The following is a 72,089-nucleotide window of genomic DNA, read 5'->3' on the forward strand; positions in this document are numbered from 1 at the left end:
GCACTTAAGGCACGCGTCGTGAGGATTGCTCGTAGGCATTGGCTTCTTGCATGCCGAGCACTGCTTGAAGCCCGGCGAGCCCGGCATGGGCCCGGTGCCGGGTGCCAGGGAGGGCAACGGCCCACCCGCAAGCGATGTTAGACAACTATATACAAGATTCTAACTAACTACTATGCTAACAGTCTATCTACTACTTAACTATGAACTATTTACAACTAAAAACGACGAACAAGTACAGGAGAGCTAGGGACGTGGAGGTCAGCAAGCCGCACTCCACAGTTCCAGCAACCGACACGGCGGTAAGAAGGAACTGAGGAGCGGGTGGGCCGGCAGGGGTATATATCTGGTGCCAGACTGGCGCCACTCTAGGGGGAGACCTGCCAGCCCACTGGAGTTGCTAGGGTAAAAAGTTTCCTGCAGACGTGCATGCGCGGCGTGTACACCTACCTGGAATGGATATGAGCAATCACTCGAAGAAGAAGAGTCTGTATCTCATTAATAAGAGATTGACCCAGCCAATTTCCTTTCACAAATTCATGTGTATTTGCCTTCCCATCAAATAAAAAGGGCCAAATTTTCTGCAGGTGTAACTGTTGACATCAATGGAGTTATACCCGGAGGGAATCTGGCCTATTAAGAACAGCCATACTAGGTCAGACCAGTGATCCATCTAGTCTAGTACTCTGTCTTCTAACAGTGGCTAGTGCCAGATGCTTCAGAGGGAGTGAAGAGAGCAAGGTAATTACTGAGTGAGCCATCCCTTGTTTTTTATCCCCAGCTTCTGACAGTCAGATGTTTAGGGACACAGCATAGGGTTTTGTCACTGTTCATCTTCAGTGATCACCATTGATGGATGTAGGTTCAGGAAGGCCAATCCTTCTTTTGAATCCAGTTATACTTTTGAACTTCACAGCGTTGCCTGGCAACAAGTTCTACCTGTGCTTTGTGTGAAGAAGTATTTTGTTAGGTATGTTTTAAGTCTGCTGCCTACTAATTTCAGTGGATGACCCTTGGGTTTGTGAGGTATGAGAAGGGATAAATAACACTTTCACTTTCTCCACACCATTCATGATTTTATAGACCTCTGATAGCCTCCCTCTCCTCCCCTCCCCTCCTGCCCCCGTCACTCTTTCCTAAACTGAGCAGTCCCGGTTTTTTTAATCTCTCCTTGTATAAAAGCTTTTCCATAGCCCTAATAATTTTTTGTTGCCTTTCTCTGTACCTCTTCCAATTCCAACTTTTATTTTCTTGAGATGAGACAACCAGAACTACACATAGTATTTAACGTGTGGGAATGCCATGGATTTGTACAGTGGCACTATATTTTTGTCATCTTTTCTATCCTTTTCCTCGTAGTTCTAATATTGTTAGCTTTTTTTGACTACTACTGCAGACTTTTTCTAAGCAAACTTTTTCTGAAAACTATCTTCGATGATGCCAAGATCTTTCTTGAGAGGTAACAGCTAGTTTAGACTTCCCCCTCCACACACACACACACACACACACACACACCCCATTTTGTATGTATAGTTGGGAATTTTTTGCCCCAATGTGCAGTATTTGCACTTACTGACTCTGAATTTCATCTGCCATTTTGTCACCCAATCAAGTGAGAGCCTGTGACAGAATGCACCCCTGTATTCATCCCCTATACACTATTCTAATTATCCTTGTACATTTGAAAACACATAACTTGCTGATTTGCAATATCATGGCAAAATGTGTCTCAACATTATGAGTAAAGTTATGAATATAAGCTGAAATCATGACAGGTAAATCTGGGGAGGGGTTAAACCAGTTTCTCAAAGACAAAGGGCAAGATGACACCCCCCCTCAGGTGTCAACAAAGTTGATTGGCCACTTGTTAGATGGTGGCCTTTCTTTGGCAAGAAATGGGGACAGGGACAAAGCTCTGCATCTTAAAACTAAGAAATGGCATAAGGTCTCCTTCCTCCATTGTTGCATGGTTCTCAGCTGGAAATGCTTTTCAAAGAGGGACTGAAACTATAAAAAGGAGGGGCAAACACCCCAGTTCATTCTCTGCACCTGAGAAGACAAAGGAAGCAGCCACTGGACTCTAGAGGGGGGGTCCTGACCTGAAAGCTTGGTTAGAAATGCTATTGGAAGCACATGGTGAAAAATTTTGCTTGGAATTGAATAGTTTCCTAAGCTAGGCACTAGAAAGTATTTTTATCTTTATTTTCTTGTAACCATTTCTGACTTTTATGCCTCATTGCTTGTACTCTTTGTAGTTAATAAACTTGTTTTATCTAATTCAGTGTGTTTAAATTTAAGCATTTGGGTAATTCCATTAAGGTGGTAACCCTGTGTATATTGTTCCCTTAAGTCCATTATTCTTTTAATATATTTGGACTGTCCAAGAGATAGCTGGACAGAACATACATTTCTGTTGGAAAATACAGAACTGAGAATGTATTGGAGTCACCCTGCTGCATAACCAAGGCTGGTGAGAGCCAAAGCATAACCCATATGTGGCTGGCAGGCTGCAGTTACACACAGACACCCAGAGTGTGATGTGCATGCTGCAAGATTGTTTGAGCAGCCTAGCTGGGAGCTACCACCAGCAAGGTATGTAAGGTACCCAAGGTTGCAGGCCAGGGATGACACAACCCTTCACTGGTTTGGATTGCCCCCCAGTATGTCACAAATCCCTTTGTAATTCTTCACAGTCACATTTGGATGTAACTATCTTGAGTAACTTTGTATCGGCTGCAAATTTTGCCACCTTACTATTCACCCCTTCTTCCAGATAATTTATGAATCTGTTGATCAGCACAGGTCCCAGTACGATCCTTGGGGGAACCTATTATTTACCACTTTTCACTGTGAAGACTGACCACTTATTCCTACCCTTTGTTTCTTATCTTTTTACCAGATGAGAGGACCTTTCCTTTTATCCCATCACTGCTTACTCTGCTTAATAGCCTTTGGTGTGGGACCTATCAAAGGCTCTCTGAAAGTGAGGATCACCCTTGTCCACATGCCTAACACCATAGAAGAATTCTAAAAGATATGTAAAGGGAAATCATGCCTCATCAAAGTTGTGTTCCTCAACATATCATATTGTGTCCGATTCTGTCCTTTGCTATAGTTTCAACCAACTTGCCTGGTCCTGAAATTAGACTTACTGGCGTGTAATTACGAGGATCACTTCTGGAGCTGTTTTTAAAACAGTGTTACATCAGCTGTTTTCCAGTCAGATGGTACAGAGACTAATTTAAGCAATAAGTTACACACCACAGTTAGTAGTTCTGCAATTTCATATTTGAGTTCCTTAAGAACTCTTGGATGAATACCATGTGGCCTTAGTGACTTGTTACTGGTTAATTTATCAATTTGTTCCAAAACCTCCGCTGACACCTCTATCATGGATAGTTCTTCAGATTTATAATTTTAAAAAGAATGATTCAAATGTGGGACTCTCCCTGAGATACACTGCAGTGAAGATCAATACATAGAATTTGTTTAGCATCTCTGCAATCGCCCTGTCATCTTTGAGTGCTCCTCTAGCACCTTGATCATTCAGTGTCCTCATTGATTGTTTGACAGGCTTCCTGCTTCTGGTATACTTAAAAAAATAGTTTTTGTGTCTTTTTGTTTGTTGATCTTCAGATTTATTTATTTAATTAATTTATTTATTTATTGGCCTGCCTAATTAAAATGTTATACTTGACTTGCCAGAGTTTATGCTCCTTTCTAATTTCTTCACTAGGGTCCTGTTTCACTGGGGCTTGACAACAGCAACTGTCCTTCAAGGTAGAGCTAATCAAATATAATAAAAATAATGAGGAGTACTTGTAGCACAAAAGCTTATGCTCAAATAAATTTGTTAGTCTCTAAGGTGCCACAAGTATGCCTCGTTCTTTTTGCTGTTACAGACTAACATGGCTACCACTCTCAAACCTGTCAAATATAATAATTATAATATTATGAATAGAATTAATTTTTGTGGTAGAATAAAACATTTTGTTTACAAATAATTTATGAATTCATAGATTCCAAGGCCAAGAGGGCCCATTGTGATCACTGTTAGAGGGCCTTCCCTTCACCCCCTCTGCTGGTTCTTGTCATGCAGACAGAAAGAAGAAGACCAGAAGTCTAAAGTGCAAACAATGCAATGTTTATTGGGGTTAGTTCCAAGCCAACACATCCATAGCTTTACAAGCTGGCAGAGTCTGTTTCCCAGTGTTCCAATCCCAACTCTGACACTGCAGAGTATTTACCCCATGTCCCCCTTCCCAGCTCTGACACCGCAGAGCCTTGCCTGTGTCCCTGTTCCCCATTCCTCATTCTTATTTCTTATTCCCATCTCCTCCTTCTTAGCAGGCCCAAATATACCTGCAATGCACACCCACAGTCCCACTCCTTACAACTTAGAGTCATGTTCCATTTTGGGTCAGGGTCTTCAGTTTGTGCTCTAGTCAGGGATGGACATTTCCTTGGTCTTCTAGTGTTTTATAACTCCCCCACAAGTCCCTTTGTCCCTCCCAACTGGTTGCTTGACTTTGCCTCAACCCCTATCTCAAGGCAATCTTAAAGTGTGCTCTCAAGTAAAACTTTAACTGCTCTTACGTGTTCCCATTGTACTAACAAATCCAGCTGACTAAGCAGAAGCAACCTCCACAGTATCTTTATACTAAAATGTGTAAACAAGGGATAAGAGTATAAAAAAATCAAACCCAAAATTCTATCCCAGGCTAACAAGCAGAACTATATACTAACAACCATCTAATCTGATCTTTATCCGACAGACCAGACTTTTCCAAAATAATTCCTAGAACATCTCTTTTAGAAAAACATCTAATCTTGACTTAAAAACTGCCTGTGATGGAGAATCCAGGATGACTCTGAGTGGATTGCTCACAGTTAAAAATGTATGCATTATTTCCCCTCTGAAGTTGTCTAGTTTCAACTCCCAGCTATTGGTTACTGTTATAACTTTCTCTGCTAGGCTGAAGGGTCCTTTATCAAATATTGTTCCCCAAGGAGGCACTTATAGACTATTAAGTCACCTATAACCTCCTCTAACATAGATTGATTGAGTCAAGGAGCTCAGTCACTATAAGGCATGTTTTCTAATCCTTTAGTCATTCTTGTGGCTCTTCTGTGAACTCCGTCCAATTTATCAACATCGTTCTTGAATTGTGGACACCAGAACTGAACACAGTATTCCAGCAGCAAATGCACCAGTTCCAAATTATGGAGGTAAAATAATCTCTCTACTCCTACTTGAGATTCTCATTTGTTTATCCAAGGATTTACTCCTGGGGCAATTCTGCATCCTAAAAAATTCTGCACATGATATTTGAAAATTCTGCATATTTTATGTGTCAAAATAACACAACATAACGACACCAGTTTAAATTATTTTGGTAATTTGTTTCAAAATACTCATCAGCAAGTATGTCTGTACCAATACAGACAACAAAAAAGCTTCAGATTTTTTTTTTGGACAAATAGATTCCTTACTAGACATATTAATACAGAGATTTGAGTGATTCACTTAATCTACAATACAGAAACATATTTCCCACACTCCTCAGAAGCAGTGCAAAGGCTTGGGGGAGTTGAGGTAATGGAGCCACTGAGGGAGAAGGAAGTAATTGCTGGGAAGGAGCCTGAGAGTGAATCTGGAGAGTTGTTGGGTTTGGGTGGGAAAAGTATGGAAAAGGGTTTTTTGTGGGGAGGGAGGATTTTTAGGGAGTTGGGGGGCCTCCCTCTTTTAGACCCTGACTGACCCCTAGCCTCTCCCATTCAGTCAGGCACATCTGCCCCTGTTCCCATGTGGCCTTGGACCCCTACTCCCATTTAGCCCTGGCCCAATGTTGTCACCCCACAAGCCCTTCTGAACCATGGCCTGTGTGACTCCCCCCTCCAGCAGCCCCATGTGCCCCACTCAGTCTGTCCCTCCCCATATCCCATGCCTCCTCACTGACCCCACAGGCAGAGCACTGTGAGGAAGGCAGCCTTTCCTCCTTCTCTCCATGGCTCGCTGCTCCAACCTATGAACCCGGTGCCCTCTTCTGGTGCCACTTGGTGAGCAAAAGGTATAATTGCAGCTTTCCTTCACCTCTGCATCAGAATCAATTATTCTACAGGGGAAAAAAATCTGTGAGGGACATTAATTCTGTGCTTGCACAGTGGCACAGAATTCCCACAGGAGTAAAGAATTGCATTAGCCTTTTTGGCCACAGCGTCACAGTGCGAGCTCATGTTCAGCTGATTATCCACAAAAAGCCCCAACCCTTTTTCAGAGTCACTGCTGCTCCAGGATAGAGTCCCTGTCCTATAATTATGGCCTTATTCTTTTATTCCTGGATGTGTATATTTAGCCATATTAAAACACATATCGTTTTGCTTGCATTCAGCTTACCAAGTGATCCAGATTTCTCCGTATCAGTGACCTGTCCTCATTTACTACTCACCCAGTTTGTGTATCTGCCAACTATATCAGTGATTATCTTGTTTTCTTCCAATTCATTCCTAAAAATATTAGATAGGATGGGACCAAGAACCAATCTCTGTGGGATAGCACTAGAAACCTGTCCACTTGATGATAATTCCCTGGTTAAAATTACATTTTGAGACCTATCATTTAGTCAGCTTTTAATCCATTTAGTGTTTGCCATGTTAATTATATCATTCAGATTTTTTAATCAGTGTTGTGCAATACCAACTCAAACACCTTACAGAAATCTAAATATATTATGTCAACACTATTACCTTTATCAGCTAAAATTGTGATGTCATCCCAAAATAGTTATCGTCAGGATCTATTTTCCATAAAACCATGTTCACTGGCATTAATTATATTAACCTCCTTTCATTCTTCATTAATAGAATTCTGCCTCAGTTGCTCCATTAACTTGCCCATTTTTTGACAACTGACACAAAAATAATCTATTCATTATATTATTTGTGAATACTATTCAATCAGCTGTACTTATTGTGACTATATTCTGGTTACCTTAGAGGTGTACTCCGTCTTTATGTAGTACCCCAGCTATTATTATTAGCTAGGGTGTGCTGTCGAACTGTCCCCAGATGAACTCCTGAGGGGCTAATACAAGAGCATACTCAGTGGGGGGCCTCATTCTGGAAAGTGCTTCCTTCACTGGTCTGGAGAAAAGTGAGTTTGGTATATTGCAAAGCTATTCATTCACTTAGGTCTAGATCATACGTCTTAGGCATGGCCCATTAGTGGTGAGGGCCTGGACCCTCCAGAAGAGAGTAACTATAGGCATATGAGCCAGGGTGAGAAAGGAAGGGCAAGGAAGAGGATCCCTGCATCCTCTCTCTCTCCACTTTACACCCATTTGGGACTTTTCTTCACTCAAAAGTTACATTCTAGTAGAACATGGGCTCGAGAAGTCAGGGTAACTAACACAGTGATAAACATTGTGTGGGCTTGTCACAGATGGTTGCCTGCTGCAATGGCATAAAATACAACAGTCCTTGTCTACAATGAATGTTTTGCGTCATGTAACATGTCACTACTCCTAAAGCCCATATTCTAACATATGGTTCCTGATAGGAAACAAGTCCATAAGGATGAAGCAGGAACTAGCCCATTGGCTTTTACATGTTGGATTTGGCTTGAGCGGATTCATGTATATTTTGTGGCTTAATGATTTGGCTTTGAATTGACCTTTGTCATATAAATTACTGTTTAATTTGTGATGTTTATGAACACGTACAATTTCCCAAAGGCTGATGCACCATTTATAAAGTGATTAGAAAATGGCAATGATAGCATTTTAGAGACAGGGGTAGTAGTAGAGATGGGCTAGATAGGGTCCTACCAGAGTGATAACTTGTCAAATACACTGGGCTTCATTCTCATGAACACTGGGGAAGTGTAACAGGCCTTAAAGGAAGTATACATTTACAACAGTTAGTTGTTAATAGACCTAATGGCCGTGTCTGCCTGGGATTGAGAGAACTCTGGCCACACCCCATTTCTTCAAGGAAAGTCCAGTATGCCAGAGTCTAGGAGTAAGAAGTGGTGCAGATCAGGCCATGCTATCTCTGTGCTACCCAGATTATTCCCTAATTGGGAAAATCGTGTACTAGCCAGATTCACTAGAACAAAGCAGACATAAAGGGGCAGAAGATGTGACTTTATGTGCTGTGTGACAGTCTTATGTTTACTGGATTGGGAAAATAATCTTTCCAAACAGGCAACTTTCGTTCTGGGGGACTGTAAAGGTAAACCCTGTATCAGGAGCAGCTTGCCTATGCTATCCAGTTCAGTTGTAAAGTGAATGTTTGTGTATGGGGAGATGGTCTACACACTGCTGAACCAAAGGACTACAGGCATCCTGGGTCAAGATTGTGGAAGAAGATGCTGTCCCATCAATCCTTGTGTATGTGAGCATGAGGAATATGATTTGACATTGCTTCTTCCCCCTTGCATCCAGCAGAAGATAGTATCTGGACAACTAACATTACATAAGCAGCTTCTGGGGAGCAACACATGTCATTGCTCCTTCAAATTTGGTACTGGGAAGATTTGTGCTATATCCAGGACCCAGTCACCACCATCACGTTAAGAGATAATTGAACCCTTGAGGACAAATATGGTGAATCTCTGAGCAAACACTTTCCACTTCCACATAGCATAGGCCAGCATGGTAAGTATTGTATTTTTCACACACAAAAAAAAAGTGCTAACAAAATATTAAATTATCACATTTGATAACCGATAGAAAGACACAGTCAGAAAGGACACTGATAGTCTTTTGGCTCTATGGTTACATGTTGTGTGTATTCATGTTCCATTCAGTTTAATGGTCTAGTGCTAAAGCAAGTATGCCTGTTGACTATAGATGGAATTCAGTCAATAATCAAATGGTTAAACATTTTAAATGTCTACATGCTTAAATTAGATTTTATTAAGCCAGTTATTATAGGCTAAATAATTACCATTAGATTATTGAAAGAATATTTGTTGAGGATTAACTATGCAATAGGTGCTTATTAAGATTATGTGAAACAAGAAATAATAATGCAAGTTTTATTTATATAATAACCCCCTGTGCTGCTCTGAAGCACTTCCAGCGGTATGCAAATAGTTACACTTCAGAACGGAATACAGTCTATGCAAAATAAGAGTAAATCTTAACTACAGAAAAAAATTGATTTTTTTTCCAGACATAAAAATTCTCCTCCTCACTTTCTCTGCCCTACAACTTTTCAAATCCTTGAGAAAATATTATAAAAGAGAATTGTCATATCTTTAGCTGTGCTATCTGGTGAAGTACCAGAGTGTTTGTGGAATTTATGGTGTTACTCAGTAGCATTTCTTGCAAACAGTTCAGCAAATATGATACAAGTTTTCTGGCTCTCTCTCCAGCCACAAAATAAGAAAAGGAAATAAAAGCCTATTTTTATTACCTCCAGTCTCTAAAAGTACAAGGTTTATTTATGTGTATCCTTAGTGGATACAAAGCAAAGATATGTAACACTAAGACTCTGACACAATATAGTTGTTTACAGAAATAAAATTAATGTTCTACCTCACACTGTCTACCATCTTCCAAAATTATGATCATCACCACCCCCATCTTCACTTGCCTGGGTGACGCTGTTTTTTTATGCTGTTCATCACAAGTACAATAATGCACATCTCTGCAACATAACTCAGTGCTCTGAGACACTGATTATAAAGAAAATGGGAACCCTAGTAAACATCACTATTTACCATCCAGAATCTGAAGTCAAAACCCAAGTATGGAGAGATTAGTTATTACATGTAAACAAAGCATTAGGGATGAATTCTGTCTTGAAAATCCATGTGTACTGCATGGCTTGTGGATTGGGGGTGGGGAGGGATGGAGGACAAGTGAATTGTTGTTGATAATTTGTTAGTATTGCAATAGTGCTGGGATCTCCAGTCAGAGAGCTGGACCTGGGGTGCCAAAACGGTGCGTGGGGCGGGGGGGGGCATGTTCCCCCCACTTTTAAAAGTAGGATGGCTATGCCCGCACACTTTTTACCACCATAAGGGTGAGTGAGGGGGGAGGAGCTGAGATGAGTAGCGGCGAGGCCTCAGGGGAAGAGGTGGTGAGAGGGAGCGGGGCTTCGGGGGAAGGGGTGGCATGAGGGAGTGGGACCACAGTTCAGGCACTGATGGCCCCCCTCACTTTTAGGACACTTCCACTGCTTCTGGACCCCATTGTGCTAGACACTGTACAGACATAGAAGAAAAGACAGTTCTGGCCCCAAAGAGTTAACAGTCTGCAAAAAATCTAACCAAATAGGAATAGATGAAAGAAAGAAAAAATGCAAAGTTATCAAAAGTGAAAAACCTGTTAGTTAAAATTTCCCCGTACTATTCTGAACGCCATAGCCCCACTCCCCACCACTACAATGTCTCCTCTTCCTTCCTTCCCTAACACAACCACCTTCCCTCTTGAGGCCACAGCCAGCCCAGGATTTTGCCATTAGAATTGTTCTTATAAAAAGGGGCGGTGATTAATATTTTATTGGGACTAGATTTAATACATACTTGATCTGGATTCTGCAATTTAGAAATCTTTTTCAGAGGCCACAAGCATTCTGATTATTTTCTGGGTTAATATAGCCTTGCAGAACAGAAGCTGGATGGGGGATTTTTCTTTTTATTTGCTTTTTAATTTTCAGTGATGAATCATAACACAATCTGCTGGCTCTTACATTCCCCTGCTTTTTTTAGTGAAGTAAATATTGGTCTAGATCAAGGTTAACCCAACAGATTTAATGTATTTGGATTATTATGAAGCTTTTGACAAAGTTTTTCACGATGGATTAATGTATAAACTCTTTAAATATCAGTAGGATAGTAAGATATCAAAAAAAGTATTTGCAGGCAGAAAGTTAAGAGTTGGAATTAAAGGGGGCGTATTGGATGATGACATCTTTCTGTATTGGAACCTGCACTGTTTTTTGTGATTTAGACAAAACCTATAAGATCATAAGGATTTCCATTGAAAACGTAAAGAGTCAGGGGAATGAATGACTTAGAGTGTGTGCCAAAAAAAATTAACCTTTATCAATAGTTACCACAAAGTGACAGGTTTTTACTTCATACTTAGAGTAATAAATAAATGAACTACCACATACCACTGCATAATAACAATTGGTAAATGTTTACATATAATGGCAACCACTGGAACAGTTTTACAGAATCTTGACTGAGGTTCAGGGAATGGGTTAGAAGGTATTTCAAATAATTAGCTACCACTATACATCATGACAACCCATCCAGAGTCTGCCCAAAGATCATCAAAATGGTGCCACTTCAGGACTTCACTGATATTTAACCCCATGCAATGTCTATGAAGGATATTTACTTCCACTTGCAGCTGGATAGGAGACTGTCCACTGCTTATAGACACACTAATATCCTATTAGTAAAGTAATAACAAATGAACTACATTTGTTGCAGTGTGTCATGGAAAAGAAATAAGATGCAAAGATCAATTCTAAATAAACTTGCAGCTGGTGTATTCTATTGGAGGCAGCAGACTTGGAGGATTTTGCTCTGTTTTATGACAAATGACAGTTGGCATGAAAAATAAAATATGGGCACGCAAATGAGTCAGGTTGTAGGTACATTATAAAAGTCGCTCAGCAGCATTTTGGCAACCCCATAGCTAAGGCTATATTCACCAAGGAGGCCTCTGTGAAACAACTCTTTCTTTAACACAAGAGACAGGAAATCTTTTTTTTCTTTTGCCCCTCAAATAAGAGGTGGTTTTAACCCATTATTCTGTCCCTTTTTCTTCTTCATAAGCACCTGAGAACGAGGGGAGAGTTGGCTCACAAGCTAACTTTTTATGGGAGGGTTATGTTGTTTTAACAGTTTAAGTGAATCCAAAGGAAAATGTTTCCTTTTCACACAGTTGCAAAATTCCCAAATGAGTGTATGAGTATGTTATAGCACAGTGTCCAAAAACTGAGTAATGACACCACCTGGACACACAAAGTTGACTCATGTATGGCACTTCCTTTTTCCATTGGAAGGAACCCATCCCTAGTAAGTACAGAACGTACTGTTTCTAGCACAGGAAGGGAATGACATTGCATTGACCTATTCTCCAGCTGCCCAGTTAGTAGCTCACACACAGGTCTGTGATTGTTCTCCTAACCAAAAGGAAGCTTTGGATGAATTACTCATTCAGCATCCCCACTTCATTAATTCAGGCTGTCCCTCTGTGTTGTTGCGCTATTATTCCTCAATATTAGCAAAGAAGCCAAGGTTAGCTAACGTTAAGACAAAACAAGATAACTCTGTCTTCCTAGCTGTTGTGCAGTTGGCTTTCAATACTAATCTGTCTTTCTGAATGGGTATGATCCAAAGTGGAGGAAAGATTAATAGAGAATGTGTTAAAAGACTAAACTGACTATAAATACTGGCGTATCTGTCTCAAAATGAAAGGGGTCTGTGCTATCTTTCTCTCTCCAGGACTGCATTATCTAGCACCTTTCTTCCTCATGCTCATTAACTCAGGAGCTAATCATTCCAAAGAGAACAAATAAGTATGTACAGAGAAGACATGTTCAAACAAAGGCACAAAACTAGGAGTGCTACTTATATATTAGTAGAACAAAGCTCTACATGACCTCTGCATATATAGTAGTGGGTAGAACTGAATTCCATAACTAACCAACAGCAGTGTCAACTGTGTACTTTATACTTGAACATGCAATAGAAAATTTGTGTTGAGTAATTACGTAAGACAACCAAACAAGTAACAGAAATATATTTTATCTATCTTCCGTACTTATAGAGCCCCTCATTACTGTACAAATAGAGCACCTCAAAATCTTTAATGTATTTATCCTTAAAATATCCCTGAGAGGTTGGGAGGTGCTATTATCTCCATTTTACAGACAGGGAACTGAGCCAGAGAGGGTAAGTGTCTTGTCTGAAGTCCCACAGGGTATCTATGTTTGGAGCAGGGAACTGAACCCAGGTCTCTGAAGTCCCAGTCTAGCTCCCTAACCAGCATATGTCTAATAAAACTAGTCAATACAAGATACATTGTGAATTTCAGATAGGTGCAAGGAAACTATTAATAAATGGTCTGCAACCAAAAATTATTTGCTGAAAAAATTTCTGCAATTTATTCATGGATGCTTTGTAAATAAAAAGATGCAATTCACAGAGTAATTTATTGTGATTTATTCCCTCTACCTCTCTTTGTAAAGAGGTTTGTTTGGGTTTTTTTTTTTCTAATTTTTGTTTGTTTGTTTGTTTGCTTTTGCTCTGAGTTTTCAGGTTCATACAAATCCAAATCTCCACGTATGCTTCAAGGGTATGAATCAATCTTGCTGGTTTTGTTCTTTCGAAACTGACAACTAAAATTGGTCCACTTTGTATGCCTTTATGTGTAGCATTTTCTAGCTTTGAAAAAAAAAAGTTGATCTCTCTCTGCAGTAGTTGATTGAGAGTCACAGCATGGGCTGGCCCTTTAAGGGAGTTCAGCTTAGTCCATCTGTGCTTTGTGAGCTGCCTCAAAGTCCATCACCTAACGAGCCAGCTAGAAAAAAGGAGCTGCTCAGCTCAATTTGGGAAAAGATGTTGGAAGAAGGGATGTTTTGCAATAAGCCAGGTGGGTAATAGAAAGTGCTGAGAGGCTCAGGAAACGGGCAGGCACAGAGAACCCAGGAAAGGGCTGTGGAGGCTGAGGTAGGCACAAGTAGGAAATTGTCCAGTGAAGAAGTTGGGGTCAGAGTAGGTGGATTTTTCTCCTTAATAATGGTCCCTGGACTGGAATCCAGAGTATAGGGAAGGCTTGGGTTCCTCTACAGGCAAACTAAAGAAGATGCTGTTACAAATCCCCACAGCAGGAGTGGAAAGGCTATGGAGTCAGGAGTTCAGCATAAGACCCAGGATGAAGATGCAGTATGGCTTCCCTGTTTATATCTTAAAGGTCTAATCTTCTGACTTAGCTGGAGGATGAAGTCTCCTCAGGGATCTCACAGAGCTGGGAGCAGGAGGACTACCATGAGGAGACACTGAGTTGACAGAGGTGCAGACATGACAGGAAGCCAAGAGATGTAAGGCCATCTTATTGCAAGGAAAGAAAAATTAATCTAGTAATGCTATTTCACAAATATTCACTCTCCTTCTATCTTTAATAATGGTTGAAATCACTGTCCCATGACAGTACCAAATCAATATTACCTTGATAAATTAAACAGCAATAAGTCACCAGAACCAGATGGCCAAAAAATCTTACCACGTTATAGGTGAAACCGCGTTATATTGAACTTGCTTTGGTCCACCGGAGTGCTCAGCCCTGCCTCCCCTGGAGCACTGCTTTACCGCGTTATATCTGAATTCGTTGTATCTGGTCGCGTTATATCGAGGTACAGGTGTATAAAATAATAGGGTCTAAATTAGCTGTTGTCACTCAAGAAAGAGATCTTGGAGTCAGTGTGAATAGTTCTCTGAAAACATCCACTCAATGTGCAGCAGCAGTCAAAAAAGTGAACAGAATGATGGGAATCATTAAGAAAGAGATAGATAATCGGACAGAAAATATCATGTTGCCTCTGTATAAATCCCTGGTACACCCACATCTTGAATATTGTGTGCAAATGTGGTTGCCCCATCTCAAAAAAGATATATTGGACTTGGAAAAGGTTCAGAAAATGGCAACAAAAATGATTAGGGGTATGAAATGGCTTCTGTATGAGGAGAGATTAATAAGACTGGAACTTTTCAGCTTGGAAAAGAGAAGGTTAAGGGGAGATATGATTGAGGTCTATAAAATCATGAATGGTGTAGAGAAAGTAGATAAGGAAGTGTTGTTTACTACTTCTCATAAGACAAGAACTAGGGGTCACCAAATGAAATTAATAGGCAGCAGATTTAAAACAAATAAAAGGAAGTATTTCTTTACACAATGCACAGAAGACCAAGTCCATAACAGGGTTCAGAAAAGAACTAGATAAATTCATGGAGGATAGGTCCATCAATGACTATTAGTCTGTATGGGCAGGAATGGTGTCCCTAGCCTCTGTTTGCCAGAAGTTGGGAATGGGCAACAAGAGATGGAGCACTTGATGATTACCTGTTCATTCCCTCTGGGGCCCCTGGCACTGCCCACTGTTGGTAGATAGGATACTGGGCTAGATGGATCTTTGGTCTGACCCAGTAGGGCTTTTCTTATGTTTGTTCTTATGATCAAGAACTTCCAAAACATAACAAATACACTTTCTAGCACTTATTTCACAAATCATGTGTTAGGCTTAAGTTTATATTGTCTTGGAAATCTTGAGTTTATCCAAACATGTCACACTTACAAAACTACCAAGTTAGAAGAAGTCATCTGCAAAAGTGGCCATGTTAGAAATGGATCAAGGGCCATATTCTATCTCGATTTAATCCTTGAAATCAATGGAATTGCACATGTATGACTTGAACAGAATTTTGATCTAATATTTAAGTGGTCAAGTTATCCCGAGCTATATGTTGATTAAGTAAGCCCTCAAAAAGTGTGCAGCCTCCATTTGTAAATCCTGGACTGAGGAGGTGGGAATCAAATTAGTCCTAATTTTGAGTGGGAAGAGATACTCTTAATGCGATTGTGGGCAGAATTTTCTCAGTTATCAGTGGGAATTGAGGCTTTGCTTGACCTTATCACTGTATTGAAGCTTTGGCCTTCCTCTGAGTTATAAGCCTCGTAAAGTAGATGTTCGGTGGTTGTTGCACAAGGGTAAAATTCACCCCATGCAAAATGAGGCTTAAGTGTTGTTCATGGACTCTCTGCAGAGGTGAATTTCACCACAAGTGAGCAGCTAAGAAGGCTATGCTTCATTTGTTTATGGAACTGCTATACCTGCTTTCTGAAAATAGAGTGAAAGGGTGCATTGTCTGAGATAAACATTCTGCAAAATCGCTCTCCTCAGTCAGGGCATGATCAAAAGGCCTAGTCAGTATAGAAAGATTCCCATTACTTCAATAGTTTTACATCAGACACTAAGTAGAGAGAGGTGAAGGGAGGCTGACAGCAGGAACCCTCCTTCAACCAATTTTCAGCACTTACAATGTTTTGGTCTTGGGAACTGCAGGGATAATGCACAGTTATTCCTGAAGCTGAAAGGGTTGATTGTAAATGAATAGCTATTGGTTCTTCCTAACTGAGCAGTATAATTGTTGTTTTCAGGAGTCTTAGGATCCACAAGAAGGGGAGGAAGGGAGCTGCCTTGCTTTGTACCTTTGGAGATACATGGAAGTGAAGGTTCTCTATTGTGAACCTTAGTGGGAGAGCAAAGAGGGTGCTACTCTATTCTAATTCCTTGCAGATTAGCACCACAGAAAACTTAAGACAATTATCAATTGTCTCTAAATGCTGTACATCTAGTTTATAAAATTTTATATGCAAATTGGTAGGAGATTCTCACTGGGGGCAAGGCAGGGAGCCTGGGTTTGTCTGCTGTACCTGGTGTAGATCACAGTACTAGGTGCTACCTCTGTGTATCTAATTTAGAAAAAGCATGATATTCTATTGCAGTGTTTGAGAAACAGTATGCAATCACAAATACAAAGAAGCAGAGTTAAGATCACAAGGGCCCACTTACCTCTGAAATGTTTTGATTCTTGGGAATGCTTAATTGTGCACCTTTAATGATAACTTACCCTATATAGTCATTCATACGCCAAATTTTTTTTAGTAAAAAAAGAAAGCACCAGAGAAGGGAATTGGCTTATGAACGGGTATAGAGAGGAAGAGGTGGGACGCAGTCCCTACCCCGCAACAGAGGGAACAAGGAGAGGCAGCACAGTAAGCAGAGACAGAAGGGAAGAGGCAGAGCCAGAGACTCTCCACTTCTGGCCACGCTGCTCTCCTCCTAGCCTCCGAAGCAGCTGCAGTTCTGGGGCTGGCAGGCTGCAGCTGTGCCGCTTGGCCCTGTCTCCCAAAGCAGGCTGTGGCCGCATTGCCTGGGCACCGGAGCACATTGTGGCTTTGGCACCTGGCCCAGCCCACTGGAACATGCTGTGGCCGTGCCGCAATGGTCTGGCCCGCTGAAGCAGGCTGTGGGTGTGCTGGTCAGCCTGCCGGAGCAGCTCCAGCCAGGTCAGAGACATCCTCCCCTGGCCCTCCCTAGATAAGGTGGGAAGGGATGGGATGGGGAGTGTGGGGGCGGTCCCAGACTAGGGGTGGGGCCATGTGGGGGGTGGTCACAGAAGTTACTCTCCTGACTCACAGCTTCTCCCAGCCAAAATATTTCCTCACCAGTTGCTGTCCCAGCCCATCAGGGTAAGCAGCTGGCGCACCGGGACACTTTGTTTACTTAGGTTTACCTCTGTGCCTGCGGAAGCTCAATGTAAATAAACCATTTTGGGGCCCACCAGTGGCTTATCCTGATGGCTCGGGAGCCAAAGTTTGCTGACCCCTGAATTATAGGGTTGGCTTATGAACGGGTTATAAAAAATTTCCATTTTTACTTATCCATCTTGGGGGGCTCAACTTATAAACAAACAGGCTTCTGATTGAGTATATACGGGATATAGGTTTTTGGTTTGGAATTAATATAGAAGCCAACTGAAAAGTAAGAATGAGAATTGCCTGTCCCTTCTGGACAGTTCCCACTTTGTTGAATGACCCAAAATGCCTGGACAGTAGAGTGACTGGTGCTTTAAAAATACTGATCTCTGCATTTCAGGATAAATTTAGGGCCTACCTTTCAAATATCTTGAGTTTGGTTCAGTTTCAGTATTTTAGATATTCATTCAAACTAGTTTGGGCTGGAAACAACCTAACAGGTTTGCTTGATATTTCTATTATTTCCAAGTTTGTCTGAAATATAAATACCTCAAGAATCTTTTGCCTGTATTTTTGCTGCTTCCACTCCCAGCTAAAACCTGGGACAGCATAGCTATAAGCAAGTGGAAAAAATAGAGGTGTCACAACTACTTCAAACAACAAAAAAATAGCTCAGTCTTGAAAAAAGTTTAGATCTGTTCTTGCTTTATCTAAATTACTACTTCCATCCCTATCCATGACACTTTTATTTCACTTATATAAAAGAACTGCTTGTCAGAGTGCTATGATTAGAATGCAGGCTATTGCATACCATCTCCTACTGGTATCTGACACTCTTAACATTTCGCCACCTGAATTACGTTCTAAGGTAGCACATACACCTTCATTAATACCATGCCTTTAGTAATGTACTTATTTGCAGTTAGCTTTGAATCTTTTTCTTGTGAAGTCTTCAAAGTCTTCCTCCAAGTTCTTACTATCATATCACTATTGCAGATACTTGATTGTTTCTTGGGCATGTTTACAATTGACAAGATTTTGTTATCCTAAACTTGCCAGATATACCATAGATGTCATAATCAATTAGCCCAAAGGCGATACTCCATTTTATTCTATTATGAGAATTCTTCAAAGATACAGCTGCTTTGCTGGCAAAGTAATTGGGGAGAGAGATTTGGTGAATAACATTACGCTCTTGTCAACCTTCAGTGGGTAAGCTAAATATTTCACCATGATCGACAAAGGAGAAAAAAAATAACTTTCAGACTGCAACTGATTGAGAATGACCAATCTGGATTGGATACAATCCATGCAGAAATGATACTAACGTGATTTATTCGGAGAACTAAAGTGTAAGGCTGAGATTGGTGAGCAGTGCTACAACAGCCATCCTTAGGCTGAATTGCAATCTGTGTTTATGGATGAGGGAAGGGTGAGAAATTAGAAAGCTAGGTGCACACAAACAGTAACACAACTTTCAATAATACTGTTTATGCAGACTGGATGGAGTATTCAGATTTGCCTATGTGCATAGTTTCCATCTCTGTACTCACAGATAATGTGTCTAGTGTTCAACTCAGCCTGATAATATGTCAGTGTATGTATCTCTTTTCTCTTTTCTGGGTGTTCAGTAGATAGCTGGTTTCCTACTATTTCTTTAGCAATATAATGTAGACCAAGTCAGTAATAGAGACTAGCACTATGTTGGAAATAAAGCTTCTGGCTGCAACAACAAAGTTCAATGTTGATATCCAACAAATACTTGAGCAAGAAATACAAGGTGGATAATGCTGTCCCCACTTCTCATATTCTGCCCGACTACTGTAAACACATACCGCCTAAGAATGCTACACAGTGTACCTGTCCAATATGTATTGCATCTCTTTTCAGTGAGACTGCAACATTCTGTGACACTTGGAGTGCCTTTCAGTATAGTGAAAGTCATCTCACAATCTGTCAACTGGCAGTGTCATGCCAACTCAGCTACAGCATACCAGTGTATGACAAGCCTTTCACTTCACTGACAAGTGTGTCAATTACTGCAACCCTCTCTGTCTCTCTCAACTTATTTGTGTTCTCTGTCACACATGGTCCCAATTCATTAAAATGCAGACTGTTGCTGTTAAGTCAGTAGCTATAGAAACATATATGAAATATTTATTAAATGAAGAACATGGTCCATGTTTTAACTGTTATAGGTGAAAACTATTATGTAGATATTGTGAAGTCCATTCATTGGCTAATGGACCCTCATTTCTCCACATGATGCCTCCAGGTGCTGGTGTTTGCATCTGAATCTGAGTTAGCTGGCAGATGTGTTTTAAAAACTCATGTAGGCAGACAGCTCCCTGTTGAATGAGTACACATCAGAGGAGGCTCATGTGCATTATTAATTCCCATACACTGTACTCATGAAATGTGTCCAGAATTACTGGTTTCAGACAGGAATATATGAAGAAAAACATTTTGGACCTGAGTATCTCCAATCTATCTATTACAGGAGAGTAGTATTCTGGCACAGCCACAGCTTTGAGCAGAGGCTGATGCTTGCTCCACAAATAAATATGCTGTTCCACTTCTGCTGCAATGTACATATTTGAGCTCTTATATTTAAAATGAGGACCATCTTTAAGAGGCACACAGAAGGACTGGCATACTCGTTAAAATGCTGTCTCCCTTTCTCTAAGCTACTACTCTGCCTCACTCATCACAGCTGTTACCTAATCGTATAGCATTGGTTCAGTTTTCTTGTCACAGCATCCTAGGTTAGAGTGATATGTGGTGTTCGTTGCTCCTAATGGAAATTGTCATGGTTTGTTACTCACCCCTTCTTGTCAACTGTTGGAAATGGGCCATCCTGATTATCATTTCAAAAGTTTTTTTTCTCCCACTGATAATAGCCCACCTTAATTCATCAGTCTTGTTATAGTTGGTATGGCAACACCCATTTTTTCATGTTCTCTCTGTGTAAAAATATCCTCCTACTGTATTTTCCGCTGCATGCATCCAATGATGTGGGTTTTAGCCCATGAAAGCTTATCCCCAAACAAATTTGTTAGTCTCTAAGGTGCCACAAGTACTCCTCATTCTTTTTGCTGATACAGACTAAAACAGCTACCACTCTGAAACCTGTCATAGCTCTTGAAGTCAATGGACTTATGACAATTTATACCAGCTGAATACCTCCCCTTATCTCTTCTTTTAAACATGATCTGCTGCAAGAAGTTGGCACTAAATATAACAACCCCATCTCTGATAGCTTACACAGTAATGAAAATGGAAAACTTCATCTACAGCATATAATGGAGGACTATAATATAAAGCCAAGCTCTTCTGAGTTACATGAGAGCAACTTATCAGAGCAGAGTTTGGCACCCTTAGAATTTCAAATTTCTTTGTAATACTGGTGGAACAGGGGCGATGTAACTGTGCATTTGTGTTCAGTAATTCACAGATGTTAGTTGTTGGGGTCGGGGAGGGCAGAGAGGCATGTCTCTGAAGTTGAGGCAGTATGACCTACTGGAAAAAGCACTAGGTTGCCATCTGGAGACATGTGGTCTGCTTTGGGCTTTGCCACTGGTGACCTTGGACAAGTCATTTTACCCTTTTTTGCTTCCACTTCCCTGAGTGTAAAATGCCGATTAAAGCACTTTTGAAATGAGGCAAAGTATTACCTATGGCTTGAAAATGCTATGTTAAAGCAAATAGTGTGTGCATTTTAAAGATAATGTACAGTAATAAACTACAGAGATACTAAAGGCTCCATATTCCCTGAAAATGCATCATTTGGACAGAGGGAAAACAAGTAAAAGGAGTTAGAGAAATAAAACTAAAAGTTTCAGGATGACATGAAGCTCCAAACTGGGGCAGATTTGCCAGCAAATTTTGCATATAACTCAAGTGTATTCCTAATATATGAACATCTACTTTTGATATACAGTAGCCATTAAAGGGAATTTATTGATATATATAAGGTAGCATACATATTTAGTTACAAGATTTTTTTCACATATTAAATAACATAGCCTTAGTTGAATAAGGGAAATATGCATTTATTTTCATCCTAACTGTTCATTATTCTACACATACAGAGACACACACAAATCTAGGCTTTCAGTTTTCTTATGCCTCCAAGAAAATATTCTGAAGTTTGAGCTTATTTTGTTGGAAGAACACTGATTGATATTGTCAATGGAAAAGCAACCGCATTTAGCCACTTGCAAAGAAAACACTATGACCAATATCTTAGTCAAGTTCTTTCTGCTGCTGCTTTAGCTGTCAGAGTTACTGGTGCACTGCAGCATCCAAGGTAATTTCCATTTAGTGATGAAAGCTGTTTTCTTCAATTTCTTGGCTTCTTTGTGTTTGTGCTTGCCCCCTATCCATCTAATACCACTCAGATGTCATTGGCATGCTTACATTTACCACACCCTGGTGATTCCTATCCACCTGCATGACATGCCTATAGCATGAAGGCTGATGATGCATTATATGTCCACCACTTTCTGTTGCAGTGACATTCCACAACAAAGCGCTGCCTGTGGGCATCTACCAGTATGTAGGAGCTTTCCTATGCAGCAGTTATTCAGTTTGATTACATGCAGATAAGCAATTAAAAGGCACTCATGCAGGACTTTATATTTACCAAAAATCACAACCTTTTCTTCTCCCATCTATGAATCTAACTGGTGGAGTTAGCATGTTGCAAACATTTACAGTTTGTGCAGTACACTGGATTAATAAGTCCTACAGTACAAATATCTGTATTAGCTTCCAAAAAAAAAGCTTAGAAAGAGAGCGAGAGGGGGAGGAAGGAGAGAGACTTACTGTAGTTAAAAAATAACCGAGATCTTTAACTAGCACTATGAGACATACCTGAGTGTAATCCAGAACAACAAAGGGCTGTGTCACCCTTGCCCTGCAACTTTCGTTGCCTTACAATACCTTGCCGGCAGTAGCTCCCATCTGAGCTGTTCACAAACAGTCTTCCAGCATGCAAGTCATTCCCTGGGCATCTGTGTGTGTGTAACTGCAGCCTGCCAGCCATACATGGATTACATTCTGGCTCTCACCAGCCTCGGTTATGCAGCAGGGTGACCCCAACACACTCCCAGTCCTGGATTTCCTCCCAGAAATGTAAGTCCTGTCCTGCCCAGCCCTCTACTGAACAGTCCAAATATATTAAGTCTGTTGTTCTTTTAAGAGAACTACATACACCAGTTTACCACCTGAAATGGAGTTACTGAGACATTTTAACTTAAACACAGTTAATTAAATAAGACAATAAAACACGCTTATTAACTACAAAGAGAGAGATTTTAGTGACTCCAAGCAATGAGGGACAAAAATGGTTACAAGAAAATAAAGATAAATATGTTTTCTAGTGCCTAGTTGAACCAGCTATTAGATTCAAACCAAAGTTTCTCACCATGAGCTTCCAACAGCATTGCTGACCAAACTTTGAGGTGAGGACCCCTCCTCCAGAATCCATTGGCTGCTTCTTTTGTCTTTTCAGGTTCAGAGAATGAGATGGAGGTTTGTCCCTCCTTTTTATAGTTTCAGTCCCTCTTTGAAAAGCATTTCCAGCTGAGAACCAAGAGATGGGGATCCGGTAGAGGAAGGAGACCTCGAACTGTTTCTTTGCTAAGATCCAGATCTCTTTGATCCTGCCCCCCTTTCTTGCCAAAGAATGGCCACTTGATAGGTGATGGCCCATCAGCTTTGTTGACACCTGACTGGTACACCATCTTGCCTTTTGTCTTGAGAAACTGGGTTAGCCCCTCCCCAGACTTATCTGGGAAACACACTTCAGTCATGATTTCAGCTTCTGTTCATAATTTTACACACATATTGCTACATGCATTTACCAAGATATTACTGATCAGTAAGTTATGAGTTTTCAAATGATACCTCACAAGGCATACCTTGTACAAAGATTATTACAATAGTGTGTAGTGTGTGAATACAGGGATGCGTTTCTTAACACATTCTTATTAGATTTGAAATTACTTGGGGGAAGTTCAATTGTAAACATATGTATATCTATATGAATATCATGTTTGTAACTCTTTCATTGATAATTTACTAGGACAGCATGGAACCAGAACCTAAATACAGCTAGTGACTAAGCAGGTAAGGAAAGCAGCTGTTTACAATGACTGCATGCAAATGACATCCAGAATAACCTCAAGTAGACTGTGCATTATATACAGGTGGTGTTCATTTACCTCTAACAAAGCTACCTCATCTGAGTTAGCAATGCATGAACTAAAGTAGGATTTGAACTTCAATTTATCTGAATTATTGGAGTGTCTTGCCTGGGGAAAAAGATGGCCTGGAAGTTTCACAAGACCATGCTTTCTGATGAGTATTCTAATATTTCCTATTCCATCATAAGTGAAACTTTTTTCTATCTGTATCTTCCTTTATCTTTATTCTTCACCCTGCACAATGGGATACCATTTATGATTAGAGATATCTGATACTACTAGACCATACAAATTAAAGCTAGTCAGGAATTTTCAATGAAATGTTTTTATCACTGGAAAATTTCAAAACTGAAATTTTCACAGGAGTCATTGCAACAAGTTTTTAAAATAAAATTGAAAAGTTTTGAAATTTTTGAAAAATTTTGATTGACCCATTCCAATTCTATTTTGAACTTTTGGCTTCTCACCAGATCATTAAACTAAAAAAATATTGTTTGGATCAAATGTAAAGTCAAAAAGAATCACTTCAGAAACAATTTCACGGGGGTGGGGGTTGGTGAAATTATTTGTGAAATGTGACCCAAATTTGCAAATAGTTTTGCAGAATAGAAAAATGCATGTTTTGCCGACTTAACTATTTGGCAAGAAAACATCATCCAGCTCTAGCATATGGTAAAAGTTGAGGTTAATATAAATATAATATCTGTTCTTAGAAGTCAACAAAATTACTTTAGTAAAACCTATAGGCAATGTTTGCCTATGTTTTTTTACTATAGTTTACTTCACAGCCAAAATAGCTGATAAATAACTGACATTCTTTGAAAATATTTGGAATCAAAATATTATGATTATTAAGAAATAGTTTAATCTAAATACAGCACTATCCAGTGATCAGCATCTCCCAGTTTGACCCTAGTAATTTGTCTACTTAACCTAATTATGTGTGCTACTAGATCTATAGCTAATGCAAAGAGCAAGGATAACAGGGTGTGCTGTATCCCCATCCTCAGATGCACCAGGAACCTCTGATGCTTTCTGAGTGGCAACTTCATGTGATTTATTTACATTCCAGCACAGTCCTGTATAGCAGTATAATATCAGTGTTTCTCTAATTTTAGCTCTTTCCTACAGGCCCAAGCAAGACCAGAGGTCTTGAGATCACCATACGCACTGGGCTCCCTGTCTCCCCCAGTACTTCATTCCTGAGTCCTTCTTATACCCCTCAGTGGCTGGACTAAGTGGCTCATTCAGCCTGATCAGCTAAATTTTGTGCATGTCTCCAATTAGCCTTCTCCAGAGGAGCTATTTGATGCCTAGCTCACATGCTAGTTTCTGGCATGGGGGAAGGGCCTTTAGCTGTGGGCGGGCGCAAGAACTGGAACTCAGTAGGTGCTGTTTCCAGTACTCATTCACAGACACTCTTGTATAATGCTTTAGTTTATGCTAATATCTCCTGATTCCATAACACTACCAATATTTTTGGCCATTGGGCTAGAATACACCAGCATGTACAAATATATACACCTAGGACCTAATTCCATAGTTCCAAGAAGATACCCAAGACATCTAAACACTTCAGACATCTAACTTGGGGCTTGGATAATCAATAGGCTCTTAATGCTAATGAACCTGAGACTTCTGGACAATTCTCTTGACCATCCACGTTCCCCAGTGCACCAGGGTTATCTAGTTATAACAGCATAAAGGTAGTGATGCTGATATAATGCTGAGCCAACGGCCTTTGGGGAAACCTAACCATTCCCTATCCTGGAGGGAACACTACAGAGGAGAAGCTTTAGCTGGATGAAGAATGTAAAAGAGCAGCTTTGGCAGGCACAACTATTCAGAGCTCACTTGTCTGAACCCCCCTGCAACATAATCCTGTTTTGCGTTGCAAAGGGATTTGGATACATGAAGTTCAAATAATCAAGACTGTACTTAAATAATATCTCACATAATAAATATCTCCCAGGCTAGCAAGGGTATTGTTTTCTGCTGCCAGAGTTAAAAGTTCTAGTCTCCCATGACATTCCATTAATATATTGTATAAGCATGTACTGTTTTTTGTGAGAAAAAAGCTGCAAATGTGACAAAAAAAATTGTTGTTGTTGTTTTGGGGTTTTTTAGAGATGAGATCATCATGCTAAGTTAAAACACAAACTAACCAAACTGAGGAGCAAAGATTTATAAAGTGTGTAAAGATAACTAACAAAACCTAGAACTGTTAAAAATGTTATTCTTGTCAATTGCCCCACCCACACTTAAACATAAAGAAGAAAATCACAGCACAGATTAGTAACATATATAACTAAAATATATCGAATAGCAATTTTGGAATTTCTGTGCACAACTCTTCCCTTCAGAGTTAAATAAATATTCTCAGCTTTATAGGACATTCATTTTTATTACCTTAGAGATCAAGGTATGCCTAACGATCTCTAAGGTAATAAAAATGAATCCCTGCCCATCTTGTATGACCCTAGTCCGCTGTCTTGCTGCCAATATCTATAGCTTATAGCAGTAAACATTTACTTTGCAATACTTGTATGCTGTAACAAAAAATTTACTTTGAGTACTTTTATTATACTAGAAAAATACACAGATGTATATAATTCACATGCAGTGCAATATATTTGTCTATTTTCCTTGTAGTTCACACTTTTTTTGCTTTCTTTAAAATTGTGAGAGGGAGAATGAGCATGCATGAATATGTTAGTATTTCTTAACTGAGTCAGATAGAGAGGATTCAAACGTGATATAGATGTATTTTTACATTTTATTTTTTAAACTGAAATTCTTGTACAGCTCCTACCAAGGACACAGTTATACTGGTATAAATGTACCTTATATAGCTCATTTGCCATACAAGAAGGGAAATAAGATAAACTAGTAGAACTTTTAAAACTGTGGTCACACTAGAGGGGTCTACCAGGTAATTATACTAGTATAATTAAAGCAATACAACTTTCATGTGTGGACAAGCCCTGAGAGACTGAAGTCCTCTATAATATTTATAGAGGGACATAGGGTAATATGATTCAGGGCCTAAATCCCACTTTCTAAAGTGACTTAGGGCAACTAAAGCATGTTTTGAAAATCCCACTAGGTGCTTTTAATTTCAGAAGGGAGTTGAGCACCTATCTGCACCTTTAGTTACCTAAATATCTTTAAAAATCCTACAGACCTTTTAATACAACTTGGGCTTCTAAGGCCTAAGACTGATCTACACACTGATTTTTGTATTGGTATAACTATTTTGGTTAGGGGTGTGATTTTTTTTTAATGGAACTAGTTATACAGGCACAATGCTTAGCATGAATGCAGGTGTACTGGTATAAGTGTGACATATATATTGCTTATTTTTCTTCCCGTACTGGAACAAGTTATACCAGTTTAGGCACACTTGGGGGGAAGTAAAAGTGAGTTGTACCACTTCAACTATACTAGTACACTTAAAGAAGTACAACTTTTGTGTGCAGACAAAGCCTGAAAGTTACTATGGAAAATAGGATTTAGGCATTAACTATTTGGGCACTTACAAAAATTTTACCTCTAATTTTTTTCTCTCTCAATATTATGCCACTATTTCCCAAATCTGTGTACTTTCCCATACCTATCTATTTACAGTCTCTTATTCCCTATATAGTCCTCTCAGCAGGCTACTTAGAACCACTTTCAATCACTTCCAGTAGTGTGGCAGTTTTTTGCTCTGGACTCTGTCATCCGACATTTCTAAGTGCCTCAGTAGAGCCTATTCTAACGGCATTTTCACTCCCATTACAACTGTTCCAATCTCAGTTTTCACAGTTGCATTTTCAGTTCGTGCAACTAGCTAAGAAGAAACTATCTTTCAGATGAATTATTGGTCAGGGTCCTATTTAAGTCTCTCTCTCTCCCTATATGTGTGTGTATATATAGAGAGAGAGTGTGTCCATCCCAAGCAGGGAGAACAGAATACTGGACATAGACCTTAGAACAAAAGTCTATGCTCACTTTGCTAAATGATTAAGGAACATGGAACTTTTTCTTAAGTTATTGTGCTATCAAATTTTGATTTCTTATTTTGTTTCATTTATATTCAGTTTAATAAACTGATATCCTGTGGGTGTGAATTATCTTAATTCATATACATAAAATTCCCATTAAAAGAGAATTGTGTGACTCATAGGTAAAAGACTTACAATTCCTTCCAGGCGTCCAACAATATCCTCTGCAATAATGGAATGTTGTATATTAAAATCATGTTTTGTGTCTTTCTAGACAGGAATAAAATAAATTTCTCAGTGAAGAAGAAGCTCAGTGGTTTTCTGAGCTGTCTGGCCCCACACCCAAAGAAGTGATTTATAAAAACTAGGGGGGTTGATAGATTTATTTTCTATTCCTTAGATGCTTGTGACAAAGCAGTCACTATTAGTTAGAGTGCTGCTGATGTCATGTATGGATTCTGTTTTATCTGAATTTAATGTTACTTTTAAAAAATAATTGGCCCTTAGTTTATAATACCTGAAAAATTATATTTAAATATGTCACCTGTAATAATAAAGCTAATCAAAATGATTATTTCAGAGATTAGCTACATAAGTGCTCATATATGTAAACCAACCCCTCCTCCACCAAGCATGATAGCCAGAAATATAGTATTGTATTTCACAATTTACAGCTTTCTGGAGGTTTACATTTTGATCAATGAACTCCACTATCCAATATTCTATTTGCTTTAGCCTTTCTTTAAAGAGTTAATCTGCCTTTCCCCAGAAAAATTATCAATATACCATTTTAATTAGTAGCGTTTTGAAATAAAAGACTTTAGAAGAATGGTTTAAAACAGCTATGTTCCTTTGGGACATTGAACTCTGTGTGACATTACTGTACACATATGGTCATGACAGAAAAATACTAGTTGAAAAAAAAACATTTTTTATTAACATGCAGCTGTTTCTCTTCAGTCTTTCCAGTTCAGTGATTTCCTTTCCAATCACAATTTACAGTATTTTAAGTGTTCTTAAACTAACTGTTGCATTCTGATGTCTTTGTATAAGATTGTATAAATTTAAAACCTTTACAAACTAAATTGAAGGTTTTTACATTGGTATAATATGAAAACATGCTAAGTTTGGTGGCAAATTCCCAACGGATAGTGATATTGGGAATATATCTAGTGTCACCCCTTCATACAAACTTAGCTTTAGGCAAGATGTGTTGATATTTATCTTTATTTATAGCTGTGAATGGGATTTTCTTTATAGGGATCTTTCAATGGTGGACTTCAAACTGAGGGACTACAGGGGGTCGTGCATCTCTGAGGGAAGTGTGCCAAAGTATCACCATGTGTAAGTAGAGAGGCTGCTTGGAAGTGGGGCTTAGCTGCTGACTATATATTCAAGAAGTCTAGCACTATGTACATAGGTTATGAGATCTGTCAAGATACAAAAAACCTTTTTTAATGATATCTGACTTGCTAATTTTGAAATAGTCTGCAGAACAATTGCATTTATGTTCTTGTAGCTTCATTAGAAAGGATTGTCTAGTGGATAGGGCACTGATTGACCTTTGAATCAATATCTCCTGAGTAAGTACGTGGCTTGGCCACAAACTTCCCCTGTGACACCTTGGCCAAGTCACTTAAGCTGCCTTGTGTTTCAATTCTCCACCTGTGAATTGAGGATAATACCTCACTTTCTCACAAGAGTCAGCTGTTCAGACAATACAGTGACAAAGCTCACAGAAGTATGTAGATAGACATATTATTGTTAAACATATGTATTGTGGTAGCATCTAGCGGCGAACCAAGTGAAAGCCTCACTGTCTAGCCCCCTTACAAACATATGGAAAATTACAGTTCCTGTCCCAAAGAGCATAGATGTCTCATGTCCTCTGGCTGCAAGCCAGATCAGCCAGTAAGTATCTACCATGTTCTGCAAGAACTTATGAAGGCGAAAGATTTCTGATAATAGGTGGCTCTTAATCTAGCAGAAAATAGTCATAATGAGATCCAATGGTTAGAAGTTAAAGCTAAACAAATTCAGACTAGAATTCCCTTCTGGCCTTAATCTATGAATCAGATACCTGTCAGAGTGCCCATTTTTAATCAGGACACTTGCATGCAACAGATACAAGCTAGTATATTTTCCTGCTGAAGTTTATCTTGTTTTTTTGCTATTTTTAGATTTAGTCCAATTCTTTTGTAGAGGTGGATTAGTAAAATATGTAATATTGTGAAATGTTTTCTTAGTATTTTTACTAGTAAAATAACACTGAAATACATTTTACATATGAATGCGATGCTAACTTTAGAATTATGCAGGGAAGGGGCCTGCCTTCTCTTTCTAGAGGGAAAGAGTTGGGAAGGTACAAGGAAGAAGTCCAGTGGGAAAATAAGCCCTGGGATCTTGTTCTGGACTAGAGAGTCTGACAACAGGCTAAGAAGGGTAAAGTAGCCATGGAGAGCAAAGGAAGATCTGGTGGTGAACCCGAGATAAATAAGGAGCAGTGCCATAACTAGGAGTGGAAATCTGTGTAGGCCTCGACTTTCGGGTGACAGACTATGCTAGGTCAGCTGATGCCCCCTGATGCCATGCCTTCTTCCTAGCCCTGGTGCCCCCAGACACAGGGGTTCACCAGCTGAGCTGGGCACACACATGGGGCAGCGCAGCAAATGGCAAGTAGAGCTGCTAGAGCGTAGCTTTCTGAAGGGTGGGTGCATAGCTCTGTTCCATATTTCAGGTGCCCAAGATTTGGCTATGCCCCTGGTAAGGAGATAAAGTGGTGGGCTAGGAAGGAGTCTGGGGAAAGAGCAACAGGGTCTGGGACCGAGCAGGCCTAGGTTGCTAGTCATAGGGTCCCTGGGCTGGAACCTGGGGGTGTAAGCAGGAGGGCTGGGTTCCCCTACGAGCCACTGGCAAAGTGGCACAGACCCTGGACTTGGAACAGAAAATGTCCAGAAACAGTATGCGGACAGCTTGTTAACCTAGAAGTGGGGGACTATATAGTGACCTGGCCAGAGGGCCAAGTCACAAAGATGGGGGTGGGGAGAAAGTGGACACACTGTGAGAAACTGTTGGAAGGCGGTGCCAGATGGGGTGAGAGCTAATTCTCAGACCTATCTGCAAGGTGATGTACCTGCAGTGAGTGGACCCCTCTAGAGTCCCATTGACTTTCAAAGTGTCTAAAACTTTTCAAAATAGGATTTAGTCTCCTGGATCACTTAGATACATGTTATCATTCAGGGGCAGTAAATGGACTGTACGCCGACTAGATGTTTAGGTCAAGTAGTCTAATATCAAACCTGTTGTACTCAGGCACTTCCAGGCAATCCTGTGGTGGGAGCCAACTAAGTATGTGTTGGCATGTCTGCTTTTCCTAAATGTTTGCATATTTTATATTTCTGCACAAATGCACACCTCTGAATAGGATAATGCATAGTAATTCATTAATTATTGGATTTGAATAAGAGGTTATGAAAATTACTCACTATATTTAAATATAACATTTAATGATACTATTACAGTAATTATCCAAGTTTCTGTGCAACATTCTCAATAAGGATATATTTCCTCATTTCCATCTTCCATCCCTAGGGATCTGATTTGGCAAGTCACATCTTTCTCTTTCAACTGTATGGAAAAATAACAAATCAAACAATGTTCAGCAGTGCATCTAGCCATCAACATCCAAATAAGTTTTCAGGTTCCTCATAATTTTCACAACTATCTCAAACTGTGGCATGGCTAAGAAAATTTATATAGTCTGGTATATACCTTCCCTTTCTGCTCAGGAAGTCAATATAACTACTTTGTAAGACAGCCTTTAAAACTTTGACCTCCACTCAGATATCCTTGCTGTGATAGACGATGAATGTGAGCTATTTCCTTTAATCATTATGCTCTTCATTTCATCACACATGCACAGGCCCACTTTATAGTTTATCCTTTATGTGGCCTCTGTATCTCAGTAATTTAATATCCCAGGCAATCTCCTGACTTTGAAAAACTTGAGGATTTAAAATTACATTTCTTCTTGTCTTTAAATATATAATATTGTTACACTCCTATATTACTAATACATAATAGAGTATTTCTCTCCTAAAACAGTGAGGTTTTTCTTATTAATTTCCATTTTCTCCAGGTAGCTTCCCCAACCAAACAGCACCACCTCCACCATCTGAGTATGCTCTAGCTAGCCGTCTTCCAATCTTGATCTTGGCCAGACACTGGGAAAACCAGAATTTGATGGAAAAGAGACAGATGAGTTTCAACTCCAGAGAAATGGAATAGCAGATCATATAACTTCACTCTCCCAGTAATTTCACATATATATTGATCAGGATGGACAAGAGAAAAGAACTTTGTGGTACCTCAAACAACAGAACCAGGAAGGCAAAAGGGAAAAATTCCTCTAGGCTCTCAGACAGAGTACTGGAGTCATTCAAGTCCAACTCCATCTATCCCTAGTATGGTCCATAAATGTGTCAGTAAACCCATAATCAGTGTGTCAGACTGCTGACAAATCCAAAATATCTGTATGAATACTTCTTCTTTGTACATTGGTAAAAGGAGATAATCTATCTCTGTACTATAACCAGTTATCATTCCTGACCTGAAAGGATAGCTAGAAATCCTGAATCCTTTCATAATGGCAAAGCTGTACTGACAAAACTTTTTCAATAAACTTCACCAGGAAAAACTAGAGAAAGAGTGTTAATAGGCAAGAATAAGGGTATCGGGAGATAATTTCTTGACTTCTAACTTCAACAAATCATAATGTTTGTGGTGAACAACAGAGAAAGTGCACATGGATAACAACTATTACCTTGTAACCTAGTTACACAATTTTGTCACCTTTATCTTCCCGCTGTCCAACCATGATTTCAAAGAGCCTGTTGTTTTCGCTGCAGGTGACCAGTTTGCTTCCGAAATTTTCCCTGGATACCTTGTCATCTGATGATTGTTTTGTCCTCAAAATATTCCCAGAATTCCATTGTTTTTTCTCCTTTGCAGTGACTAAATCAAACATTTATACTCAAATCCTGGTTAACAATTCAGAGACTCATTTCAACTGATTTTACATCTTAATAAAAAACAGCCTGGAACTCATCTTCATAACCAAGATTTCTTTTCCCGTATGTCTTCTGTGCCTAGCTTCTCTCTTACACTTTTAACCTTAATTCCTGACAGACAAATTACTGACCTATGGTTTTGTCTAAAAGAGTCCCTAGCTATCGTAGTTGGCCTATGAGGTCTGTTCCTTCTACTTCTTGTTTCTTTCTTCTTGTTCTTTTCTGTGTCTTCCTGTAATTTAGCTTTACATTTCTATCCCTCTTTTCTCATCTACTCTCTTATGCCTTAGTCTATTCATGTATTGAGGGTCACCTGGTAACTGGATTTTTATCACCCATGAATGTGCTATTTCACATTTTTAGTATTAGAATTTGGAATAAACCAAAAACTGTGATAAAGTTTAAGTATTGCAGTGCAGTGAATAAGGGACAGTAATTTTAATGGACAGAACTTTGTATTTTCTGAAGACTTAATCCCAAATTATCTTGGACTTTACAGTTAGTTTTTTACTCTGCAGTTGTTTTTCATTCCTTTTCAAAAATTTTCTCTGTTCCTGTATCGAGGCAGTGGGATATCCCACAGCCCCACTGCGGGACGAACATTTCCCAACCCCGCTGTGGGCGGGGCCACCGGGGCCTGCGCCCACCCCTCAGAGGTCACGGCACAAACCCGGAAGTATAAAAGCTCACCGGTGGAGCTCAGTGCAGCCCCAGCCACCAGAGAGACCAGATGTCTGTGACCGAGCTCCCGCTGGGGAGACAGCAGAAGGTCGCGGCTGGCCTGACGTCACGCCAGGCCGGCCAAGCCTACTCCTCGCTCACTACCCCGGGGAGGTCTGGCCGAGCCTGCGCCAAGCTTGTTACCCCGAGGAGGACTGGTCAAGCTTACCCCGCTCCCGCTACCCCGAGGAGCCGAGCCTGCCGCTTGTCTGCTACCCCGAGGAGGAGCCGAGCCTGCTGCTTGCCCGCTACCCCGAGGACCCACTGAGCCCACCAGTGAACACTTACCCCGAGGAACCGATGGTGGTTGACCCCTCTGCTGACACCACGATGGATCAGGTACTTGATGAGGGGGAGAGTGGAAGTGGCCCGGGGGTAGCTGACCCCAGTTTGGCTGCAACACTGCCAGAACCCATGTCAGTGTGTTGCGGCTTGGATCCCCACTGACAGCAGCAACTCCCTGCCACTGCTAGGGCCCCGGGCCGGGACGTAGTGGAGTGGGAGGGCCTGCGTCCCCCCCTGAAACCCCTCCAGGGGTGGCAGACTCCCCCTTTTCCCTGGCCTGAGGAGGTCGCAAACCCCGTATTGACTTACTGTGTTTGCTGCCCCGCCCTGACCTAAGGGTTGGGCCTAGAACTGTTACTGCTCAGCCCTGCCCAAGGGCCTGAGCCTATTGACTTACTGTGTTTGCTGCCCCACTCTGACCTAAATGCCGGGCCTAGAACTATTGCTGCTCAGCCCTGCCTAAGGGTCCGAGCATAGTGACTCATGTTGGTTGTTGCCTCGCCCTGACCAGGGCCTAGGGTTAAGGCTACTAACAGCAAGGCGGTGGGATATCCCACAGCCCTGCTGCGGGACAAACTGCGGCTGTGCTGCATCACAGTTCCCCAAAGCATCTTTCATGGTATCTCACTTTCTATATCTACCTCAAGCCATTTCAGCTCTGAATCACTAATATTCATTCACCAAGACATATTTTTTCGCTTGCGTTGTAAGGCTGGAAAACCTTTTTTTAATGGATAATTGTTCGAATAATAGCAAATATAATACACAACCTTTGGGCACTTCAGAAGTTTAGAGTTAGGCTCAGTAAATAGAGCCAAGTGATTTTTTTTTAATACAAAATTATTTGATCACATTTTAGATGAAATCCTTTTAGTCATATTTCAAACCCTCTGTGTTCATTCCCCATGAGCAATTCAGCAATCAAGTTTACCTGCATGAATGCCCATAGAAAACACCATTTTGAGCCTGTACACTCCTATTTATAGATAGCAAATTTTAAACACACATTCACAAGGGAAGTACTGTAGTATATACGGAATGAAGCATTTACTAAGCGTTATCAAATCCCTCATCATAACTTTGGCACAGATAAAGAGCCTGACTGTACCCTTTGCATCTTTAATCAAGTTTGCGCACACAAATATTATGTGCGACTCCAATGAGATAAACTTATGAAGTCTTCATCCACCCAATAAATCTTACATTAGACTCCCTTTCTCTAAGACTGATGTTTTGTACAAAGCTTCTGTGAGCCAGAAGCAGAAAAGGTTCAAACTATTCTAAAATTCCTTTTCTGATGCCTCTATAAACACTACCTGTTCCTGAGAGATTCACACCTCTAGTAGCTTCATCAAATCTACGTGATTAGAGTTTCTCTTGTCCAATCAGAAAATAGGAACAGTGACTCATGACCTGTCTAACCAATCACAACTAACTAGCACAGATTTCAAACAAGTACTGATTGCAGGTAACATTTTCAAACAATTGATCCTTTGAGGTGCTTAACATCTTCACCTGCTACTGGGAGTCGTGGCTACTCAGGACCTTGCACAATTGTGCCCTAAGGGCCAGATTTTTAAAGGTATTTAGGCTGCTAAAGGTGCAAATAGGTGCCTAGTTGGATTTTCACATAAGGGACTTAGGAGACTAAGTCAAACTGACATTCCCTTCATTTATTTAATCTGTTTTAAAATTACATTATTCAACAATTTTTTTCATGTTTTAATCCATTTTACACAGATGGTCAAATAATACACACATTTGCTAAATGAAATATTTCACCAAATATTTAAAATAAATTGTTCACTATATTTTCTTCTTATTCAACCAACTCTCCTATATTCCTTACTACCAGTTTTACAAAGTAATTTGTCTCATCTCTTCTTGAAGTGCACACACACACACATTCATGTAGATGTGTGTATATATATATACAATTTAATTTTAGGTAGGTTTGTTCCTCCTGTGAATGGATAAGGAAAAGGCACCTTTCTAAGAAGTGTGAACACATCTGCACATTTAATATCCATGAAAGGCTAATGAAATAGAAAGTGCCTGACAAGGACACTAAGACAACTGAAAACTGATATAAACACAAGTTTCCTATTATGAATATCATTTTATTCTATTTTATATACAGTAATATGTTCCCTATTATTTAAATGAAAGCCTGAAAAACGTAACTTAAAAATGTGCTTGACATTTATTATTTAAATTCTCACTTTTTAGAGACTCTAAATCAAGTAATGTTCCGAAAAGGAAATGCAGCCCTTGCTTTAAAGTAACAATAATGATGTCACAAAATTCCCTCTGTGGCTGAAGCAAATGCAATTGCCATAAAATACATGGAGGAATTTGTTTTGAAGGTTTGGATTAGAGTTTGGATTCTGCTATATTTGGAGGGAAATGGATTAATTCAAACAAATTAGCATACCCAAACTCTTATGACCCATCTTTTTAACTAAAGATGTACCCTTTTAATGCACGTTTTTGCACATTTGCTTAATATAAAACATTGAGGTAGAGTTAATAAACTGCAAAGAGGTTTGTTTTCTTAGGGTATGATCCCGCTCTCACAGAAATGATTATTTTTGTTGCAACGGGATTGGGGTCCTTAATCTGAAAGGAGACTCACATAGAATCAAGACAGTTACCATGTGGATGATCAGTTTATATTATTAGTTAAATCTTTTCTACCATTCCAACTAGTATGCTCTTAAATGAAGGCAACAAAGCACTATCATTCAGGAAACATAGCAATGAGTTGCAAAATAAAAATTGTTTGGATGATGTACATCCTGGAGGTGCTGTGGTTTGCTGTATTATAAATAAAGCAGTTCACATTATCCCTCCTGTGTTTCTGCAGCATAGCAGAGCTAATAATGTGTAACTGATGGAATTTCAAATAAAGTATTATTAAAATATTTGCTCAGTGACCTTTTTGCCCTTTACTTTGTCGACTTCTGACTGTTATATTCTAGTATAATTTCTGTCCATTTTCACATTCTTCCTTCTGCTCTGTATTGTGATGTTCTCTTAATTAGTTTAGTGAGTCTATTTTTTTAACAACTGGTCTTAGTGAACTGAGTGAAAAGTGAGTGATATCATTTTTAAAATGGTTTTATGTCCTATTTACCTCACAAAATTAATGAGGTAGTGTCTTTTAATGGACCAACTTCAGCTGGTGAAAGAGACAAGTTTAGAAAGATATGACCAGTATCCTGTGGCAGCGGGTGCAAAACTGCATTTCTCTAACCCTCTCAACATGTTAATTCAATTAGAATAAGGGACAGTATGGTCTGAAGTAGTTTTCCATTCCTGTCCGCATTCACCAATGGCTAAGACCTTTTGCCCAGATTCAGAAACAGCTCTCTGCAAACTGGCAAGCTCCAAAACAAATCCTTGCAACAGCTTGAATGGGTGTTGGCAGGAATTCTAATATAATACATGTTTTAAATGAGGAGAAAGGGTTACCTGAAGGAAGGGTTGGGGAGAAGACCAAACTCTGCATTTCATAGACTCATAGACTCATAGACTCTAGGACTGGAAGGGACCTCGAGAGGTCATCGAGTCCAGTCCCCTGCCCTCATGGCAGGACCAAATACTGTCTAGACCATCCCTGATAGACATTTATCTAACCTACTCTTAAATATCTCCAGCGATGGAGATTCCACAACTTCCCTTGGCAATCTATTCCAGTGTTTAACTACCCTGACAGTTAGGAACTTTTTCCTAATGTCCAACCTAAATCTCCCTTGCTGCAGTTTAAGCCCATTGCTTCTTGTTCTGTCATTGGAGGCTAAGGTGAACAAGTTTTCTCCCTCCTCCTGATGACACCCTTTTATTTCATGGTTCTCTCTGAAGCAAATATCTGAAGTCCAAGACAGGCTTGTGAGATGTGGAGGTCTTGCCTCTCTGGGGTATTTGAGCCCGTTCCATGCCCCCTTGTGTGTCAAGATCAGGGAGACCCCTGACCGTGTATGGGGGTAGGGTAACCAGATGTCCTGATTTTGTAGGGACAGTCCCAATATTTGGGGGTTGGTCTTATATAGCCAGCTATTAACCCCCAACAGCATCCCAATTTTTTACACTTGTTATCTGGTCCCTGTTTGGGGGTCTGACCTTCCTCCCTGTGTCCCATCATATGAGCCCAGTTCTGGAGGGCTTGCCTCTCTGGAGGTAGTTTGAGAGTCACTCCTTACCCTCTCATGTGAACTGAGATCTGGGGATCATCCCCCGCCCCAGGGTGTCTGAGCCCTATTCCCAGACTAGTCAACTGGTGGACAGAATACAACTCTGCTTCAGAAAATGGTAATGGCACTTAAAAGAGCCTTTGGGTTTCACTGACATATATAGGGGGAAACCTGGGTACTTCACCACATAAACAAGTCAGGGACATGCCCCCCTGCTTGGGGTGGGGAAAAGTCTGGACAAAATAGGGTGTTGGGGGCTGGCTGTGAGGGTGGCCAGAGTGGAAGGGACCAGGCAGGGTGGTGGAGCTGAACAGCAGGGGAGGGGAGAATGGTTGTAGGACCAGGATCGGTAGTCCACTTGGCCTGCATGCTGCCACAAGACCACTAACTCCTACCAAAAAGTTTTCTTATTGTTTAAAAACAAAAGCCCAGGATGTTAAATGGGGTGGGGAGGAACTTCAGTAATGCAGAGTTAAGGTTTACTGGTGACAGCTCATACAGTTGCAGAACATCAAGTTCAGCAAGACTCAGACTTCAGAAAACCAGGAAATACAAGCATAAGGTTCATAACCTTAACTCTGCCTTCTTTGAGCAAAACACCCACAGCACGTCTTCACACAGCCTTTTCACTGTAAAGCAAAGGAGCTACCTGTACCTGCCCTACACTAAAACACTTAGCTTACTCTCCTGACAGAATATCTCTCTTGTGAAATAAACAACTACTTAACATTTACTCACAGGATACCATTTAAGCCTATACTTTCCTTTACCCAACGTTAAACCCCAAAACTGCTCTCTTATCCCACCTTATTACTGACAATTCCCATGGTAAGACACCTCTGACACCCAAGTGTCTTGCTACTGAAAAAACCTACACAATTTTTCAATAAAATGATGCAGACTAGCTCCTCAATGTATACATGCTCCCCTTTCTTAATATCTTAATCACAGCTCTGTCCATCCTCAAATTAATGCCTATCTCCTCAGCTCACAAACACACACCTATACCAACCTGCCCCACTTACTGCCTCTGCCATTCAATACAGCTACAACTCAATATTGAATGTGGATAATCCCCATTGGCTATTGCCAATTCAAGTAGAGGGCAAAGTCATAGGAGTTTACCTTTCTGACGGAATCCCCAGACTGTAACTTTGGGACTGTGGGACCGCTATGCCCTCTGAAGTCTCCCCAGCCTGGGCTGTATCTCATAATGCCTTGCTAGTGACCAGCAGCAAACCCTTCCAGGTGCTGTGATCACTCAGCACAACAGTATGTGGAGACCTCACACCCAGCTAGATTGCATGAAAGCCCCTAGAGCCACTCATGAATCAGAGAAAGACATCAGATCCAAATCCCCCCAGCTCCCAGCACTGTACCTCAGTTTTTTGCCATTTAAAGCCAATTAAAGTTCACGTGAGACTTTTTTAGACATAGCATTGACAGTCAACTCAAAAGAAGTGAGGATTAAAATGGAAGTAAGATTCAGATGGGAACACATTATTATTATAATAAAATAAAGGAAACAATATTGACCTATTTTGGCAGGGTGAACTCATTCTGGAACAAAAATATGAGACTTACTATTAGTATAAATTGCTTTTCTCTTTACAGAAATTTACAGGGAAATGACGGAAGCTGTTTCTTGCATAAGATCATTAAAAATATTTTCAAGTAATTAGTCACTGTTTAGTGTAATATAACATAATTAGCATTTAAGACAATACACTAATGTACACAAATAAAAACATACTTGAGATTATTTTAAAAAAAGAAAATTTGGTCTTTATCTTGAAATTTGGTTACCTTTTCCAGCATTCTTGGAAAACTATGACTAAGGTGTCACACCTACACAATTATGTTCATTTTTACTACTCAATGACAAATAGCAATTATTAGGTCTTCATTAGCGAATGTTTTCTTTTGGATTATTGACAAATGTTATTTCAACTGTCATAAAAACCCATTACATTAATAAGAAAAAGAAAAAGTATTGGTTCAAGAGCTTTAAGCATTTATTGAAATGAATTGTGTAGAAAAAATTGCCATACTGTTCACAGTATGAGACATAAATATAATAGCATTTATCATAGAGTAATAGGTTTGCAATATTTGATTAACACCATGAGAAACAAAAAACAGATGGGCCCTGTCTTGAAGAATATTTTCCACTGACACCTCCCACTTTTTAAAGGTCCCCCCACTGCATATTAGATTGGTGGAGGTCAGGTTTCAGCTGTTGTGGAACTTAACTTGTGGAATTCATTCTCTCTCTGCATCTATGGCAGTTCTTTATGACCCACTTTTTAGTGATACTATAAGGCTTTTCTTTTGCCTATCCAATATTTTGTTCCATTGCTTATAGCCTGTCTCCTCCCCATTTCAGGAGGGTAGAGTCAAACTTTTTTTTATTGCAGTATGATTTATATATTTTAGTGTATTTTGTTGTACTCTGTCCAGAGTTCCTCAATGGAAATATCAGAGAAAAGGATGGGCAGGTTATAAATAATGTCAATTATGATTAGCTAGATTCTCACTAGTATTTTTCCATACTGTATGTGCATCACTACCCTTTACTGTAGAGAAAGTGTGAGTGACTGCAGCCTACTGTACACAAACAATGAGTCCTAATACAAATGAAATGTGGAGGAATTGCTAAGGGGAAGAGCAGAATGAGTCTGGGTAGTGAAGGAAAAGAAGAGGGAGGACAAGGGAGAAAAGGATGGGGAGGAGAGAAAGGAGTGAAGAAGAGAAAATGGAGAGCGTAAAAAATTGAGTAAAACAAGATGCAAAAACAGGAATATAGGAAAAAAGGAAAGATGTGAAGGAAGGACAGGGTAAGAGAAGAGGAACTGTGGGAGAACATAAAATATGAGCAGGAGGGGGGAAAAGGAGAGAGAAAAAGGAAAATGTAAGAGGCTGACAAGTGGAATATACTAGGAGAAGACAAGGCAGTGAGGGGAAGAGAATGGAGGAGGAATAGCTATTATGGATGTCACAATCTCCAAAGCATAAATTTTTCACAGGCACTTAGTAATAATGGAAGTAGAGCGTGTGGAAATACTCAAGTTTAAATTCTAGGGCCCTTAAAATATAAATAAGCTCCTCTTCATATCTTACTGCCAAACTTTAACAGTAATTATACCACAGAATCTTACCTAATGATTTTTTATTATTGACACAGCCAACATGTATAACTGTTAGAAGATTAAAGCCTGCTGTGTTGTCATTTGAGGGAAACAAAAAAAGGTGAATCCAATCTTTTAAGAGCTAGTCAAATGTTTTTAATTTTTTTCCTGCCTGTAAACTTCTTGACTTTGACTAGGCCCAGAAAAAGAAATATACCAAGTAACAGTGGAACTCTCACAAAGAGGCTTATTTTTATGATATTACAAACATCAAAGAGGCTTCAGATTTTATCCATCCAAATCTGAGGTGTGTATCCAAATGAAAAAAAACTACAGAAACTTTTGAGATCTGCCTTTCAAGCTCTACATGTATTGCTGTCATAAACAGATAGCTAAGGGTTAATGTCTCTTTCACCTGAAACACCTGACCAGAGAACCAATCAGGAAACCGGATTTTTTCAACTTTGGGTGGAGGGAATTGTGTGTCTGAGTCTTTTGTGTCTGTCTGCCTGCTGTCTCTGAGCTTTGGAGAAGTAGCTCTGTTTTCTAATCTTCTGTTTCTAAGTGTAAGGACAAAGAGATCAGATAGTAAGTTATATGGTTTCTTTTCTTTGGTATTTACATGAATATAAGTGCTGGAGTGCTTTGATTTGTATTCTTTTTGAATAAGGCTGTTTATTCAATATTCTTTTAAGCAATTGACCCTGTGTTGTATCATCTTAATACAGAGAGAACATTTGTATTTTTTCTTTCTTTTTTATATAAAGCTTTCTTTTAAGACCTGTTGGAGTTTTTCTTTACTTCAGGGAAATTGAGTCTGTACTCACCAGGGAATTGGTGGGAGGAAGAAATCAGGGGAGGTCTGTGTGTGTTGAATTGGCTAGCCTGATTTTGCATTCCCTCTGGGGAATAGGAAAGTCCTTTTTGTTCCCAGGACTGGGGAACGGAGAGGGGGAATCACTCTGTGTAGTTTCACAGAGCTTGTGTCTGTGTATCTCTCCAGGAGCACCTGGAGGGGGAAGGGAAACAGGATTATTTCCCTTTGTTGTGAGACTCAAGGGATTTGGGTCTTGGGGTCCCCAGGGAAGGTGTTTCAGGGGGACCAGAGTGCCCCAAAACACTCTAATTTTTTGGGTGGTGGCAGCAAGTACCAGGTCCAAGCTGGTAACTAAGCTTGGAGGCTTTCATGCTAACCCCCATATTTTGGACGCTAAGGTCCAAATCTGGGAATAAGGTTAAAACATGAGTGGCAGTGGCGGGATATAGACAGAATCCAGAAGCCAGTAGGAATATTATATTTTTCTTTTCTCTGCTAAGGGCTTTTTAGCAGAGAGAAACAGTTTGGTTTTAAAAGGGAACCAGAGAGAATTTTTTTTTTCTGCTCTCTCTGGCAGTGTGTGCCTTGCATGTTAAGCAAGAAGTCGTTAAGGGCTATCACCAGTCTTTTGTCATGCAATAGCCCTCCCATTAGGAAGCAAGTACCAGCACTTATATGCATGCAAATAAAGTGGTTTTTCTGGTTTCCCTTCATTGAACATTAGCTAGAGAGAGAAAGGGAAAAAAGCACTGTTGCTAGGCAGACTTCAGGAGGCAACAGAGAGCCTGCAGTTCAGAAGAGAAACACCGGAGGGCACCCCAACACAAGAAAACAGGAATCATGACTTCTAAGGCAAAAATTGAGGCCGAAGAGCAATTCAAAGACGCTGAACACAGGCGACAAATGGAAATGAAAGAAAGAGAAGAACAGATCAGAGAGGCCGCCTACCAAAGAGAACAGGCAGCCTTCCAAAGAGAACAGGCAGCCCAAGAGGCAGCACACAAAAGAAAACTAGAAGAAGAAGAGGTAGCCTACCGAAGGAAACAAGCAGAAGATGAGTTGGCCCACAGAAGGAAGCAAGAAGAAGAAGAGGCGGCCCACCGCCGAGACATGGAAAAACAACAAAAACAAATGGAAAAAGAAAATGAAGAGAAGGAAAAACAGAGAAAACATGAACTGGACTTGGCAAAAGCTGGGCTGCATGTGCCAGCCAACCCTAACAACCCAGCGCCAATTATTGCTCCACAGCACAGGAAATTTCCCACCTACAAGGCAGGTGATGACACCGAGGCCTTCTTGGAAAATTTTGAAAGAGCTTGTCTTGGGTACAGCATCCCCGAAGACCAGTACATGGTAGAATTAAGGCCACAACTCAGTGGACCTTTAGCAGAGGTGGCAGCTGAAATGCCTAAGCTGCAAATGAACGACTATAAACTTTTTCAAACCAAGGCCAGATACAGGATGGGGATAACCCCAGATCATGCCCGTCGGCGCTTCAGAACCCAAAAATGGAAACCAGAGGTGTCATTTCCCAAACACGCCTACTACATTGCAAAAAACTATGAGGCCTGGCTAACAGGAAACAACATTCAAACCTTGGAAGAACTGAACCTCCTCATACAAATGGAGCAGTTCTTGGATGGTGTTCCTGAAGACATCACACGGTACATACAAGATAGAAATCCCAAAGATATCGCTGAGGCGGGGGAGATTGGAGCCAAATGGATGGAACTGGCAGAAAGCAAGAAAGCTACTGTCAAGGGGAACGATTACCCCAGGGGGCACACAGACCATAAACCCTACAACCGAGGACAGCCAAAGACCCCACATTCCACCCAAGTAAAGCCACACATACCCTACCCTTCAACCTCACCAGTCTCCAGTAACTCACCTCGGCCCAGTGACCCATCAGATGGAAGATGCTTTAAGTGTAATGAACTGGGACATATCAAGGCCAACTGTCCCAAGAACACCATGCGAGTGCAATTCATTACACCACCATCACACCAAAGATCCCCAGGCCCAGATGCCTCTCAAATACCCTTGGAGCGAAGGGAAAATTTGAGAGTGGGCGGAAAGAAGGTTACTGCGTGGAGAGACACGGGGGCACAAGTGTCAGCTATCCACCAATCCTTCGTAGACCCCAAATTCATCAACCCAAAGGCCAAAGTTACAATTTACCCCTTCATGTCACAAGCTGTAGACTTGCCTACAGCTCAACTGCCTGTCCAGTACAAAGGCTGGTCAGGAATGTGGACTTTTGCAGTCTATGACAATTATCCTATCCCCATGCTACTGGGGGAAGACTTGGCCAACCAGGTGAGGCGGGCCAAGAGAGTGGGAATGGTTACACGTAGCCAAACCAGGCAAGCTTCCAGACCCATTCCTGTTCCTGAGCCATCCACAGACGCCCCGTCTGTGTTACCAGAGACCCAGACAGAGGTAGTGGACCCGGATTCCATGCCTACCACTGAAACAGCCACAGCATCTCCAGTCCCAGGCCCGGAACTGGAACAGCAACCAGCACCAGCAAGTGCAACCACATCTTCAAACTCAACGCCAGAGGGCGCCAGCGAGCCAGAACTGGCAGAAGCAACAGACAGCCATACCCAAAAGGCTCAGCCAGAGCCTGAAATACCCTCAGGTGCACCAGCGGAGAGCGGTTCACCAGCAACGGAAACAACCCCATCACCTACATCGCTTCCAGAGGGACCAAGCCCAAGTCCACAGTCTGAGGAAGAACTGGTGACCCCAGGCTCAAGGGAACAGTTCCAGGCTGAGCAGGAAGCAGATGACAGCCTTCAGAAAGCTTGGGCGGCGGCACGGAGCACCCCACCGCCTCTCAGCTCTTCTAATCGATCCCGGTTTGTTATAGACCAAGGACTTTTATACAAGGAAATTCATTCTGGTGGACACCGGGAAGAATGGCAGCCGCAAAAACAGTTGGTGGTTCCAACTAAGTACCGGGGGAAGCTCTTAAGCTTAGCCCATGATCATCCCAGTGGCCATGCTGGGGTGAACAGAACCAAGGACCGGTTGGGGAAGTCCTTCCACTGGGAGGGGATGGGCAAGGATGTTGCCAAGTATGTCCGGTCTTGTGAGGTATGCCAAAGAGTGGGTAAGCCTCAAGACCAGGTCAAGGCCCCTCTCCAGCCACTCCCCATAATTGAGGTCCCATTTCAGCGAGTAGCTGTGGATATTCTGGGCCCTTTCCCAAAAAAGACGCCCAGAGGAAAGCAGTACGTACTAACTTTAGTAGACTTTGCTACCCGATGGCCAGAAGCAGTAGCTCTAGGCAACACCAGGGCTAACACTGTGTGCCTGGCCCTAACAGACATCTTTGCCAGGGTAGGTTGGCCCTCTGACATCCTTACAGATTCAGGGTCTAATTTCCTGGCAGGGACCATGGAAAAACTGTGGAAAACTCATGGGGTGAATCACTTGGTTGCCACCCCGTACCACCATCAAACCAATGGCCTGGTGGAAAGGTTCAATGGAACTTTGGGGGCCATGATACGAAAATTCATCAACGAATTCTCCAATAATTGGGACCTAGTGTTGCAGCAGTTGCTGTTTGCCTACAGGGCTGTACCACATCCCAGTTTAGGGTTTTCACCATTTGAACTTGTGTATGGTCACGAGGTTAAGGGACCATTACAGTTGGTGAAGCAGCAATGGGAGGGGTTTACGCCTTCTCCAGGAACTAACATTCTGGACTTTGTAAGCAACCTACAAAGCACCCTCCGACACTCTTTAGCCCTTGCTAGAGAGAACCTAAAGGATGCTCAGAAAGAGCAAAAGGCCTGGTATGACAGACATGCCAGAGAACGTTCCTTCAAGGTAGGAGACCAGGTTATGGTCTTGAAGGCGCAACAGGCCCATAAGATGGAAGCATCATGGGAAGGGCCATTCACGGTCCAAGAGCGCCTGGGAGCTGTAAACTACCTCATAGCATTTCCCAATTCCTCACTAAAGCCTAAAGTGTACCATGTTAATTCTCTCAAGCCTTTCCATTCCAGAGACTTACAGGTTTGTCAGTTTACAGTCCAAGGAGATGATGCTGAGTGGCCTGACGGTGTCTACTACGACGGGAAAAAAGACGGTGGCGTGGAAGAGGTGAACCTCTCAACCACCCTGGAACGTCTGCAGCGGCAACAAATCAAGGAGCTGTGCACTAGCTTCGCCCCATTGTTCTCAGCCACCCCAGGACGGACTGAACGGGCATACCACTCCATTGATACAGGTAATGCTCACCCAATCAGAACCCCACCCTACCGAGTGTCTCCTCATGCCCAAGCTGCTATAGAACGGGAGATCCAGAACATGATACAGATGGGTATAATCCGCTCATCTACCAGTGCATGGGCATCTCCAGTGGTTCTAGTACCCAAACCAGATGGGGAAATACGCTTTTGCGTGGACTACCGTAAGCTAAATGCGGTAACTCGTCCGGACAACTATCCAATGCCACGCACTGATGAGCTATTGGAGAAGTTGGGACGTGCCCAGTTCATCTCTACAATAGACTTAACCAAGGGGTACTGGCAAGTACCGCTAGATGAACCTGCCAAGGAGAGGTCAGCATTCGTCACCCATGCGGGGATGTATGAATTCAATGTCCTTCCTTTCGGCCTTCGAAATGCACCCGCCACCTTCCAGAGGCTGGTAGATGGTCTACTAGCTGGACTGGGAGAATTTGCAGTTGCCTACCTCGATGATGTGGCCATTTTTTCCGACTCCTGGCCCGAACACCTACTCCACCTGGAAAAGGTCTTTGAGCGCATCAGGCAGGCAGGACTAACTGTTAAGGCCAAAAAGTGTCAAATAGGCCAAAACAGAGTGACTTACCTGGGGCACCAGGTGGGTCGAGGAACCATAAACCCTCTACAGGCCAAGGTGGATGCTATCCAAAAGTGGCCTGTCCCACGGTCCAAAAAGCAAGTCCAATCCTTCTTAGGCTTGGCCGGATACTACAGGCGATTTGTACCACACTACAGCCAAATCGCTGCCCCATTGACCGACCTGACCAAAAAGACCCAGCCAAATGCAGTTAAGTGGACTGATGAGTGTCAAAAGGCCTTTACCCAACTTAAGGCGATGCTCATGTCTGACCCTGTGCTCAGGGCCCCGGACTTTGACAAGCCATTCCTAGTAACCACGGATGCATCTGAGCGTGGTATAGGAGCAGTGCTCATGCAGGAAGCAACAGATCACAACTTCCATCCTGTCGTGTTTCTCAGCAAGAAACTGTCTGAGAGGGAAAGTCACTGGTCAGTCAGTGAAAAGGAATGCTATGCCATTGTGTACGCCCTGGAAAAGCTACGCCCATATGTTTGGGGACGGCGGTTCAAACTACAAACTGACCATGCTGCACTAAAGTGGCTTCATACTGCCAAGGGGAACAACAAGAAACTTCTTCGTTGGAGTTTAGCTCTCCAAGATTTTGATTTTGACATTCAACACATCACAGGAGCTTCTAACAAAGTTGCTGATGCACTCTCCCGTGAGAGTTTCCCAGAATCCAGTAGTTAAAAAGTGTTCTTAACATGTAAAAGTCTGTTAGTTATATACTTAGTAGTATATGTAAAGGTGCATGTGTTGTATTGATCTGTTTATTTTCAAGTTCTAGAAGGAAATTGCCGCCAGTGAGCTTCCCCACTGTCTGCAATTTGGGGGGCGTGTCATAAACAGATAGCTAAGGGTTAATGTCTCTTTCACCTGAAACACCTGACCAGAGAACCAATCAGGAAACCGGATTTTTCAACTTTGGGTGGAGGGAATTGTGTGTCTGAGTCTTTTGTGTCTGTCTGCCTGCTGTCTCTGAGCTTTGGAGAAGTAGCTCTGTTTTCTAATCTTCTGTTTCTAAGTGTAAGGACAAAGAGATCAGATAGTAAGTTATATGGTTTCTTTTCTTTGGTATTTACATGAATATAAGTGCTGGAGTGCTTTGATTTGTATTCTTTTTGAATAAGGCTGTTTATTCAATATTCTTTTAAGCAATTGACCCTGTGTTGTATCATCTTAATACAGAGAGAACATTTGTATTTTTTCTTTCTTTTTTATATAAAGCTTTCTTTTAAGATCTGTTGGAGTTTTTCTTTACTTCAGGGAAATTGAGTCTGTACTCACCAGGGAATTGGTGGGAGGAAGAAATCAGGGGAGGTCTGTGTGTGTTGAATTGGCTAGCCTGATTTTGCATTCCCTCTGGGGAATAGGAAAGTCCTTTTTGTTCCCAGGACTGGGGAACGGAGAGGGGGAATCACTCTGTGTAGTTTCACAGAGCTTGTGTCTGTGTATCTCTCCAGGAGCACCTGGAGGGGGAAGGGAAACAGGATTATTTCCCTTTGTTGTGAGACTCAAGGGATTTGGGTCTTGGGGTCCCCAGGGAAGGTGTTTCAGGGGGACCAGAGTGCCCCAAAACACTCTAATTTTTTGGGTGGTGGCAGCAAGTACCAGGTCCAAGCTGGTAACTAAGCTTGGAGGCTTTCATGCTAACCCCCATATTTTGGACGCTAAGGTCCAAATCTGGGAATAAGGCTATAACAATTGCCCAAAGCACCAGACTCCCGAGGAACAGCTGTGGCATGGTGTAACCAGGTTGGCTAGGCAGTGCCATTTTATGGCCTATCATGGCTCCACCCACCCTGGTGTAAGTCCTCAGGCATCACCTTTCACACGTTAGGTGTCATGGTGCCTTAGCCATCTGGCTACGACATGCTTGAGTCCCACCCATTCCAGGGTATCATAGTGCAAAACAAAAAGGAAAGCAACGAACTTTAGAATCAGGGCCATCTGCAGGTTTGTCAAGAGGACCCTCGCCCATCTGCTCTGGTCTTGTTTCCAGGCAGCTAGTCCCTCTGTGTCAGTTTTCCTGGGCCTAATTCTCCCATCCACCAAATGACTCTCCCAAGTAGCAAGCTGCCTTAGGTTCTCAGCAGGAAGGAGACTTCCCTCCTCAGCAAGGTAGTAGAGTTCTGCTCTCCTTTCAGGTTAGCTCTAAGTTGAGCTAGGTCTTCCACTTCTAGCCCTGCTCCTCACACCTGTCATTGGCTGCAATGATAGCAGGATGAGGTTAACTTGGTCCACAGGCTCCCTTTTCATTGCCAGTAGAAAGCCTCTGTCTTCTTAACGCCCTTGTTGGGGGATAGAGAGGCCTCATCACCTTTGGATAAAGCATTCCAAGCCCAAATGACATTTTGATGAGCGAGGCATCATACTCCCTGCATTTCAGTAGTGGTGTTCAGTGAAGGACACAAAAACATGATTGTGTATGTGAAAGTAAAAAGCGGCTATCAAATCTCTCCTTTATCTCTGCTTTGTGGCTACTCCATCTCTACATTGATTAATAGATTTTAAGGCCAGAATGGACCATGATCATCTTGTGTGACATCCTACATCAATGGGCCATAGAATTTCACCCAGTGTTTCCTGTATTTTTCGAGTAAACTGTTGTTGAGCTAGAGCATATTGTTTAGCAAGATATCCAATACTGATTAAAGACTCCAAGTGATGGAAAGATTCCACATCCATTGGTAAGTTCTACCAATAGTTAAATATCCTCATTGTTTAAAAAACTGCACCGTATCTCAACTTTGAATTTGTCTAGATTCAACTTCCAGTCATTAGATCTTGTTATGTCTTCAAGATTAAAGAGCCCTGTAGTATTGCATATCTCCTCTCTGGCTATGTGTAAATGTCCAGCTGGAAGTGGAAATTCCAGCTTGAGGACACATGCCCACAATAGCGCTGATTGGCATAAAAACCCAGTTGCAGTGACAGGAAAGCCTAGCTGCCCCAATTACATACATAGCATCAATGGGTACCTACTTGGGGTGGCTAGCCCCTCCTGCTGCTTCCACCATCACAGTTAGACTATAGTTTTATGACGATTAGAGCTAGTATGAGTAAATCTCCTTGTGGACATACTCACTGCACAGGTAGTTGCAGAACGTGACCAAAGTTTGCTTCTTAATCTTCTGTTTTATACACTAAATAGATTGAGGTCCCTTATTCTCTTATTGTAATGTGTGTTTTCCATAGCATGAAACATTTTGTAACTTTTCTATGAACCCTTTGCAATTTTTCATTCTTTTTTAAAATATGGATATCAGAACTGGACACAGTATTGCAGGAGTGGTCTCACCAGTACAATATGCAAAGGTAGTATGACTTTTTTGTTCGAGCTCATTATTACCCTCCTTATCATGAAAGTGTAATTTTAGCCTTTTTGACACAAGAACACATTTGGTGTTCATAGGCATTTGTTTATCTAAGTCAGTGCTTATCAAAGTCGGGCCGCTGCTTGCTCAGGAAAAGCCCCTGGCGGTCCAGGCTGCTTTGTTTGCCTGCTGTTTCCACAGGTTCAGCTGATTGCGGCTCCCACTGGCCACTGTTCACCGCTCCAGGCAAATGGGGGCTGCGGGAAAAGCGGCCAGCATATCCCTCACCCCGTACCACTTTCCTCAGTCCTCATTGGCCTGGGGTTTCACTCTGAACAAGCAGCAGACCGGCTTTGAGAAGCACTGGTCTAAGTGATCCTTTATCCTTGTCAAAGACGGAGTACCCTCTCTGCCCATCCTGTAAGTGTGACCTACATTCTTTATTCCCAAATGTATGGCATTGCAGTTGTCTGGATTAAAACATGGTGAAAACTTGGCCCGATTTAAGTTAATGGGAAAATTTCCATTTTTAGCCATATATTTTGATTGTTTCCAGCTTCCAAAGCAATCCACATCACTTTGTATCAGTGACCTGCCCATATTGCTATTTACCATTCCACCAGGTTTTGTGTCATCTACAAACTTTATCAGTAAGGATTCTACATTTTCTTCCAGATGAATGATAAAAATAATTGAACAAATATTTAAAGATCTGTCACACATAGCAAACCTCTATCATTATTTCATATAGTTTAAAATACACCAAGAAACCATTCTGTGTTTGTTTATAGGATGTGAGGGACTTTCTGATCACTCTCCTGTCTTACATGCTTGGAAACAGCTTGGATAAAAAAAATGATGTTGGAGATGGTATATACATCCATCAATTTTCTCACTTTTCTATTCTTAACCAAAGTTCCTTATGTTGGAGACACTTCACCCATAAACGAAGCTAATGGTATGTAGTTCTCTAATCATGCCCTACTCTATGAAAGGGCAATATAAATGAATTCCCCCACCCACCTCAAAAAGTATGAAATCGAACACTCAAAAGGATAACACGTTTTTAAAAGAGAGACAATGGCTATGGGAAGAAAGTCTTTCTTTTTCATATTTTTAGATCATCTGCATTTTGGCTCTGATCCATGGAAAGATTCCCTGTGACACAGTACCCCTTTAGCAAAGAGTCTCATGTTCTTTGTAAACATCTCTCATCACTAGGGTGACCAGACAGCAAATGTGAAAAATCGGGATGAGGGTGGGGGGGTAATAGGAACCTATATAAGAAAAAGACCCCAAAATTGAGACTGTCCCTATAAAATCAGGACATCTGGTCACCCTTCTCACCTCACACTCTTACTGCACTAAACACGTCTTACAGGATATTTATCCATAAAGAATAACATACCTACAGAAAGCTCCTAACTTGTCAAGATTCATAATCTTATTTGGATGCATGTACCAATTTTGAGGATTTCAATAACTCGGTCCTGGGATAGGGGTTGTTATAAAATTGTATGGGTGGGGTTCTGTGGCCTGCCTTGTGCAGGAGGTCAGACTAGATGATCATATTGGTCCCTTCTGACCTATGAGTCTAAGAGTCTATGAGATAATATTTAAGGAACGACGTATTTATTTTGACAGTATGCCTTATGGAATTAGAGTAGTAATCAGACACCAGGAGATTAGGCTATCACTGAAACAGTTTCAGGAAAGGGGGAGTTTTCACTCCACCCTGTTTGGCTGGTGATGCAAAGCAAGGCTCCTTTGTTTAGCTGTGAACAATACTACGTTTTTGAATGGAAAACCATCAGAGCAATGACAAACAATCAAAAGCACTTAAGGCTAAAAAAGAAATATTACAATAAGACAGGGGTTAGCCCTGTCTGTGAATACAAATGGTAGACTGCATTCAGTGTAACCCAGACAGAATTTATTTTGGTCCGGGGGAAGGAATCTATTAGATAGGAAAGGTAACTATTGGTAAGTACAGACCCAGGCTCATGTTTTATTAATTTGTCTTGTATTGTAACCATTTGTTTCCACAACACTCTTGTTTCTAGTTAAATCTTTTTCTTAAACCTACTTCTGTTTTAAGTTCTCACGTGCGCTGTGTGGTTTACAGGAGTGGAGGTTTAAAACTGGTAAAGTGTGACACGTGGCTCCTTTGGAGGCAAAGGATCAGGGATTTTTGAGAGTAGCGGTGGCAGGGGCTGGATATTACAGGAGAAAGATTCAAATGGACTCAGGAATTGTGGTGCACCTAGTGTTAACCTGCAAGGTGAAGTTAGAGCTTGTATAGCCTAGCAGAGAGTGCCTGAGTAGCTGAAAGGCTGATAGTGTTAGGGATCTGACACGCAACTACCACACACAAGACTTGCTCTAGGGAAGAGGTAACAAGATCACTCACAGTCCTGGATGGCCCAAGCAGCAGGTCATTCCCATTGATGCAAATGGCCTTGGATGAGGGCCTGCCTCTGCAGACACTGGTTATTAGGAATGTACCTTATGTCATTGTGTAGAAAGGAAATATGTTTGAGACACTTCCAAAACTAAAAACTTAACACACACATACCACTGTCTAATGTTGGAAATAGCCTGCTTATGATTAAGTCCAGCTAGGAGTTGTTGCAAATGTGATCCTTCCAGCCCTAGTAACAAGTCACTGGTATCTGGATTCCATCATATTTGAAAGATAATCATTCGCTCCACGTTAAGAGATAGAGATAATCAGAGTGAGAGAAGAGCATAATGAATGTGGCAAAACTATTTTTACACACACAGAAACATGAGTAGATGATCTGAACCTTGCACCTTTCTTTTATTGTGGTATGAACTTGACTCTTCTTTGGTAGATAATAACTGGCCCATTATTTCTATTATCAAAAAAGCTATTCTCCCACTGCATCTCATTCTGGTTTTCCCCCTCAATTCTCTGAGTGTTAGCATTGTTCCAGCTTTTTCACAGTAAATGCATCAGGTTATCTGTCATGGCTTTTTGCTCAAGTTCTTTCTACTCCACAGAGCTGTCAAAGCACTACTTGCAAAACACAAAAACACCATCTTGACAGCAAGTCTTCAGCTTTGACTTGCCCACAGCCTTCAAACATATACTTTGATAAAACCAAGAGATTTTTCCTATGATACTTTGTTTAAAAATATCAAACCTTTAAAATAATCTTAAATGGATTAAGTTTTGATGCCTAGTCAAACAATACTCCACAGCAAATGAGCCAGAGCTAAAATACAAGTAACCAATGCAAACCTTGCAGTTTGCTTGTGCTGGTGGGTAGGCAGGACACTAAACTCCAAATTGTCACAAGGTTGGGTGTTTACTTGGACCTGAATTTGAAGCAAATACTTAACCATTTGCATTCGTTAGCACTGCCAAAACATAAATCAGCATTGCCACTGTGAAAGAAAAGCAATAAGAATATGTGAAAGAAAGAGATAAAAGGAGAGAGCTACAGTCCAACAGTTCATGAATGATTGCCCTTTATGAGCCTGATCCAATGTCTGACTAACATCAATACAAACAAAAGTTCCCATTGACTTAAATTGATTTTTCAATCAGGCCCTGTATCCAATTCTTCCCTCCATAAATCCAGAGTAACTTTTAGCTCTGTTGAAGTCTATGGTGGTATTCTGCATTTAAACCTGTGTCCCATTTAAACCTATGTCTCACTCACAGTTTTTGTGAAGTGATTTGATTTCCTTTGAAATTGAAGATATGAGATAATATGCTACTATTATGTTTTTAAATGCCTACAGTCAGTAGAATTAAGTCAATACTGAATCAACACCTCAGCACTGAGTGGTGGTAATGTGTTACTGGAATGGATGAGACATAAATCTGAATTGAAGTCCAGACCTCTTCTGTGGTCATTAAAGGGCCATTATCTATATCAAACACTATATCTATAACTAGACATTTTAAAACAAATTTCTTTACTTGTTCTTCTAATACCCTCTATCATTTATTTATTATGTACAAACAATTTGTTTAGTGCTGTAAATGACACAAATTAAGGACAGCTGCTGCCAATTTAAAAGCCAGGCATACTGAAGACAAGATGTACAGAAGGATTCAAAATGAGTTAATTTTTTAATTTTTCTGTTATGTGTTTATTCTGGGCTAAATTGCTACATCTCCAGTGTATGCTTGATATGTGCAGCAGAGTACTCTTCTTTGGCTAGTGTTTGTATGATACATGGGAAAAAATGGGTCTTCAGAAGAGATTTGAGTGAGGAGACTGGTAGGCCTGAGAGGTAGTTTCATGTGTAGTGAACTGGTATCACGGGGCAGGACTGCACAAAGGGTGGACAGTACAGTATAAGAGATAGGATCCAAGATGCATAGTACAATAAAGTCGCCTACATCTTTTAAGGTGAGGACAAACAAGGAGAGGGATTAAAAAAGGGAGTGATAGGGTCTAAGCAAATGCAAAGAAGATAATTTAGCAACTGCACTCTTGACAGACCAAAGGGCAAAATATGAATATCAGGGAGGCCAAACAAAAATTATAAATAGATAACATTTGTAAAATTTGTTTCTTATTTGCAGATAATTAGTAGATAGTTTAAAAAGGGACTGGTTCTGCCTAATGTATTTTTCACTGCAAATTGTTTACTCCGCTATGTTGGCATGTTAACAGATTGGAGATCATGGAAGAGCCAGCTGGAAGGATTGGCCACAGGGCAAGAATTTGAAAAGTTCAAGGAAATATGGTGGTGACCAGGCAGAGAGAACTTGATTAGTGAGAAGTCGGCTCCACAGAGTGACTATCTATCTGATAGTGGGTGAACTGAAGCAGGGAAATGGCATGTTCTTAAGGAGCATCATCATAAAAGCAGAAGTTATGGTGGATGAAGTTAAGGGATTAGGAAGATCAAAAACAGAAGAGGATAAAAAAGAGCTAGGGTGTTTACGCGATAAACACCACTTACCAAGAGAGGGAGAAACAGTGACGCATAGCAGGCTAGATGGGGACATGAGACTATTGAAATCAAAAAGAATGTCCTGCCTCTTATATACTCTGCATTTCATTCAGTTTAGAAAGAAAACAGATTTGCTATTTTGATTTTCTGGTTCTGATGCACTAACATAGAAACACTGTTTTTCTTAGATTTTTTTTAAAAGATACAAACTTGTATAAGCTAGTCTTTAGAAAACCTAAAACCAATACAACACCTACTTTTTAGTGCTAAATCAAGCTGACAATGTCCCTTTAATGCTCCAAAGGTGCTTTTTCCAAGACCTGGGTCAGTTCACATTAGCAGTATACTGTCTGGTCTCTCAGCCGATCTTCCTTTTCCCTTGGCACAGGTGCTCAGGAGAAAGAGTATAAATTGAGGCTTGGGAAACAGAGAAGGGAAAAGTAGTCTGTAGACAGTCAGGGCTCTACATTCAGGCTCACAGATTAGCATTGAACCCAAGGCTAGAGACATCTTTTGTTACTCCTTATTTCTGTTTTGCAGATTTTTTTTATTGGTTGGTTGATCGATTGATTGATTGATTTCTTCCTCACTGCAAACCCCCCCGCTTTTCTTTTGAGGAAAATTCTGGTTGACTGTAACTGTTTTGTTTCTGCTAAGTCAGTCCTCCAACTTATATGAGGTAAGTCTCATTGGCAATTGCATTTCCCTTAAATAAATTCACCTGTAGTTCCAGTTGTGTATTCCCTTCATTCCTGGCCCTAGCTGTGCCCTGTTAAACAGTTACTGGTTTCCACGGTAGTGCCTGTATATCAGTTGTGGGTAAATTGATCCCTAAATATGTAGCTGAGAAGCGCTTTGGGATCCTTTTGTTAAGAAATGTTCACAGATATTTTGTTAATAATGCTCCTTAGTGTACAAACCTACCATTAGCAGTAGAGCAGCTACTATGTGGCATAATCAGCTGACAGCAGTAGCATATGTCTGGTGATATAAATTGTATTTTGAACAGTTTAATTTTTGTACGTGATGCACTCATTTTAATTTTAAAGGGTTCTCACATAGTTGCTACACAGAGAGGATGCTTTATTTTTTAGCAGGCTTATCCTAAGTATTTATCCTCCAGCTGGCTCCTGTTTTCTCTCCAGTTTCCATCCTTCTGAAAAGTTTAGAGAAAGCACTTCAAAGTTCTGTTTTTAAATATTTGGTACTTATGATAAATTCCCCTCCAGTCTTGATCTCACTTCATGCCCCTCAAGTCATACATTCACATCCTCTCTTCCCATCTCCATGTTTGCCATTGTCACATGCAATCAAGCCTCGGGCTCACCTCCAATGCATAATTCCATTCAGAAAAAAAAAGTGTCATGAATCTTGTACTAAACATTAACTTTTACTTTAGTAGCTTTCTCTACTTTGGGCAGTTTAGAATTCCAGCCAGATCAATTATTTGATTTCTAGTATATTTTTCTAGGTTCAGACTTCTTCAGGAGTCTAATATACCTCCCCATCCCAGATCGCCGAGCAAATAAATGACAAAATGTTGTTTTGTGCTTGGAGGCGTTTCCTTATAAGATGTGGCATGGCTCAACTCTGAGCAGCTGCCTATCATAGTAGTTCTATGAGCTTCCACATAGGATAAGCAGTTTCTTGCCCTCACATTCTTGACCAAGAGTATTAAACAAACATTAAGGAGACATTGTCAATCTATTTAATGCCTAATATGTACTGGCTGAGATTTCAAAGCAGCCTCAGGAAGTTAGTTGGCCAATTTATACTGAATTTCAATAGGAGTTAAAAGAAGATAAATCCCATGCGGTATCCTTGTTCTGGAAGGTACTATCTGTTTGTCTCTATATGTACCCTCATCTATCATCTGTTCAGTATACATCAGCTCTTCTCAAATTGTGGGTTGGGACCCCAAAGTGGGTCATGATCCTGTTTTAATAGGGTCACCAGGGCTGGCTTAGACTTGCTGAGGCCTGGGGCTGAAGTCTAAGCCCCACCACCCAGGGCTGAAGCCAAAGCCCAAGGGCTTCTGCTTTGCGCCCACCCCACCTTCTCTGCTCAGGGAAGTGAGGCTTGGGGTTTGACTTTGTCCCCGCACCTGGGGCAGTGGGGCTCAGGCGGGCTCAGGCTTCGCTCCCGCCTCCTGGGGTCATGATATAATTTTTATTGTCAAAAGGGGGTTGCAGTGCAATGAAGTTTGAGGACTCCTGGTATAAATAATGCCCATTTTAAGACCCAGAGCAGAAGTTCTCCTTTCCTTCTCCCAGGGTGCAAAAGCTGCATGTGAAAAATGCACTATCATTGTTCATGTGCAAAGTAAAAGGAGTGTAGAAATATTCAGTGTATGTGTCATAGTGCAGGTGTATGTGACCATGGGCGTGACTAACAAGTGGGGAACTCTGTCAAATATGAGCATACCTTCCACCTTGGAGAATTTTTCATTTAACATTCATAAGGTTTATATATTTGCAGTATACCATTATGTTACTCAAAAACAATGGAGTGTACACGCTCCCCACAATCACAGGTATAGGGTATCCAGTGAACACAATGATAAAACTGTCCTCCTTGGTACTATTTTGTGCCCATGTTGCCACAATGCTATAACTCCAATGTGTTGCTATTCACACAGCACCAGAAGCAGGATTTGTGTCAGCCAGTATTCAGAAATCAGACAGATAAGCAATTCTGTAAAGTGCCTAGTTTGGTGTTACCTTTTATAGGAATTGTGCATGTCAGTCAACGCAAAAAGGTCAAGTTGCCCCTGGCCCGCTTGTTAGTATGCACTGTAAATTGGCACCCTACATCACCACATGTTCTTTCCCCAGCAAAACAGAACAAGACTTATGTCTGACAAAAGGAAATCCACCATCTCAATCATTCACACAGCCACTGATGCAAAGGAGAGCACTCCTGAGAGACAGCACAGGATGGCAGATTACATGTGGCAATCGTCTTGCCACTCATTCCATTCTATATTGTCCCCCTCTAGTTCATCGACACAAAAGGATGTGCAGTAATTATATTGTTGGGCTGATTTACCTCTATGCATGGTACCCTTCCATGGCTTTAGGATTGGTAGCACTGGAAGATATGCCGGATAGCTGTTCATATCCCCAAATGACTATGACAGGACGGAGGCAATGGCAGTAACAGTCCACAACACATTGATCAGCATCTGTCAGGGCCAGGTCATAGGCAGCCAGACCTAGTTGTCAGTCACAAATCGAAAATCAGCTAGCTCAGGATACCGGAAGATCAGAAGCAGGTGACAAACCAGAGATCAGAACAAGTTGGTAACCAAAGTCAGGCCGGGTGAGGATACCTGGGGGTCAGAGGCAGTTGAAAAACCAGAAATCAGAACCAGAAGTCAAAGATCAGGAGCCAAACCAGGTCAGGATGCCAGGAAGTCAAGCCAGGGATGCAAGAATCACAAGGTACACAGTCCAGAGCAGGGTGTATCCCAGTTGTTCGGATAGCTTCCTGTTCCTGTTTCTGGCTATGTTGGTCCAGCGGCTCCAACAGCTGCTTTGTGACTTTGCCAATGGGACATCAGGGGCAGAGCACCAAACTTGGGCTAGACTTCATGGGTCCTGGGTCCAGAGTTGTCAGTAGGCCAACAAGGGGAGGGTTGAAGCGTGGCTGCTCCTGTGGACCCAGATTCAAGGCCCATATGTTTTGACATCACCTCCTACCTAGGAGTGGTCTCTGGGTGGCATGGGTTCACGTTTCTCAGGATGGCTCTATTGAAGGCTCAAACCAAGGCAAGAGCATGCATGAACATTCTCCTCTGGCTTCTAAGAGTGTTCCTCTGGGCCATAACTTTCCCAGTCAATGAGGTGCTGCAATTTACCTCACTTGACCTTGGAATAGAGGACTTAGTGATAATTTCCTCCTGACCTTGTACTTGTAGTGGTGGCAGCAGTGATTGAGCTCTATGGGGAAATGTGATCTCAGCCTAGGGTTTTAGGAGTGAGACATGGAATATCTGGTGGACTCTAAGAGCTTGAGAGAGCTTGTGAACCAGCTGATTTGCTGCTGAATCTGATATGGGCCAAGGAACTGGCCCAAGAGGGTCTGTCTATGTGGAGATGTTCTGTAGAAGGCCATACCTTTTGTCCTACCTTGTTTCCTATGTTTGTCCACATACTTTTTATAATCCTCCTTTTGCCTTCTTAAGGTGTCCCATCACCTCTGCTGAGATGTGATGGATGTGGTATACTAGGCCCAAGGACGATGCATTGGGGGAGGATGTTGGTAGTTGTGGGTGAAACCTGGGGTGGTACCTATAGTTAAAGAAGAAGTTGTGGCTCATCAATGCATGGTCTGTATTATTATATGAGAACTCAGCATATGACTAACCATTAGAGGAGTATCAGAGGGGTAGCCGTGTTAGTCAGGATCTGTAAAAGCAGCAAAGAATCCTGTGGCACCTTATAGACTAACAGACGTTTTGGAGCATGAGCTTTCATGGGTGAATACCCACTTTTATATATATATATATATATATATATATATATATATATATATATATATATATATATATATATACAGGCAAGCTAGAGATAATGAGGTAGTTCAATATATATATATATATATATATATATATATATATATATATATATATATATATATATATATATATATATATGCAGGCAAGCTAGAGATAATGAGGTAGTTCAATCAGGGAGGATGAGGCCCTGTTCTAGCAGTTGAGGTGTGAAAACCAAGGGAGGAGAAACTGGTTCTGTAATTGGCAAGCCATTCACAGTCTTTGTTTAATCCTGAGCTGATGGTGTTAAATTTGCAGATGAACTGAAGCTCAGCAGTTTCTCTTTGAAGTCTGGTCCTGAAGTTTTTTTGCTGCAGGATGGCCACCTTAAGGTCTGCTATAGTGTGGCCAGGGAGGTTGAAGTGTTCGCCCACAGGTTTTTGTATATTGCCATTCCTAATATCTGATTTGTGTCCATTTATCCTTTTTCGTAGCGACTGTCCAGTTTGGCCGATGTACATAGCAGAGGGGCATTGCTGGCATATGATAGCGTGTATTACATAGGTGGAGGTGCAGGTGAATGAATTGGTGATGGTGTGGCTGATCTGGTTAGGTCCTGTGATGGTGTCGCTGGTGTAGATATGTGGGCAGAGTTGGCATCAAGGTTTGTTGCATGGATTGGTTCCTGAGCTAGAGTTACTATGGTGCAGTGTGCAGTTGCTGGTGAGAATATGTTTCAGGTTGGCAGGTTGCCTGTAGGCGAGGACTGGCCTGCCACCCAAGGCCTGTTAAAGTGTGGGATCATTGTCCAGGATGGGTTGTAGATCCCTGATGATGCGTTGGAGAGGTTTTAGCTGGGGACTGTATGTGATGGCCAGTGGAGTCCTGTTGGTTTCTTTCTTGGGTTTGTCTTGCAGTAGGAGGCTTCTGGGTACATGTCTGGCTCTGTTGATCTGTTTCCTTATTTCCTCGTGCGGGTATTGTAGTTTTGAGAATGCTTGGTGGAGATTTTGTAGGTGTTGGTCTCTGTCTGAGGGGTTAGAGCAGATGCGGTTGTACCTCAGTGGTTGGCTGTAGACAATGGATCGTGTGATGTGCTCGGGATGGAAGCTGGAGGCAGGAAGGTAGGCATAGCGGTCCGTAGGTTTTCGGTATAGGATGGTAGTAATGTGACCATCACTTATTTGCACTGTGGTGTCTAGGAAGTGGACCTCCTGTGTAGACTGGTCCAGGCTGAGGTTGATGGTGGGGTGGAAGCTGTTGAGGAGTGAAGTTCTGGAACAGCCTTCCAAGGGGAGTAGTAGGGGCAAAAGACATATCTGGCTTTAAGACTAAGCTTGATAAATTTATGGAGGGGATGGTATGATGGGATAGCCTAATTTTGGCAATTGATCTTTGATTATCAGCAGGTAAGTATGCCCAGTGGTCTATGATGGGATGTTAGGTGGGTTTGGATCTGAGTTACTACAGAGAATTCTTTCCTGGGTGCTGGCTGGTGAGTCTTGCCCACATGCTCAGGATTTAACTGATCACCATATTTGGGGTCGGGAAGGAATTTTCCTCCAGGGCAGATTGGCAGAGGCCCCAGAGGTTTTTCGCCTTCCTCTGCAGCGTGGGGCACGGGTCACTTGCTGGAGGATTCTCTCGCAGCTTGAGGTCTTCAAATCACAATTTGAGGATTTCAATAACTCAGACGTAGGTTAGGGGTTTGTTATAGAAGTGCATGGGTGAGATTATGTGGCCTGCATTGTGCAGAAGGTCAGACTAGATGATCATAATTGTCCCTTCTGACCTTTAATTCTATGAGTCTATATGGTAATAGTGCAGACCAGTCGTCCGGGTGATGGCTGCTGTTGCACTGTAGGTATTGCTCTAAGATCTGTTTGATTTTTTTTCCCATTTGGTCATACAACTGAGGATGGTAGGCAAGACAGGGACACAGAGACCCCTAACAGATGTAGGGCCTTGTGCCAGAAGTGGGCAGTGAACTTGGGTCCCCAGTCAGGGGTGGTATGATCTGGGGAGGCCATGAAAATAGACTACATTGTTTATCCAGAGCCAAGCAGCCTCCCCTGCAGAGGGTAGATCCATGCGGGGAATAAAATGGGCCATTTTTGAAAAGTGATCCACTGTTGCCAGGATGGTCATGAAGCCACTGGATTCTGGTAGTTCTGCCATAAAGTCCAAGGAAATGGCCTCCTAGGGCCAAGATGGGGCATCCAGGGGTTAGAGAAGGCCACAGGGTTTCTGGCATGGGATCTTGGTGCAGGCACACACCTGGCAGGAAGCAACAAAGGTCTTTATTATGGTGTGCATATAGGGCCACACCAGAGGTACCAAGACATTAATTGTCAGGTTTTATATTGCCCCAGGTGTCCTGCCATGGTGGAGTCTTGGCACAGTTGAAGAACCGTCACTCTTGCAGGCTCAAGGGGAAAGCAGGTGCAGACCCTTATGAACATGACCCCCTCCCAGGTACTGTGTGGTTATCTGTCAATTATCGCCATCATGTCAAGTGACATTTTAGAGACAGAGGCAGAGTAGATGAGCGTGAGCAAGTCCCGATGGTGGGTTGCACTGAGGAAGTTACAGAATTTGAGAATGTGGGCTAGTTCCAGATTGGCACCTCATGGATCAGAGCTATACCTTGTGTGGGTCCATCTTGATTCCTTCCAAGGACAGGATGAAACCCAAGAACTCAGTCAAGGTCTAATCAAAGACACACTTTCTGAGTTTAGCGTAGAGACCGTATTGTCCTAATCTTTCCAGGACTGTGCAGACATGAGTGGTGTTTTGGTCCAGATCATCTAAGAAGGTCAATATATAATCTAGGTATACCACTACCAACTGTTCTAGTAGGTCTTGCAGCACATTGTTAATGAAGTTCTAGAATGTTTTTGGGACATTAGCCAATCTGAATAGAATGCCTAAATATTCAAAGTGGCCATGATGGGTTTGAAAGGCAGTCTTCCTTTTGTCCTCCTATCCAATCTGGATGAGATTGTAAAATCCCTGGCGATCCAGACTAGTGACTATGTGGGCAGTCCTCACATGATCCAACAACTCATGAATTGGGATAGCAGGTAATGATTGTTATCTGGTTTAGAGCTTGGTAATTGATGCAGAGACAGGGCACGGGTTGATGAGGTTGATTTGTTGATGAACCCCAGGCCAGGTTTTCGTGGATTTATTCTTGTGATGCCATCACTTCAGGTTCTGACATTACATAGATCAGCCCAAATGGAATCTTCACCTCTAGCTGAAGTTCTATGAGGAATCATAGTCCTGATGTGGGGGGGAGGCTTTCTACATTCTTCTTTTTGAATATATCATAGTCACAGTACTTGGGGGAGGGGGGGCAGAAGAGAGGTCATAGTTGGTTCAGTGCAAGTGACTAAACCTGCTTGGACCTTGGGCCTGGGTACAACACTCACTGATCCCTGCCCATGCCATCAGCAGAATTTTGACAGTAAAGCGGCCTTCTATTCTCGCCACTGAATGAGGGGTTGTGAAAGGTTAGCCAGAAGATGCCAAGGATCAGGGAAAATATGGGGAATGGATCATTCCAAATCCAATTATCTCTCTGTGTCCCTAATTAATGACCTCCAGGGGGACAATCTCCTCCACAACTGGATCTGAAGACAGTGGGAAACTATTAATAGTTTCAATCATGTCTGGCATGTTGCAGGGGAATCTGGAGGGCTTGAGCTGTAGCTGCATCCATAAAATTGTCCACTGCTCCCAAATCAATGAGGGCCTGTTGGAGGGGGGGATCTGTGAGGTGTCCCCTGCGATGTGCAGCTGGATAGGTACCTGCAAATGGGAAGCCCTTGGTTGGGGCTTGGGTTGCATCTCAGTGAGGGCTAGGATATAGGGAAATTATTTTCCCTCAGGGATCAGTCTGGTTCCCCCAACTGTGTTTCAACCAGTTTGTTTCCCAAAGCTTCAGAGGGTTTGTACTGGGCAAGTTGAGATGGCATGGCCACACTCACTGTAGTAGAAGCACAGATGGTGCTGGTGGTACCATTCTTGTTCTTCAGGGGTGAGCCACAGATGAGTCTGATGGACTTGCGTGGGTTTGGCAGACAATTCAGAAGGTGAGGTCCCAAGATGCAGGTAGAGGGACTGTAGGGACTTCATGGTTCCTGGGTCAGGCATCGTCAGCAGGCTGCCCAGTGGAGGGTTGAAGTGTTGCTGCTGAGTTTGAGGCCCTGTAAAGGTGCCCGGCCAGGGCTCGACCCTCCCTGAGGAGGAGGGGAGCCACACCGGCCTTACTACACGCTGTCCGAGTCTGCCCTTTTTGTCAGGGCTAAGCGACGCTGCACAGTCGCTGGGGACTCCAGCCTTCTGCTGCAGGGCGGAGTAAACAGAAAGTCAGCTCGGGATCTCAGGCCCTCAGTCCCAGGGGCTGAGGGCCTCCTCGCCCGAGGCTTGGGCTGCTCGAGCCCCTTGATACAGGACCGAGCAGTGGTACAGTTTAATGGGGCCCAGCCCTTAGGTCGGGCAGGACACCAAACACACAGTCACAGGGCTCAGACCCTCCTGGCTCAGGGCTGAGCAAACACAAAGTTCAGGGGAGCTCAGGCCCTCTGATGCAGGGCTGAGCAGTGGTACAGTTTAAAGGGGCCCAGCCCTTGGTTGGGGTGGGGTACCACACACAGACTAATCTGAGTGGCCTCCTCAGGCCAGGGGGAGGGGGAGTCTGCCCCCTTGAGAGGGTGGCAGGGGGAATGCAGGCCTTCCCACTCCACTGCATTCCTGCCCGGGGCCCTAGCAGCGGCTATCACCGCTAACGGTCAGTGGGGTTCCTGACGGCAACACACTGACATGGGTTCCAGTTCACTTGCAGCCTGACTCGGGTCGGCTGCCCCCGGGCCACTTCCAGTCTCCCCCTCTGGGCCTATCTGATCAGTGGCGTCAGCCTCTGGGAAGTCCAGTAGCATGGGCCCCTCCCGGCTGGGGCTGGGTGGTAGATCCAGCAGTACCTCTGGGAAGTCCAGCCAGGCCTGCTCCGGGGGTTCCTCGGGGTAACAGCAGGGACGGGGCGGCTCCAGCAGTCCCTCCTCGTAGTGGGCGCGGGGAAGCTCCGGCCAGTCCGGGCAACTACCCTGGGCCTCCGCAGCCTCCCAGTCACGAGCACCCTCTGGCAGGTCTGCTCCCGATGGCGGCTGGGCCTCAACTGAGCGCCGCCGGTCGGCTTTTATACTTCCGGGTAGCATCCTGACCCTCTGAGGGGCGGGTCCAGTGCCCTGTGGCCCCGCCCCTTCCGGCATCTGACAGGGCTCGACCCTCCCTGAGGAGGAGGGGAGCCACACTGCCTCGTTACAGGCCCATAAATCAACAGCATCATTTATAGTGTGTGGCTATAGTTCCTTAGGCAGGAATGTGTTCAGGGACAGAATTTAGCGCCCTTTTTCTTTTTTTCAAGATTAGATGCTCAGAAACCAATAATTGTCCTTTTAAAATTTGTTTCCCATGATTTACTTTCCCTTAAAAAAGCTAAAATTTGGAGTAATTAAGTGAATTGATACAATCCCTGTAACTGTGGCCCAGAGTCAGCAAAGCACATTAGCACTTACTGGGCTTCAAGCATGCACTCAAGTACCATTTATTTGGCATGTACATAAGTGCTTTGCTGAATGGGGGCCTATAATGATTGCAGTGGCATTACCGCAGTAATAAATCTCCACCTTCGATTGGTACACAGCAACAAACAAACTATTAAGAGGCAGTTCATTTAGTAAATCTCCTATCTTCACAGACAATGTGTAAATGACACCTTATACCCAGCTGTACAAACAATTCACTCTGTTTGTTTTCCCCTAAACCTCTCTTTCAATCATCTAAAAAAGACCAACCTATGTACAGTGTTCTACAGCTATAAATGGTAACTAATTTTTTCAACTTGTCATTTCTGGGTTTTTTAAAGGAAAAATAGCAAAAGAAAACCTTTTTCCTCATTCTGGGAACCATGCCACCGTTTAGATGAGTGGAATTTGATCTAAAGTTTCCCATGTTTTGTTGAGGGAAAGTCGACAAGAAAAGGACAATACAGCCAGGATAGGTGAACAAAAGTTGTAATAATGGGTGAACCTCTAAACGCTAAGAAGTTGATGTCAGCTAAGCAACTTGAGGTGTGAATGTTTTATTAAAGCTTAGCAGAGCTAGTCATAATTTATAGGCCATTTCCCTACAGCAACACCCTACCACTGACTCCCCCATCTCCCACCTGTGATTTTAAGGATTGGCTATCCACTGGCATCATACCTCACTCCAGGCAGCTGTTATCTGAGAGATAGATCTGAGTTACTCCAGTCCCCATCCTCAGTTTTCTCATGGAACAAGAGATATGTAGAGGATGGGGGTTCCGAAATGTTCAAGGCTTTTTTTCCCCCATCTTCCTTGCAGTTCTTCTTTGAGACAGCAACAGGACACAGCCTTCCTTCTCCACTCCAAATCGCCCTTCTATTTTAGACAGCAAGGCGCAGTGTGCTTCTTCCCTTTCTCAGAGAATAGGCTCAAGGTTGCCTCACCTTCCTAGTCTTTCAGTTTTGGAGGAAGTCAGATCAAAGGCCTCTCTCCCTGCCACAGGATCAATGGGGCCCAAATATCTCTAAACACTTCTTTTTTTTTTAGGTCTTGTGGCTGTTGATTCAAATTCCTTGTGTTCTGAAAGTTTGACTGAAGCAGCAGCTAGGGACCAGCAGTGGGTCTGAGAGAAGCTGGGCCCTGTAACCCAATCCAAGAAAGGAAAAGCAGGCCTGGATGGAATCTAGAGAGTTGCAGGGATGGTGAGAGTTAATAAAGGATATATTGGCACTGATTTGGAAAAGAAAGATACAAAGATGTGGGGAGCAGTAGAGTCCCTTCACTTGACTTTTCATTGCTAGCATTTTTCTTGTTGGAGGATATTGTTTCTTCATCCTTAATTTTTAACTTTTGGAATTTAACAACAGTACAAGGTCCTCATTAAGTTCCTGTGTTCTGCTACCTACTCCTGCATTTTAAGTACAAGAATTAATGTGGCAGCAGAATGCTAATAACAGAACAGTGATTTATGGCCACAGGCTATTGAATAACTTCACATTTGAGTACTCATTGGGACTTCAGAGAATCCTTATAAATAATAGTACAGAACATTGGGAGCCCATAAATAACAAATACAGAGGCCAGGAACAAAATCTAAACATGTCCTCTACGTGAGGTGATAATATAATAGGTAGTGTTCCTTTTGTACTTGTCTAGAGCTGCATTTACAGGTTAGATTTGGGCCTCGATGACAGTTGTGTAATTCCAGAGCAACCCCCTTATCTTCATTGGAGTTATGCTGAATTTACAACACTGACACCACAATCAGAATTTGGTTCGTATGCTATAGCCAATTTCTGGGGTTCTTTGGGTGAGAAAAATAAATGTGACTATAGCCTCAAGTTACCTTGTGTGGTATAGTATTATTTCCTGTTTGTGTTCCAAAAATACAAATTATTATAACAACTGTATTATTTACACTGGTAACTCCTTGTTTAAAAAATCTAACTGGGTTTGTTCCTTTTTATATTTCACTGAGCATTTACCAAATACTCAGTAAACTACTGATTAATACACAAATTGGAGAGTATTAGGTTTTATTCACCTTGAATTGGTGATACTGTGATCTGTAATACATTTAAAATACAACTTTACAAGTTTTAAGGCCAGTTTATGAATCATACATGGGATTTCAGATATTTCCCTGTTTCATCAGTTATTCATCTCGGAGTGTTCTGGTGCATGAAATCTGCAATTAAAATCAAATGCAAAACAGAATTCTGGTCCTTTTATATGTAAAGTCAGGATTTTGCATTCCACTTAGATCTGTGCAGAAATACAACTGGGATCCATCAAAGCATAAATTTTGTTTGCCTAAAAAGATTACAAGTTGCCAATTAAGTGATAAAATGTTAATTTTTTTTGCATCTGGTTGCAAATGAAATGAAGTTACTGTGGTCCGCCCCAAGCCAACAGAAACTGGAAGTCTTATTCATAACCATAATTTTCTTTTATTACTTGTACTTTTCCTCTCTCAATTCTTCCAGCTGCCAGCAGTCTTCATTAACCTCCACATTTATGATCTCAGAAAAGGGTGCAACATTATCGTTGTGAGCCTTTAATAGTTTTACTCTAGTTGCTGATGAAGATAAATTTCAACAGTTGTTAGACAGCAGATATATGTTGAAGAAATTATTGATTTTACCTATAGTATATAAAAATTGTAACTTTTGTTTTCATAAAACTCTGATTTAAAATGTATTTTTAGTCTCTTCTTTTGCAAGCATTAGTGAGTGGTAAGTAAACATGCTTTGGTTATGCACACACCCATAGAAAGATGTTCTCTGCAGTGTGGTTTTTTTTTATATTGTTGAGTGTCACAAGACAGGATCAGTTCTCCAGTTATTGTGCTTCTGTATCTTTTTTTTATTCTCTTTATATTTTATGCAATTAGTCTTTGCCTCGTTCTCCTTCAATAAAGCTGCAGTATAGAGACACCTGCTGGGAAATGCATGAACAGAAACAAATGCAAATATGTGTCTCCCAAACAAAACAATAGGTAGGTTTAGACACAGGGTCTTATTTTCTGAGGTTAAAAATGGCATTTCTAGTCTCTTTGCAGAACCACTTATAACTGAAACAAAACGCACCTAGGTATGAATGCTTGATTTGAGCTCACAGCACTAGTAGACTAAGAACATAGCAGATTGAGACAATCATGAAATTGTACCAAGATAATTTCCATATTACACAGTATCTCAGTGTTACTTTCCTCCAAATTTTAAAATTTGTGGGCAGATGGAGATGGATTTGATCACAACAGACTCTAGGGCTGGCTCAAAACAAGGCCTTTGCACCCTCTAGAAGACTTTCAAAGGAATGCCCACTTCAAGTTTTAGTTGTAGAGGGAATCCTTGTAATTGGGATCTTGAAACAACAGATGCCTAAAGCTAGGTCTGACTGAATCTATTTCTGAATAAGATGTGAGGCAAAAAGATCAAGGCATTATTTTTGAGGAGTCAGACTTGATCCATTCCTTACAAGGTTGAGAAAGGATGGGGATCCAAAAGACTAGGTAGTGGTGTTATAATTATTCCAATGTTAAAAGGAGCAAAAAGAGCTATCAAAACCTATGCCCAGATCAAAATATATTTATTTTAGACAGTAGGTATGTTATAATTTAACTAGAAAATTGAACATTATTTTATCAATGAAGGATTTTTTAAACTTTTCAGTTGAATCCTACGATTTGAATTATTATTCAGTAATTTCCTTAGGGAAGATGGTCTGGACTTTGCAGACTAAAACTCTGGGAACAATTTAATTTTTTGTATTTAAAAACATGTATGGTATTTTAAATCACTCACTTTTTGCAAGCCTCTAAAGTAACCATCATGGTTGTTGCTTGTCTCCTCATTTCTATATCCTGTGGAGTAATTCACTAGACTACACATTCTAGCACTCTCCAGGTAGTGAATCATACAGCCCAGGTTCCAAAACAATTTAGCTAATAACTCATGTTCATAACTTACTGAAAAAAATCACTCTGTTTTCTTACATAAAGTCTTTAAAAAACGTTTATGTAAAATCTGTTTTACTATATTTGTGTTCTGCAAGAATTAAAAAAAAAAGTGGGGTGGGGGTAGAGTTTTCAAAGACCTAAGCAGGGGTTAGGTTCCAATTCCAATTGATTTTCAATGGGATAAGTGTGACTAAGACCCCTTGGCATCTCTGACAAACTCTCCCTTAACTTCTTATTTTGAAAAGAAATACCATGACGTTCTTTTTTACATACAGATAACTCAAAAATGGCTGACTTTCGACTCTTCAAACTTAGCATGTTAAGTTGTCATTAAGCAGTACATCCCAAGTATGAAAAAATTTGTTCAGCAATAAAATTAATAAAAGGAACTTTTTCCACCACATATGTGCATAGAAGTTTATTCATATAGGTCTGAGAGTTCATCATACATATGGTTTTCCTTAAAGGTCACCTGGTAAGGTGCATCATTAAGGCTCTGAACCTACAAGGACTTCTACACAGATATGGATTCCTTGCAGGAATGGGACCCATCTTTGTACTTTGCAATGTTTATGTTGGCCATAAAATGTCTTAAATTATTTCCTAAGTGTATATATTTCATGACTTTAATGGGAAATGCCAGATTTTCTCTTAGCCACTCAGCCACTTCCTTCTTAAATTTCTTCAGAGCCCTTGGATGTACACCACCTGGTCAGGTGATCTATTGCTACACAACTTCTCATTTTGTTCTAATACCTCCTTGTTTGACAAATTAATGACTGACAATGCCTTACTTTTTCCAGGTATTAAAAATATGTCGGAAGTAGGTATCTCCACAACATCCTTCATGGTGAAGACTAATGCAAATAAATCATTTAACTTCTCTACAGAGTCCTTATTCTTTTTACTTATTCTGCTCCCTTTACTGATGATATATTTGTTGCGATGACTTTCCAGAGTTTATCTTAATTTTCCTGATTTCTATCTTGCATTTTACTCAACATAATTTTGGTTCCTGTCATTGGATTCACTTGCACTAGTTTCCTATCACATACTTTTCCATTTAACTATACTTTTTTTTTTTACTTGCTTTCCAGCTTGTGGTTTTTTTTGTTGTGTTTTAGGAATATGCAGCCCTTCTGTGACTCAACTATGATGTGTTTCTATGCTTAGGCTAATAATTTTAATTTCCTCAGTTTGGACTTTTGGGTCATTTTGATTAGCTCTCATGTTTTAAAACATAATCTCTCTTTCTAAATAATGCTTAGCTCTGATACAACACTCTATCTATAGATCTAAGGGATGTTACAAAGCAAGATAAGTATCATTTCCCCCATTTTACAGAGTGGAAAACTAAGATACAAAGGGATCTAGTGATATTTTTAAGTTCATATAGCAGGTCACTATTTCTTAGTACTTCTTGAATCAGCTCCCATGTTTGCTAAGGCTAGGTCAAAAGTAACTTCTTCTCTTGAATGCTGTAGATCTAGTTGTTTGACCTACTGTCATCGTATAATTCCCCAATCTGAACCTTAGAGTCCAAACAATGGGGTATCAGCATGAATTTCTCTAAGCTTAATTACCAGCTTAGATCTAATAAGCTGCCACCACCCAAAAATATAGTGTTTTGTTGCACTCTGGTTCCCCCAAAAACCTTCCCTGGGGACCCCAAGACCCAAATTCCTTGAATCTCACAACAAAGGGGAATAAACCATTTCCCTTCCCTCTCCTTTCTTTCTCCCAGATCTTTCCTGCCCTGGGTACACTAGGAGATCACTGTGATTCAAACTCCTTGAATCACAACACAGAGAAATCAGGTTTTTTCTCCCCCTTTCCTCTCCCTCCCAGGCTTTCGCTCCCTGGGCTATCCTGGAGAGATAGACAGATTCAAGCTCCGTGAATCTAAAACAAAGGGATTCCACCTTCTTCCCCCCTCCCTTCTCTCTCCCTGTCTCCCACCAATTCCCTGTTAAGTACAGACTCATTTTTCTTGAGCCTCAACAAGGGGGAAAATTCAAATAGGTCTTAAAAAGCAAAACTTTTAATAAAAAGAAAGAAAAAAAGTAAAAGTTGTCTGTAATTTTAGATGGTAAAAGTTACAGGGTCTTTCAGCTTATAGACACTAGACAGAAGCCTCCCCCCAGCAAAAATAAAATTTAAAATACTTCCAGCAAAATACACATTTGCAAATACGGAAAACAATCAAAAGACTAAACTCACCTTTTTCCTGGTACTTACTAAAATTAGAACAGAAGAGATATTTTTCAGAAAGATTGGAGGAATTTGCTTACATGTCTGGTCCCTCTCAGAATCCAGAGAGAACAAAGCAAAACCCAAAAAACACAAACAAAAGGCTTCCCTCCACTGAGATTTGAAAGTATCTTGTTTCCTGATTGGTCCTCTGGTCAGGTGTTTTTGGTTCCCTGTTTGTTAACCCTTTACAGGTAAAAGAGACATTAACCCTTAACTATCTGTTTATGACACCTACTCATTCCAAGAAGCAATTGTTTCTCCAAACCTTGTCCTGATAACATTTTTCCAAGTTCATTTGTGGGCAGTTGAAACCACCCATTGTTACTGTTTTATTAGATTTTGTCAACATAGAGCAGCTCATGGTTTGGTTTGGTTTGGTTTTCATTACACCACCTTTCAGAAATGTCTGTTATATCAAGATCCCCTAGTTTTCATTTAAGCTTCTCACAATTGTATACTGTATAGACACAGTTTTTATTTTTGATTGTGTGCCTGCTGCTTAATTTCTTTATGACACCCTGTAATTTTTCTGGAATGCACCCTTGTGATCTTAATCTATCCCTCCGCAGTTCAGCTGTAATTTCTGTCCTATCCTTTACTACAATATAGTTATATTTGTTTTACTGACATTCCAAGGAGAAGTCTTCGTCCAATATGAGTGTTCAGATTTCCCTCAGCTCTTGGTTTAAATAATCTCCCCAAACACTGTCAGTTCTCTGTGTCTGTAGCATGCGGGGGTGAAAGTTACTTAAAGGATTTACCAGTACGCCGGAGTCCTGAGCAGGGGGCGTGGCTTCAACTAGAAGAGGCGTGACCTCAACTGGAAGAGGCATGGGTTTAAATACCCAGGCCCTTTAAATCAAGACTTAAAGGCCCTGTGGCTCAAGCTGCAGCTAGGAGCCCCAGGGCCTTTAAATCACCTCTGGAGCTACCAGCTGCAGAGGCAGCTGGGAGCCCCAGGGCTCAGGGGTGATTTAAAGGGCCCAGGCTCCAGCCGTGGCT

General features: G+C 41.4%; 1 long non-coding RNA gene across 1 annotated transcript; it reads left to right on the forward strand.

Annotated features, from left to right (window-relative positions):
- The first annotated feature begins 22,707 nt into the window (after window positions 1–22,707).
- LOC115651346 lies at window positions 22,708–37,022 on the forward strand. Its single transcript, XR_004000331.1, has 3 exons — window positions 22,708–22,817; window positions 29,822–29,830; window positions 37,013–37,022. It is a non-coding gene; the product is annotated as an uncharacterized LOC115651346 (long non-coding RNA).
- Window positions 37,023–72,089: the final 35,067 nt, after the last annotated feature.

Source organism: Gopherus evgoodei, chromosome 4 (assembly GCF_007399415.2).
Source record: "Gopherus evgoodei ecotype Sinaloan lineage chromosome 4, rGopEvg1_v1.p, whole genome shotgun sequence".
NCBI lineage: Eukaryota > Metazoa > Chordata > Testudines > Testudinidae > Gopherus > Gopherus evgoodei.